Raw genomic sequence first — 72089 nt, forward strand, 5'->3', positions numbered from 1 at the left:
GCCAGTCCGTGATGCTATTTTTACACGAAGCCCTAACATTGCTTCTAAAGAAGGCCCTGATGCTCTCAGTAACTAAGGTCTTGACACTATCTCTCACTAAGGCCTGGAATCTGTCCCTAACATGGGTCCTGCTGCAATCAATAACTAAAATCCGGACACTATCCTGAGCTAATATGCTGACACATTTCTATCCAAGGTTCTGACACTGTCCCAAAGAGAGCCCTGTCGCTCTCCTTAACTGAAGACGTGAGGCTGTGCCTAACTCAGGCCCTGAAGCATTCCTTAACCGAGGTCTTGATTCTGTGACTCACTCAAGCCCTGCTCATGTCTTTCACTATGATCTGAATGCTGACTCCACAAACGCCCTGATGCTGCTCCTAAGTCATGCCCTGACAGTGTCTGCATCTAGGTGCCTGACGCTAGGCCTCACTCAGGCTCTCACATTCTCCCTATATCAGGCTCTGACACTGTCCCTACCCGAAGCCCTGGCACAGGTCCTAAATTAGCCCCTGATTCTCCACGTAACTAAGGGCTTGTTTCCAAACCTAGGTCATTACCTGACACTAGCCCTAGACCTGAACGTAAACTTCTCATTTGCTAATGTTAAATTTAGCTAAAGAGATTCTTTAGGATGAAATTCCTTCATCTTCTGAATATAGTTTTCTGAAAAAAATAATGTTTAAACTCTTACGCACCTTAAACAAAATGTACTCAACTTCTGTGGAATATTCCTTTATACCAGCGTGCATGGTTTACTTCTGCATCTGAGTGTGTTGGCTTAAAGGGTGCTTGTAGGAATTCCTCCTGTTATGCTAACTAAATCCCTGATGCTGTCCCTAAATAACGCCCTGAAATTAGTCCGGAGGCTGTGAATCTGTCCCAAACTTAGGCCTGGAGGCTCCTCCTAGCTCAGTCCCTGACACTATACCTAACAAAGGCTATAATGCTACTCCTAACTCAGGCCCTGACACTGTGTCTAACTAAGGCACTAGTGCCGCCAATATCTAGAGTCCTGATACTATCCTGAGTTAATATCTTGACCCAGGTCTTACCAAGGTCCTGAAACTTACCCAAAGTTAGCCTTGATGCTGTCCATAAATGAGCCCCTGAGGCTCTCCCTAACAGAGGCCCTGATAATGTCTTTAATGAAGAACCTGACGCTGATCCCACAGAGGACCTTCTGCTGCTCCTAAGTCATGCCCTGACAGTGTCCCGAACTCAGGCCCTAAAGATAAGCCTCACTTAGGCCCTTTGGTTGTACCTTCCTTATGCTCTGACGGTGTCTGTATAGGAAGCCCTGGCAGTGGTCCTGATTTAGGCCCTCACGCTGGTCCTAACTACGGCCCTGAGGCTCTCAATAACGAAGGTCTTCACGCTTCTCCTGGGTCATTTCGTGACGCTATCCCTGGCCCGCAACCTGACTCTGTCCCAAGCTAATATCCTGCATCTTATCCTAACTGAAACCCTAATAGTCTCCCTAACTAAGCCCTGACTAACCCTAAATAAGTCCTTCACACTCGCTCTCACTAAGGCCCGGAATCTGTCCCTAACATGGGACCTGTTGAAATCAATAACTAAAATCTGGACACTCTCCTGAGATAATTTCCTGCCACATTTCTATGCACGTTCCTGACTCTGTCCCAAAGAAAGCCCTGTCAGTGTCCTTAAGTGAAGTCCTGAGGCTGTGCCTAACTCAGGCCCTGAAGCTTTTCCTAAATGAAGCCTTGATGTTCTTAGTAACTCAGGTTCTGATCATATCTTTCACTGAGACCATAATGTTGACCCAACAAAGGCCCTGATGCTGCTCTTAAGTCATGCCCTGACAGTTTCTCCAGCTAAGATCCTGTTAATGTACACATTCAACGCAATCCTTACCAAAAGTCCAATGACATTTTCCATAGAAACAGGACGAACCATCTTAGGTTGTGTGTGGAACCACAAAGGACCCAGAAGAACCAAAGCGACCCTGAGGCAGGGGAATGTGTGGAGGCATCTCGTTCCCTGACTTCACACTTCATTATGAAGCTAGTCCCCCAAAATTGTGGCATTGGCAGAAAAACAGGCACACAGACCAGAGGAATAGAGCAGAGAGCCCAGGAATCAACCTACAGGTATGTGATCAGTTAATTCACAAGAAAGGAGCCAAGAACATACACCAGGGAAAGGACAGGCCCCTCAATAAACGGTGCTGGGAAAACCAGACACTACACGCCAAAGAACAACATTCAACTGTCTACACCCCACACAAAATGGGCCCAAAACCCAGTTTTCCACATCAAGCCCTTCCTCTCCTGGGTCCTCTGGAGACAGACACCCACAGCGGTCAGCCCTGCACAGGAACCTTCTCCCCACTTTTCCTCACCTTCTCCCTCAGCGGCATCACCTCCTAGCAGGTCCTGAGGAGATCAGGCTCATGTCAGCCTGAACTGGACCCCCCAGTGTCCCAGAGCTGAAGCCTCGGCGGGTCCTGAGGAGACCCGGTTTCCGTTAGTGTGGACTTGACCCCGGGTTGTACCGAAGCCAGGCCATCAGCGTGGACTCAGCCCCGCGTGTTCCTGAAGCCAAAGCCCCAGCAGGTCCCGAGGAGACAGGGCTCCTCCCAGCATGAACATGAACAGCGTGATCTGAACAGACATCCTGCCAAAAAAGTTACAGATAGTAAAAGTCATACAGAAAAAAGCTCAACATCATATACCATTAGGGAACTACAAATTAAAATCATGAGACACCATAGCACACCAATTGGGACTGCTAAGCTCCAAAAATATGACAATACCAATTGCTAGAGGGTGAGGAACAAAAGGAACTCTCCCTCATAGCTGGGGGGATGCCTGTGCAGCCACTTTGTAAGACAATTTGGCAGTTTTTTCCAAAGCTAAACAAGTCTCACGTTGGGATCCAACAATCATACTTCCAGTATTTAGGCAACTGCTTTGAAAATCTATGTCCAAATGCAAACAAGGATGCAATTATGCACAGCAGCACTTCCATAATGGCTAAAAACTTGAAATCAGGATATCCTTCAAAAGATGAATGCATAAGCAAATTGGGATACATCCATGTCAAGGCGAGTAGAATATGCCACCTCAAAATATGTCTCTCTGGCATAAGGGTTATTGGTCTGCTTTAAAAAGAATAGGGCTTCCCTGGTGGCTCAGTGAGTAAGAGTCCACCTGCCGATTCAGGGGACACAGGTTCGAGGCCCGGTCCGGGAAGATCCCACATGCCGCAGAGCAACTAAGCCTGTGCGCCACAACTACTGAGCCTGTGCTCTAGAGCCCGCGAGCCACAACTACTGAGCCCGTGTGCCACAACTACTGAAGCCTGCATGCCTAGAGCCTGTGCTCCGTGACAAGAAAAGCCACCACAATGAGAAGCCCCTGCTCGCCAACACCCAGAGAAAAGACTGCACGCAGCAACGAAGACCCAATGAAGCCAAAAATAAAATAATAAATTTATTTTTAAAAAAAATCTCAGAAAACTGAGATTGCCGTTTTATGAAGGGCATTTACAATAGAGAAATCTCCATTTATAAGGGTATGTCCCTCTTTGCACCAAACATAGAAGGATAATTAAATCTTAAGTAACTCTTTTCAATGGGGAAGTCCTGACTTAAATGTGCACACAGCCATACCCTTGTTTACTGTGCTTTGCATGATAACCTTCCATAACTGGCCTTCCCCCCTTCCCCAGCATCTTTTCTGTTTTTAGCTGAAGACGGTATTGAAGGGGATGGTTTGGGGAGTGACTCAGTTTTCCGTGGTATCCCCCCTCTATTCAGAAGGTATACATGTTATTAAACTTCTGCTTTTCTCCTGGTAATCTGTCTTTTATTACAGGGGCGGGGGGGGGCCTTAACCAAGAACCTAGAAAAGTAGAGGGAAAATTGTTTTTCCTCCCATACACATGCAGTGGAATACTACTCAGCAGAAAGGAATGCACCATCCACCTATGGAAAGACATGGATAAACCTTCGGCGTGTACTGCTAAGTGAAAAATCCAGCCTGAGCAGGCTGCACACAGTATGACCCCATTGATGACATCCCGGGAAAGGCAAAGCTACATAGATGATAAGCAGATCATGGGGTGGGGGGTTTGAAGTAGTCCATGTGATACTCTAGGATGGATACCTGTCACTATGCATTTGTCTAAGCCCATAGATGTGTGTAGCCCAAGGGGCCAATCATAATCTACTCAAATTTAGTTATTTAGGGTGTAGGATGTTGCACGATGGAATACGTCATGTGACAGAATCTAACTGTATTAGAAATATATGGAAACAACTCACTGTAGGGGATGGGGTAAAAGCTGCTGACTTAAGTTACCTTTGGAAATGAATGGAATCTGTAGGCTAAAGGCAAAATGGCCCGTATATATACAGTGGGCTTTGTTTTATGAAGTTCTTTCCAGGGTGTAGTAGCTAACAATTCTGAAACCTCTGCACATGTAATGTGGAAAGGAGCAATGCATAGATGAATGGCAGATGGTGGGAGCCAGGCTCCTTGCTGTGGGAGTGCGAAGTTACAGGTACGCAAGGGGAGAGCCTCTGCCCTCGTAATCCTGGATCTGGGCTTCCTGGGAGGATGCCGACTGGCCGGGGGGAACACACAGATCTTCACGCCGGGAAGACCCTGCAGACATAGGAACTTCGCACCCCATCTTTCCATCCACACCTGCTGGAAACACTCAGCACTCCGTAATCAGTCAACTGCAGCGTTTAAGACATTCTCACCCCTAAGCAAATAAAGGAGCGTGAGGGTCTTGCTTACCCCTAAGCTGTCCCAGAATCTAGGCCCTGGGTGGAGACAGTTTGGGGATTCCTGGGACACTGAATCCAGGCTCTGGGGGTGGAGCCAAGTTGGGGGCTCCTGGGCCTCTGAATCCAGGCCCTGGGGGTGGAGCCAGGTTGGGGGTTCCTGGGCCTCTGACCAGCATGTGAGAGGAAGGAGGAAGACCAGTCCTGAGGACAGAGGTGCCCTGAAGTCTGTGAGCCCAGGAGCCCCGATGGGACTCATTCCCAGGGAGGACATGGGCGGGGCCTGCAGTGGTTCTGTGTTCCCCCTGGGCCCTTTGATGAAGCCATGGCAGCACTGGGCCCAGACGTCTCCTGGCGGCGTCTCAAACTCTGACACAGTGGTTTTACAAAGGAACAAGAGAATGGAGCTGAGCCCCTGACGGCCACTCCTTTCTGGCTCTGAGTTGCTTCCAACAAGACCGCAGTCACCTGCATTAGTCTGCTGTGACCCATCTGCCCCCACTTTGCCTTTCCTCTCCCTCCCTGCCATGATTCCAGTGACATTTCCAGCCCGGACCCCTCTCCCAGGCCAGACGCCTCCGTCCAGTCACTGCACACCCATCTCACCTTGGGGGCTTAGCAGGGTTTCAGAGGACTGGGATCCTGCAGCTCCCCACACCCAGGAGCAGCCCCACCTTCCCAGGTTGCTGAGCCCAGGCACCAGGTGTAACCGAGCAGGACCCTGTGGGGCCTTCCCAGGACAGAGCCCTCCCCCACACCCTCTGCTGTAGCTCCTCTCTGAAGTACCTGGATAACAGTGCCCGATGCATGCTTCCTCCACCACCAAGTGGAAGAAATTAACTACTTGATGATCAGGAACAGGTAACCCCGGAGCTCCTGGTGCTTAAGAATTTATAACGTTAACCGCCCGTTACCTCACCATCAATCAGAGAATTGTGCACCAGCTGATCACATACCCTGCGACCCCCCTCCTTCACTTGGCCTTGAAAATTGCTTTGCTGAAATCCTTCAGGGAGCTCGGGGTTTTAGAGCACAGGCCACCTGGCCTCCTTGTATCCGCACTTTGACAATTTAGGCTGCACCTTCCTCCACCACCCCCGGTGTCAGTAGACTGGCTCTGCTGCCCTCGGGCGAGCGGACCCACGTTCGGTTCGGTAACACTGGGGCCTCCCAGGCTCCCACTCGCCTTGTGCCCCAGTGACTGTCAGCTCCTCCTCCACAGTCTTGTTGCAGCAAAAACAGAAACGAAGTTTCCCTGCCCTGAGAACAAGGGGACAGCGAAAAGACTAGAGAAGAAACGTAACCTGGCCTGAAAGAGCTCATCACTCCTTGTTTCACTTTGTCATTCATTTGTAGTAACTAGATTTGTACTCTACAAAGCTAACCTCACTCCGACACTATGGAATTTACCTTCGGCACCCATCACCCCTCACTGTGTGTGTTACAGCCCCTGCTTCTCACTCCCTAACCTTATTATGTAACGCACTTAGATTCTATACGCTCCTCATAACAAATCACCCCCTAGTTTTTCATTTCAGAAACAAGGTCACTGGCCAATAAACCAGAGGCAAACGGACGCAATTACCAGTCTGCTGGACCCCAATTACCGGCGACCTGATGCCAGCGATGACTGTTTTGAAATAATGCAAAGGAAAGGAGGAATGCAAGACCTTCACTACTTTGATACCCTGGACTGCAGAAGCCCCACATATAAAATCTTCCCTGATTCTCAAAGAGGGGTGCCCAGTTCTTGAGGTGCTAGCCAGCTGTGTCTTCCCTGCTGCCTGGCAGAAAAATAAAGCCATCTGTCTCTTCCTCCAAAACCCCTGTCTCCGTATTTCTGTTCGGCCTCGGTGCACAGGGAAACCGATATTTCGACAACAGCCTGTGGCCAGTTCCCACACTAATTCCCCTCTACGCCCACAGCCGTGGCCCAAGCCCGATCTTGTGCCTGGTTCCTCCATCAGACCTGACAAACCTCCCTGCCCCACGGTGCGTCTCACATCCCACCCCAACGTGGTCTTTCTGAAGCATAAACGAGACTGTGACTCTCTCCCTCCTGTAATCCCCCAAAGTTTCCCCACTTTCGCTAGGGTATCTGCCAAGGCCCTGAGAGTCCCCGGCAGCCCCACTAGGCTGCTGACTCCTGGGTTCCCAGACACTGAGCACCTCAGCAGGCCAGGTGACACGGCAGGAAACCCCAGAACTGCTCACCTCAGGAGGGGGCTGGCACTGCCACTGCCTGATCAAAGAGAGCAGAGAAGGGTTCCCCAGCTGGGACACAAACTCTGCACGAGTGGCCTCTCCTTGAGCCATTAGCTCACCTCGTATGACTTGAGGGAAGGAAGGACCGAGGCACACTTGCTTCCTAAGGAGGATGCTATAGGCTCAGTCATGTCTCCCCAAATCCACATGCTGAATGCCTAACCCCCAGGACCCCAGGATGTGTCTGTATTTGGAGATGGGATTTTTAAAGAGATGATCAAAGTAAAAATGACGTCACTAGGGTGGATCCTAATCCAATAGGATTGATGTCCTACAAGAAGAGATTAGGGGGGCTTCCCTGGTGGCGCAGTGGTTGAGAATCTGCCTGCCGATGCAGGAGACACGGGTTCGTGCCCTGGTCCGGGAAGATCCCACATGCCGCGGAGCAACTAAGCCCGTGAGCCATGGCCGCTGAGCCTGTGCGTCCGGAGCCTGTGCTCCGCAACGGGAGAGGCCACAACAGTGAGAGGCCCGCATACCGAAAAAAAAAAAAAAAAAAAAAAAAAAAAAGAAGAGATTAGGACACAGAAGATAGGCACAGGGGGAGACCATGTGAGGACCTGGGGAGAAGGTGGCTGTCTAAGCACCAAGGAGCGAGGCCTCAGGAGAAGCCAGTGTGCAGACACCTTGATCTCCGACAGCATCCAGGACTGGGAGATAGGCCTGTTATTCAAGCTGCGCAGTCTGTGGTATTTGTTACGGTGGTCCCGAGCAGACTCACAGGGTAACTCAGGGCTCAGACTGGACAGACCCCGCTCTCCATCCCCTTGTACGTGAGTTACAGGAGCCCCAGGCACTGAGGAGGGGGTCCCTGAGGAGGCACAAGATAGAAGATGCTAGGCATTAACACGACTGCATTCATGTTAAACGTGCCTGAAGTCCATTCACCTGAGATGGTTTTGTCCTGCATGTACATCGGCACCTTTAGTCTGAACTGCAGACCTTTGGCTTCACCACCTCCACTGCGAGCATTAGCTTCACCTGCTGTGGACCATCTCCTATAGGATTTCCAGAACCACAGAGCATCGAAGCTTCACAGAACCCAGAATCTGTGCGCTAGTGTCTGGGCGACCCTCACAACAGAGCCGCACAGCTGCCCATCAGAACCCATTTCCCTTTTTCCTGTGCACAGCTACCCTGCACATCCCAGCCTTCCCACCCCTTACAGCTGGGGCACAGTGTCTCGTGTTACCAAGGGGAAGGGGTGGAGGTGGTGAGGGCCTTGGCCAGCCTGCATCCTAGGACGGAGGGCACGATGTCCCTGTGGTCACCCCACCCCGCTGGTTGAAACACTCACCTGGAAGCAGGGAGGAGAAACAAAGTGGGGGCAGAGCCTGGGAACTGACACCCACCTGCCCTGGACTCTCACAGGAAGGGGACAGAGACATCTTGAGCTTCAGCCCAGTCTTGGGAGACACTATGTTCCAGCAACAAACTTGGCCTTAAACGCTAAGTTGCTTTACAAACCCCTCCCCAGCTGTCACAGAAAGTCAGGCTTCATCTCATCACACGTTTCTCAAACACCAGCTCACGCTGAGACCACCTCTCAGGTGATGGTGTTTCAGAGCAGCCCCTTTAAAAGATCCCTGGATTTCAGCTCTCCCAGCCCTGCCTTCAGTTTAAACGAGAAGTTTCCTTGACAACCTTGACAAACCTGCTCAGTTTCCTTAACAACCAAGCTTCGCAATCTCCCAAACTCTTCTCCTTCAAACATTCCTATTCTAAGCTTGATGAGCCTAAAGTGACAGTGCTGTCATCACGTGCCACAGGGTGACTCCTCCAAGCCCGTAGTTACTGGTTACATGATGCTACTGATGATGACATCCCAGAAGAGCCAGCTTTGCAATATCACCATTTCTGGACTCGGCACTGGGTCCCTTTCCACGGACAGAGTGGAGTGGCTGTTTCCACGGGCCCCGTGGTGGAAGAGCTCACCGAATGCAGCCAGGACTTCATCCTTTCCAGGTGATTCCAGGGTCCTCATTCTCCCCAGACCCCCACCCACATGGCTGCTGGCTGCTATCTATACGGGACCTTGGTAATCTCCTAAAATTAGGGTTATTTTATACACAGGTAATGGGTTGAATGCTGGTCCCAAAATATGTTCCCCCCAGAACACAGGAACCGGACCATATCTGGGAAAAGCGTCTTTGTATATGTAGTTAAGGGTCTCAAGGTGAGGCCATCTGGGGTTAGCGTGGCCCCCAATCCAATTGAGAGAGTCCTTATGAGACAAAAGAGGAGAAACACAAACATAGAGGAGAAGCCACGTGAAGGCAGAGACAGGAGGGCTGCAGCCGCAAGCCTGGGGATGCCTGGAGCCCCCCAAAGCTGGAAAAGGCAGGAAGAGCCCTATCCTGGAGCCTCTGGAGGGACGTCCATCCTGGAACACCTTGATCTCAGATGTCTGGTCTCCAGGACTGGGGGAGGATGAATTCCTGTTGTTTTAAACCACCCAGCTTGTGGTCATTTGTTACAGAAGCCACAGAACAGTCACACGGACCCTGCTCTGTGGGACCCTGGAAGTGCGGGTCTCATTAAAGACCAACAGAGGCTGGGTTACAGAACCCTTAGAGTCAGCACTGGGCCCCAGAAATTCTAAAGCAGTGGCTGGACACCAGAACGTTGAGGGGTCAGTCGGAAGCCAATCCCTAAGGGTGCCGGCTGCACACGGCCTCCCCAGGTTTTTATGCCTGCCTGTACAAGTTGGGGATAAGTATTTCCATCCTGATTCGGGACCTCTGATATCACCGTTCACGCTGCCAATTAAGAACCCACTAGTTACACAGAGGAAAACCCTATCAGGAAAACCCTTGCTCCAGTGGTAAACAATTCTGAAGTTGGTCAGAGGTGGGGAATCATCTCTCATGCAGCCAGCAGCCCCCCCGCAAGGAACGTCCTCATTGCAAAGCTGGGGGACCATGTCAAGGCGTCCCTGAGTAAACATGAGCTGACCCCCAGGCCAGCTGCTGCTGAACTGTTCCCACCCTTCCCAGCTAAAACACCTGAATGTGTGCAAGGACTTGAAAGCCTAGAGGAAGGGCCATGGAGCCACACCAGCACGGAGGCCGACTTGGGGCCTGCAGGCCAGCCAGCATGGTCCTGGCCCCGGGCGCTCTTCTGGAAGCTTTCCATCTCCCTGCCCAATGTACCCCTCCTGTCCCGGCCCCCACCGCTTTTCTCCGTCCTCACCTCTGCCCGGGGAGAAATTCCAGCGGCAGGTATGGGTGACACATCCTCTTCTTTAGCAGGTGGCAGCGCGGCAACTCCTGCAGAAAGTCCACCAGAGCCCCACTCGCACCGGGCCACGCACAGAGCCGTGGGCCCTACTCCCTCCCACCAGCCCAGCCCCGAGACTGCCGATGGGGCAGAGAATATGGCGTCAGGCACAGCTGCAGGGGCTCTTGCTGCCTGGAGCGGTGTTTATATTGACCTCAGCCCAGGCACACCTGGGGAGGACTGGCCGGCCGGGTCAGACTGCCCAGGTCAGCCACTCCTCGCCCCTCAGGGGCTCACAGTTGCATAAAATGGACCTTGCTGCACCGGTCAGTTCCAAGGAACACGTGTAGGTCCTGAGGGTCAGGATAGACAAGGGGCTGCAGCCCTGGCTTGTTTTCTAACCATTTTATCTGGCCCATGAGTGGGAGACAACTTCAAGAAGACCCTCTCCTAATAAGAGGAACCCAGGAGTCAGGGAGAGGAGGGGTGGTGGGTGGAGACAGAGACCTGGTGCCCCGGCTGCAGTGGAAGTCTCTGGAAGACCAGGCGGAGGGAGGCCACACAGAGTGAAGCCCAGGGTCACAGACCTGTCGGAGCTGCTGTTTGTTAGTTCAAGTCCTGCTCTGAGGTGCTCTGTGTCAGCTCTGAGGGACAGGTGAGATGGGGGTGCTCTGCAATGAGGGCTATGCGCACGGTTCCTGTGTGCCCAGCCCTGCCGTGGTACCTGCACAAGGGTGTTCCGTATCCAAGGAGGGGCCTGACCACGAGAGCCCCGTGGGCTGCTGGGTAGCTGCACAGGTGAGCTCCATATCCTGGGAGGGGCCTGACCACGAGAGCCCCGTGGGCTGCTGGGTACCTGCCCAGGTGAGCTGTATATCCTGCGAGGGGCCTGACCACGAGAGCCCCGTGGGCTACTGGGGAACTGGTAAAGATGTCGGGACAGTCAGTGAAGCCACTGAGGATATGCATCCAATAGTTCCTAATTCCTACACCCTGCTGGTCATTGTACCATCCCCCAGGACATAGTATTCTGTATGAGACGTACATGATGCTTTCTTCTGTATTCCATTAGTCCCAGAGGTCACAGAAATTTTGGCTTGTGACTGGCAGGACTCAACATACAAGGAAGACAGTACTGCTGGGCCGTCCTCCCCCAAGGGTTCAAAACTTCCCGCACCACCTTTGGGGAAACTTAACTAAAACCTCAAAGATCTACCTCTGGAGAAGGGAACCCTCCTTCAATATGCAGACGACATTCTGATCCCCAGCCCTACTAAGGAGGCCTCTGAACTACCTAGCCAATAAAGGATAGAAGGTGTCCAAGACAAAGGCTCAAATATCACAGACTAAGGTGACCTGCCTGGGCTTCATTCTCACAGAAGGTCAGAGAAGCCCATCCCAGGAAAGGGAAGAAGTCATTTGCAGCCTTACCCCTTCTAAACCTAGAAGACAGCTTAAGGGTTCCTAGGGAGGTCGGGGTTTGCTGCATCTGGATCCCTAACTACAGTCTAATAGCTGGGCCTCTATAGGAAACATTGAAAGGAAAAGATGATGATCTGTTCGAATAGAATCCAGAAGCGGTCTTTCAAGAATGGAAAGAGCAGTTAATTCAGACCCTTGCCCTGGACCTCCCTAATTTAGCTAAACCGTTTGACCTTTACATTCTGGGTAGAAAGTGAATCGCCCTTGGAGTATTAGTGCAAAAACTGGGACCTCTTGAAATGGAACAATGCAAGAATGCCCTCCAGGTAGGAGAAAGTACGGTCACCAAGGGCTTGGCCCGCCGCCCCATCCAGCCAAGATACTGGGGGTATCTAAAAACCTGGAATCCGCAGCCCGCAAGGCCAACTCCCTCCTAAGGGGAAAGGACCGCACACGGTGATCCTAACCACCCACCATGCCCTGAAGTTGCAGGCATCGCTCCGTGGGCACACTGACCTCGAGTGAGGAAGCCCTCCAACTCCAACCTCCAGAGGGACAACTGGGGGCAACGGGTCCCCATGATGACCCGTGTGACCATCACTTGACGTGGATCTTCTCTCAGAAAACAACAAGAGCGTGCCCCAAAAGAGCAGACTACTGCTTGCAGGACTTACTGCACCCAGAGCGGAGCTCATAAGCTTGGCGGGGGAACCCTAAATAACGCTGTCACCATAGAAACGCCTACAGACACCGCGGTGACGGCGGCGGCCGATGAGACCGGCTGCACTCCTGGCTACTTGAAAAGGCCGTTGACTCAGTGGCCGTCATGGGTCTGGATCACCACCGGCCCTGGACTGTGTGGGAGTTGAGCAGGCAGGGTTCTGACACCTGGTGCTGTTTGTACGTTAATTCAGGGGCCTAATTGAAGAAAGCGCAGACTACTGGTCAGAGCATCTAGGCTGGCAGAAACCGTCTGCCTAAGGTGGCCGAACAAATGTGGGCGGGGTAAAACCGGCCCCCCCAGCGTCTCTGCGCATCTCTTTCCTGCACCCTTAAAGGTCATTAGAATCTATAACACTTCAAATGCTGGGGCTCAGGCGGACGAGCAGTGAGGGAAGAGCCCTGGGGACAGTCAACCTCACCTGGAGGCTGCTGGGGAGAAGTTCTGCCCCTCCCCCCGAGTATGAGGCCTCCCGACTCAGCACGAAGCAGTTACAGAAGCGGGGTCTGCACCCTCAGCGCCCCAACAATGAGGAATGGGACAAAAGGCAGAGGAGGGGTTTGTCACCGGCAGAGCCCATGAAAAAATCCTGGGAGATAAAAATAGAATCCGGGCAATAAAGTAAAGTCTAACGTTGATTCCTTTGTGCTTTGTCTAATTTCACTTGCTCCTAGGTTTCCACATGCAGAGGTCCCACACCCGGCACTTCAGAACCTATTTCCTGGTGCAAAATGGCTGGGCCGACACCTCAGCTCGCGGGGCCCCATGCAGACTCCGCGACATGGAGCCTGAGCTCCAGCCAACCCGGCCCTCGAGACTCCGCCCCTTCTGTCCCGCTGACGCTGCCGGGATCCCCACACAGCAGCCCCGCCCACAGCCCTCGGGGGAGCGCACGCTCTCACCTCTCCCCGTTCTCTGATCAGAATCTAAAGTTTCCTTTGCTTCTGAACCAAACTCAGTCTCGTTCTCTTGGCTCCAATGACACGGGGCAGGGGACCCTTGTTGGGGCCCACTCTGCAGGATCAGTGACAGAAATTGAGAACATTGTAACTTCAATGAACAGATGTGTGAGCCAAACTGTAATTAACCTAGAGCCGTGTATAAGGCTCGGGTAAAATAAGATGTTTCCAACACTTCCATTTGATATTTCCATCACTTTAGTATAGGCAAGTTCAGTGAAGGGGATTGTCTTATTTGTCAGGTCAACATTGGAGAAATGAAGTGATTTCTTTCCAAGGATGTACATCGAATAATCTTGACTGAAGCTTCAATATAGTTTTGAATGCTTTTCCATTGAAAATGATACCTCTCTTTCAGCTCCCCCATTTCTGAGAAGCATAAAATCTTATAATTTATTATTACCAAAGGGGAAAGGTGCAGGGAGGGATAAATGAACAGTTTGGGATTAACACGTACACACTGCTATGTATAAATAGATCATCAACACAGAACTACTGTACAGCACAGGGAACTACACTCAATATTTTGTAATAACCTAGAAGCGGAAATAATCTGAAAACGAATAGATATTTTTATTGACATCATCTATCAATGACAGATACAATGTACCCTAAGGGAGGCCGATGGTCAGCGCTTCTGACCCTGAAGACTTTAATCATCTTAAGTTCGGACTCTGCCTACTGCCCAAGGCCCTTAATGAACATACGTGTAGCCATAGCGTAAAATTCCCCAGTTTAGGGTTCAGGGAGACACTGATTTGGAAACATCCCTGGTGTTCTCTTACCATGCACGGGACCCTTCCTACAGCTAAAACATGACTCTGACACCCAGAAGGTGGTACACCATTTGATCGGGAAGAGTTTGGAAAAGGCATCTCATCTCCTCATCTCCAGGGAGTCGGGTTCACCCCTCCAGCGTCTTTCCTAACAATCTCCCCACTTGGGGATGTCGGCACCTTCAACCTCCTGTTGCGCACAGTTTGGAATTTGTCCAGAGGATGAAGCGGAAGGATGAGAAACAATGAGAGAAAAGTCCTAGGTGTTCGGACAGGCACATGTCACTCTCATTTCCAATCAGGCAGACGAAATGACCAAAGGCTAAGATTGCCCATGGAAAAAGAATACGGTTTGAGGAAATCCCACTATTTTGTGGCCAGTTCCAAAAAACACAAGTTGAAAAATGGAACTCAGGATCACTAAAATTCACGAAACTGCAGAGTTGAAAATATCTATCATTGAAAAATGTCTTGAGGGAAGTCACCGAAAAGGAATTGTAAACAAGGGAGAATGGCAGGAAAGGGATTTGAAGAGGTAAAAAGGACTCATCATGAAAGCACAAAAACGGGGCTGAACATCGCCAACGGTGCAGTTAGCCAAAAAGGGCGTATGCTTTTTTCCTGAATATATTAAAGAAAAGGGCATACACCCTTTTTAGCCAACCAAACAGTGGGCATTGCAAATCAATACTACAAAAAGTATCACACTTCGCATCAGTCAGAAGAGCCATCCTCATAAAGTGTAAACACCAGAAATGCAGGACAGGGCGAGGAGTGAAGGGAGCCCTGTGAGGCTGATAGTGGAAATGTAAATTGCCAACGGGCACACTGAAGAAGTGTACTGTGTTTACTAAAACATCTAAACAGATGAGCTACAGAGCATAGGGCACTTGCACTCATGGGCGAATATCTTGGGAAAAACAAAAATCGTCAGGATACAGGCACCCCAACGTTTACCGCCTCTCTGTTTAAAAGAGCCTCGACTTGGATAAAACCTAAATATACCTGGAAGGAAAAAATGGATAAAAGAGATGTGGTACATATGTAGAGTGGAATATAACTCAGCCAGGAAATCAATGAAATAAGGCCAGTTGCATCAACTCAGGAGGAGTTATGTAAGATCATTCTAGGTAACATAAGTCAGAAAGAAAAAGACACATATCGTAAGATATAACTTAAAGGTAGAATCAACAATGGCTACACATGAAACAAATTACAAAACAGAAACATAGTCAAATATGTAGAAAACACACATAAGGCTGCCAAAGGGGAAAGGTGGGGAGGGGTGAGGCATTATCCAGGAGGTTGAAATTAGCAAAGATACCGTTCCAAATACCAAATTGATAATAGACGAGGCCTACACAGAACCTCAAAGAACTGCACTCAGCACACTCAAGTCACCAGAAAAAATTCTATACGACTGTTAAGAATCTGAAAAAGAATTTATTGATGTCTGTTTCTATGTGAATCAAGTGGATGTAGAACAGCAACAAACAGCGTTGAAAATCAGCTGTAACCAATATAACAATAGTAGAAAAAGACAGTGACAGACATAAAAACCCTTATAACTTTTGCTCAGGGGCTATGATGCAACATGGATTGAACACACCTAGACACACAGCAGGATGAGACATAAGGTTGGACACTCTTGGGACTGAGAGGATTGGTGAGGTTGAGTGAGCAAATGCAGACCCTTTAAAGTAATACTGTGTGCTACCCATTCCATGGGTCCCAACTCTCCAGGTGCAACGCAACCTTCCTACAGCTAAAAGCTGCATGGGAAGCCCAGAGGATGATACACCGTGTGATCATGAAAGGTTTCGACAGCGCACCTCATTTTTCATCTCCTGGTGCTCGGGTTCACCATTCCAGCCGCTTTACTAACAATCTCCCCACTTGGAGAATCAGCACCTTTAACCTCCTGTTTCGAACAGTTTGCAATATGTGCCGAGGATGAACGGGAAAAGGGGGAACCAATGAGAGACTCGCTGGAGGTGTTTGGTCGGGCACATGTTACTCTCATTTCCCATCACGAAGAAGAATTCACCAAAGGCTCAGCCTGACGCCCCGAAACCAGGATAGGGCCTGAGGCGATGCTGTGGTTTTCTGGGCCAGCTCACAAAAAGGGCAGTTGAAACATGGAGCTCAGGGGCACTGCAACTCACAAACCTGCACAGTGATAAATGACAACTACCATCCAAAAATACATTGAGTTAAGGCAACGAAGAGGATTTGAAAGCAAGGCAGAATTGCAGGAAACAGATTTCAAGAGGTAGATTGGAGTTTCCTTGAAAGCACATGAAAAGCGGCAGAACTTGGACAATGATGCAGTTGGCCAAAAAGGGAGTATGTGTTCCTTCCTGAATATATTCAGGTAAAAAAGCATACACACGTTTTGGCCAACCAAGCAAGCTGGGAGAGCAAATCAGCACTACAAAGAAGTCTCACTTCCCCCCGGTCAAAACGGCCATCTGAAAAAAGTGTAAAAAACCACAAATGCAGGACAGGCCATGGAGAACAGGAAACCTTGTTATGCTGACGGGCGGGATGAAAATTGCCGCAGACACTCTACAAAAGTGTATGGTGTTTCCTAAAACATCTAAACAACAGAGCTACAGAGCATAGGGCACTTCCATTCATGGGCGTATATCTTGGGAAGACTAAAAATCAACAAGACACAGGCACCCCAAAGCTTAGGGCTGCTCTGTTTACAAGAACCTCGACTTCGGTACCCGTTCCATATCCCAGGAAAGAGAAAAATGGATACAGAAGTTGTGAAACTTATGTACAATGGAATATCACTCAGCCATGAAATCAATGTCATAAGGCTAGTAGCAGCATAATGAGTGGATTTAGGTACGATAATTCAAAGTGAAAAAGGTCACACAGAAAAAGAAATTTATCAAAACATATCACTTATAGAGGGAATGTAAACATGGCTACAAAGAACTGAATTAAAACAGAACAGAGTCACGCTTTTAGAAAACACACTTATGCCTGCTTCAGGGGAAAGGTGAGGGGGGGTTTTCATAAAACAAGAGTTTGAAATTAGCACAGATACCGTTCCAAAAACCAAATATGTAATAGACAAGACCTACTCCTTGCTCAATGAACTGGACTCAACAGCTCCTATTCATCGCAGAAGAAAAATTCCAGCCCTTGTTTCTCAGGAGCTCTGGGGTCTACCTGCGAGGTAAACTTAACTCACCTGGCACAAGGCGGCCATCCCGGGTTTCACATCAACATGATCTCAGGCACAAACCTCCTGGCTTTTCCATTGTGTCTTTAAGTTACTTGTTGAAACAACTGCACAAATATGACAAAGATATAAAATCAGGCATCTTCTGCCCCAGTGCCTGCTCATAAATGATTTTCTGCCACTTTAAAGTGATAGAAAGATAGAACATTTCAACATTCTGCTGCCCTTATTATTTGTCATTTTTCTTGATATTTCTATTGAATACTCTTTCAATATTTTAACAATGGAACATTTATTTACCTTGTTCCAGACCCAGCCTGTAGTGGTAAAGGTTTTGTTGTTATATTTCTATTATGTTTCCTTTAAAAATCATTATGCTATTTAACTGGATTAAGTCAATTCTACAGGCATTTATCTTATGATATTGATGAAATTAATACATAGAGGGCAGTAGTACAAGTTGATTGTACTCCAGAGCCTCTCTCTATTAGCACAGTTAAGTAAGTATAACTATTATCTATATGTAAACCAAAGTACATGCCAAGTGAGACTCTCCGACGCTTCTTCACTGTCTGCCCCTCAAGCCTGTGAGAAATGGAATATTTCTTGCCATCTCAGTAAACAAAAGATGCCACAGTCATCCTCTCCAATGTGAGCGGGCAGGCCCTGAGGAACTCAGGATATGCAAATACAGGATGCAGGCCCCAGAGAGCTGAGGTGCATATCAAAGGAAGGAATTCGTGAGCCTGACTCCAGCATCTTCGCATAAGGAAAGCCCTGCATTCCTGTAGAACCTGGGAGAGCAGGTTCTCCTTAGCTGACAATCACCTTTTCACGTCCCCCATCACCTCCGCCAGCCCCCTGCCCTGTCCCCTCCCCCCCCCCCGGGTGCTTTAGCTCAGGGAGGAAGGGGCGCACAGGGCCTCGGCTGAACAAGAGGCCTGGGAGCCTCGGGAGGAACTTTCGGCCGCTTTCCCCGCCGTCGGGAGGAGGGTCGCTGACGCTGCGGCCGGACCCTGCGCCTCCCTCGCCCCGTGTCCCCTCAGGACGTTCAGCCGCCCTCTCCCCACGCCCCCCGGGCCCCGCGAGCCAGGCCGAGGGCAGGGACGAGAGGAGGGGCCGAAGTTCCCCGGGACCAGACCCCGAGGCTGCTCGTTCTGCACAGCAGCGGCGGGTGGCCGCGAAACCCTTCCCCTCAGAAGCTGCTCTTGCGCGGCCGCCCGGGCACCAGACCCACTTACCCGGCCCGCCGTCCCCACGACTGTCGCGGCTTCGGCCGCCGGGGCCCCTCCGCAGCCGGCAGCGTCAGTGAGGCCGCCCTCCCCTGGGGCTCCAGGGCAGCTCCGTGACGGCGGACTGAAGAGACCCCGAGCCGGGAACTCCAGCTCTGAGGAAACGCGGGCTCCGTTCTGGACGCAGTGGGTGGGGCCGTTCTGCCCCGAGGCCTCCTGGGAGGGGGCGGGGCGCCGGGGGAGGAGCCGCCAGGAGCTCAGGGCCCCGTCGGGGGTCCTGGAGGGGCGGCCCGGCCTGAGGGCCCCGCCCACTGTGGCCGCAGCGCAGGCCTTTTTCCTGCAATCCTACACAAAAAGTCAGAAAGATACACACGGTCTACAGTGAATGTTCACAAACGGTGGTTGCTGCTGTGCTTACTATCCTATTAAACGTGGGAAATCCATAACACACTTGAAGTTAGAAGTTAACTATGAATGTTTACCTTTCCTTATTATGTCTCTGCTATTCACAATTGTCGTTAATGAATCAGAGACTGTGGCATCACTAGTTAAAAATGAGCTCGTTTAAAAAATAGAACTCAGGCCCACCGGCCCTACTGTATCAGAATCTGCAATTTTACACTCTCTCCAGTGTACTTGTGGACCCATGAATAGTTGAAAGGTACATTTCTACCTCGACATGTCTCTTCTGTCTGAGAAATACGCACATTTTATCCAGTTTGATATAAATAAAACACTCAAAAATGCATATGTCCGTGTTGAAACCACCATTTTATCATTTCCTTTCCAGATGACTATAGTCTCTATACTGGTTTTATGGATCACATGACATACTCTTTTTTGTAGTTAGAAATAGAGAAAGTTACTTTGTGAAAAAATATATATATGTATATATATATATATTAGTGGATGATTGAAGACACTCTTCTAAATTAAAACCAGTTCTCTTAATTTGCTCTTTTCTTCTTGCGTCACATTATGAACTCTTCCCGTGGCCACATGTCATGTGTACTTTTAATTTCAGGGACTGCTGACATCCCAGGATGTGCCCATAGATTTCTCTCAAGAGAACTGGGAATGCCTGGACCGAGATCAATGGGAATTGTACAGGGATGTGATGTGACAAAAGTATAGGATCATGCTCTCCTTGAGTGAGGATACCTTCCTTCCAGAATTCCTTATCCACCCACAGGGTTTAGAGGCCTTCATTTGTAGAATGTCTCCTGGAATGTTCTGCTTCCTACAATAGGGTTTCAGATTGCAACGATTCAGGAAATATTGGGAGTTTGTGGGTATAATTTATGTTATTCTTTGAAAATTGCAGCCTTCTTTATAATATACTTTGTAACTGCTTGGGATGTGTCTATATGAACAGTGTACTATATGCTTCTGTTATAGTCCTTACAATATTTTATTCTCTTATTATCTGTAACAATCTTCCATGGATTCTTTGGGCTTAAGGTGTATTAAAAGGGAGACGGCGATTCTGGGACTTCCCTGGTGATGCAGTGGTTAAGACTGCGCCTGCCAATTCAGGGGACACGGGTTCGATCCCTAGTCTGGGAAGATCCCACGTGCAACGGAGCAACTAACCCAGTGGGCCACAACTACTGAGCCTGCGTGCCACAACTACTGAAGCTGGTGCACCTTGAGCCCGTGTGCCATTTATTTTTAGAGAATAAAATCACCTCTGAGTGATTACAATTTAGACCAGCTAGTCAAAATTCTTTATCACCTGTTCTTCTCAAACACTGATCAATGGAACAAGTTTTACTAGGGATAAGAGTGTAATTGTATTCTAGAGTTCATATCGGCAATATGGTTTTTGACCTTGATGCTGGATCACGACATTTCAATGGTATAACTGCTATTAATTGTCTCTTTGTTCAATGATTAAAGTCTCACATGATCTGAGTTCAGACTGGAGCCATCCTGCTTGGTTTCTGTCTATTGCAGATTTCTTCCAGTATGAAAGGACAAGAGCAATACGGCTTACTTTACACAATGTCTTCAAACTAAATGATGACATAATCTACATTCAATTAATTTATACATACCCTACCGTAGAGCAGGGTTTGTTACGGTGGCAGAGCCCGGTAATTATGTAAAACTGAAACTTTTATCTGCACTGGTTCAAGTCCTCTTCCTAAGAATATGTTTATAATCAACACTCTTTCACAAGTTACCCAATTTAATTCACCATAGCATTCCTCATATTAACTAAATGGAAAATCCTAAGCTATATACAAATCCAGAAAGGGCCAAAAATCATCTGCCCACATGGATTATTACAACCCATTGCTGAGGCATTCAAATTACTTATTAAAGACCCACTATGTCCATCAACAGCATCAATTTATATATTATTGCCCCAATGCTAGCCTTAACCCTGGCTCTCACAACATGAATTCCTCTTCCCATATCTTAGCCACTAATTAATATAAATGTAGGCATACTCTTTATATTAGCCATATCACACCTAGCCATTTATTCCATCCTCAGTTCTGGATGAGCTTCACATTCAACATACTCACTCACTGGAGCTCTAGGGACAGTAGCATAGACAATCTCATATGAAGTAATGTAGCAGTTATTCTATCCTCAGTCTTACTGATAAATGGATCATTTACACTTTCAACAGTAATTATTACACAGGAACACCTATGACTATTTTCTTCTGACCCCTACTCAGAATTTTATTATCTCCGCAGTAGCAGAAATTCAATGAAGCCCCACTTGATTCAACAGAAGTAGAATCAAAACCTGTATATGACTTCAATGTAGAAGATGTAGCAGGCCCATTCACCTCTTCCTTGCTAGACAATATGTCAATTTCCTTATAATAAACATTTCCACAACAATCCATTTGTAGGAGCATTCGACAATCCCTAGGTGCCAGAATTATATACACCCCAAGTCATCATTAAAACACATCTAACAATCTCCTTTCTATGAATTTGAGCATCCTACCCACAATTTTGATATGATCAACGTCTACATCTCGTATAAAAATTTTTTTTCTACTAACATTAGCCCGATGTATATGAGAGTTTTCACCACGTGTCATCATACCAGCAACCCACCACAAACTTAAGAAATATGTCTGACAAAAGAGTTACTGTGATAGAGTAAATTATAGAGGTTTCAATGCTCTTATTCCTGGAATTGAATTCTTCCTAAGAATTTTATATTCTCCATGTTACCACATTACAGCACATGCTATATACTAAGGTTCACTAGGTAAGCTTCAGGCCCATACCCCCAACATGTTGTCGTAGATCCTTCCTGTACTAATAAACTCTCATTGTTTTTACTATCATTCTACTGACCATTATCACAGGAAATATAATTGTATAAGAAGCTCACACTGGTTAATGGTATCCCCATTCTAATAAAAAACACAAACCCATAAGCTACAGAAGCATCCAACAAATATTTCCTAAAACAATCCACCACACCAATACTACTTATAATGGCTAGTATCATTAATCTAATATACTCTGGTCATGGAACACAATGAATAACAAAAATCTTTCATCCAGCAGCATCCACCCTCATGACAATCGCCCTTGTCACAAAAGTAGGACTTTCCCCATTTCACTTCTGAGTGCCTCACGTCACACAAGGCGTCCCATGAAGAGCAGGCCTGATGCTATTAATATGACAAAAGTGCACCCCTGTCAGTTTTATACCACATGTCACCATCCATCAACCTAAATATACTATTAATCATAGTGATATTATAAATCATAGCTGGAGGCTGAGGGAGATTTAGTCAGACTCACCTGGAAAAAATTACACCCTCCTCATCAAGTGCCCATATAGGATGAATAACAGCCGTTATAAAGTATATTCCGATTATAACAATCCTAAACATACTAATTTATATCATAACAACACTCTCTTCTTATTATTTATGCCCAGAGCCTGTACTACAAGAGTGTCATTATCACACACATGAGGTAAAACACCTCCCATCACAATCCTTTTCCTCACCATTATAGTATCATTAGGACATAGTCCATCACTATCAGGGTTTTTACCCAAATGAATACTTATCCAAGAGATAACGAAAATGACAACATCATTCTACCAACATTAATAGCCATCACAGCAGTGCTCAGCATATATTTCTACTTGCAGCTAACATACTCCACATCACGAACTGTATTCCCTTCATGAAACAACACAAAAACAAAGCACATTGAACATTCAAAGAAATAACCTTCCTATCATTACTAATCATAAAACCCAGACAATTATTCCACATAACACCCATTCCATCCGTGCTGGACTAGGAATTTAGGTTAGTTCAGACCAAGAGCTTTCATAACCCAAAACAAGTAAAATTTACTTAATTTCTAAAAATAAGGATTGAAAGACTTCATCCTACATCAATTGAATGTAAAGCAAACATTGTAGTTAAGCCAAATCTTTACGAGACTGATGAGTTTTAACCCCAGGAAACTTTAGTTAACAGGCAAATCCTCTAGTCAACTGGCTTCAATCTGCTTCTTCTTCATTTGAGAAAGAAAAAAAGAAAAAAGGCAGGAAAATCTCTGGCAGAATTGAAGCTGCTTCTCTGAAATTACAATTCAATTTGTTGATTCACCACAGGGTTTGTGAGAAAGAGGGCTCAATCTCTGTCTTCAGATTTACAGTCGAATGCTAGCTCAGTCATTTTACCTCTGTTCATACACTGTTGATTATTTTCAACAAATCACAAAGATATCGGCATCTTATAATTACTATTTGGTGCTTGAGCTGGAGTAGCAGGCAGCACCTTAAGAATATTAATCCAGGCTGAGCTATGCTAACCTGGAGCGCTACTTGGAGATGCACAAATCTGTAACGTGGTCATAACAGTCCCTGCACTTGTAATAATTTTCTTTATTGTTGTACCCCTTATATTGCAGGGTTTGAAAACTCACTTGGGCCACAAATAACTCGCACACCTGAGGTAGCATTTCCCCGAGTAAACCATGTAAATTTTTGACTACTTCCCCCATCGTTCTTACTCCTACTCATGTCACCAATAGTAGAAGCTTGTTCTGGTACCAGTGGACCGTGTATTCAGCTCTAGCCTGCAACCTGGCCCACGCAGGAGCCTCTGTCGACATAACCATTTCCTCCTTACATTTATCAGGTGTCTCCTCAATTCTTGGTGCTATTGCTTTTATTACTATAGTCTTTCATACAAAACCAGCAGTCATAACCCAATACCAAACACCATTATTTGTTTAATCTTCACCAACTATAGCCATATTACTATAATTACCACTCTCAGTCCGAGCAGCCAGAATTGCCATACTCTTAAGAGATAGAAATCTCAACACTACTTTCTCTGACCCTGCAGGAGGAGGCTGAATCCTATACCAACACCTATTTTGATTCTTTGGTCACCCTGAAGTCTGTATTCATGGCCTACCAGGGTTTGTTATAAATTCACACATCATTACACACTATTTAGGACAAAAGGTGCCTTTCAGCTATTTAGGAATAGTATGAGTCATGCCCACTGGCTTTTTAGGATTTCTCTTGTGGGCCCATCATATATTTACCATAGGGAGAGCTGTCCACTCAGGAGCATACTTTGCAAAAGCTACCATAATTGCTTCTATCCCTACAGGAGTGTGCTTTCTCTGGTTGCAGTGAGCAGTAGCGACTCTACGCTGCGGTGCGTTGCCTTTTCACTGAAAAGGCTTTCTTTATTGCAGAGCATGACTTTCACGCTCTAGAGGGCAGGCTCAGTAGTTGTGGCACATGGGCTTTTTGCTCCACGGCAGGTGGAATATTCCCACACGATGGCTCGAACCCGTGTCCCCTGCATTGGCAGGCAAATTCTTAACCACTGCACCACCAGGGAAGTCCCTGGTTAGCAACTGTTCCCGGAGGTAATATTATATGACCTCCAATATATTATGAGTTTTAGGCTTTAGTTTTTCTTTTTACAGTAGGAGGTTTCACAGGAATCATCTTAGTGAACTCATCCCCGGACACTATCCTCCAGGATACATACTATGTAGCAGCACACTTCCATGACCTAATGTCCATGGGAGCGGGCTTCACTATCACGGGAGGCTTCCTACACGGATTCCCACTATTCTCAGGTTACACAGTGAACTCAGCATGAGCAAAAAGTCACTTCACGCGTATATTTGTAGTAGTAAATATGACTTCCCGCAGCACTTTCTGGCCTCTCAGGAATGTCATTACTTTAGTCTCACTACTCGGAGGCACACACAACATGAAATATTGTGTCTTTTGGCTCACTCATCTCAATAGCAGCAGTAATGCTAATCATAATCTTCATACTTTGAAAAGCATTTGCATCTAAACAAGAAGGCTAAGCACTAGAAACGGATACTCCTAACCTAGAATTGTTACATAAATGTCCTCCACCATATCCTATGTTTCAAGATCCTACCTATGTAAATATAAAATAAGGAAGGTCTCAAGTCCTTTTCAACCACTTTCAAGCCAACACCATAACAATTATGTCTTTCTCAATAAATGAGAGAAAAGTAAAAAGTGATGTAGCTTTGTCAAACTTAAATCAGAGGCTAAAATCCTGTATATCACGAAGGCATATCAATTTCATCTAGGATCTCAAGATATAACATCACCGATTATGGAAGAACATTTACATTCTCATCATCACACATTAATAGTGATTTTTGAAACTAGTTCTCTATATTATTTCTCTAACATTGACAACTAAACTAACTCATATACATATAATAGATGCACAGGTAGAGAAAATGTGAACAGTTTACCAGCCATTATTGTAATCTTAATTGCTCTATCATCATTGTGAATCCTTTACATGATACATGAAATCAATAACTCTTCCCAAACCATAAAATCGATGGGTCAGTAATGATACTGAAGCTACAAATACACAGATTATGAAGATTTAAATGTTGGCTCCTCTGTAATCCCCACATCAGGGCTAAAACCAGGAGAATAATGACTAATAGAAGTCAACAACCACGGAGTTAGAGAGAGTCATAGAATATTAGTTTCATCTGAAATTGTTGTACACTCCTGAGCTGTTCCTTCTCAGGCCTAAAAAGGGCTGCTATCCCAGGACGCCTAAATTAAAGAATCCTAATACCAACAGGACCAGGCCTATGTTGTAGACAAGAGAGCTCATTTTCCTGAGTTCAAAGACGGGCCAGAGGGATATGGCTGAGATGAGGGGTGAATCTGGAGCCCATGGGGATGCACTCTCCAAGCTCCAGGATAGGAATGGGCCATTATTGGTTTAATGGACGTCTGGGGTCCCAGGCCACCCACACCACACCCTCCCGAGCAGGATCTTGGCAACATTCCCTGTCAGTGATGAGGCAACCTAGCACTTGTCACGCCCCGATGTTGTGTCCTATGTGGGCACCATGCTGTGGGGACCACACCCACACTCTGCAGGTCCATGCTACAGGGTCCTTCTTGCCTCAGGAGTAGAGACCACCCAGCAAGCAGTTCGCTCCCCAACCAGCAGGAGGAGGGGAGGAGAGCAGGGGCACCAGGGGAATCTCACTCAGACAACAACACCCAGGGGTGCCAGCGGGGACAGTGATGATGCAGATGAGGCCCAGACCAAGAGATGCGACCAGAGGACACAAAAGGCAGCTGATCAGGTCCTGACTCAACTGCATCCCGGACACCTTTGTCCCTCCTACGCCCCTTCCTCATACATCCCCTCCTGAAATGCAGATTCTTCAGATGCAAACAGGCAGAGCCTCAGACTGAAAGTCAGCTCTTCCAAAATGACCCGTCAGCAAACACTGCAGGATTGTGCTCCAGTGGGGGCCCTGGAGTCCACAACTCAGGGACTGAAGGGGACATCGGTGCCAGGGCCAGTGTGAGGGGATGGGGAGGGAGACTTTCATGGTTGTGGAATGTTGGTTTTGCAAGATGAAAAGTTCTAGGCGTGGTGGTGATGGCTCCACGAGAAAGTGAATAGATCTGATGCCTCAGAAACGTGCACTTAAAATGGTGACAATGGTAAAGGGTATGTGACGTGTGTTTTATTTCACTTAAATTCATAAAATAATGTCTTTTTAAATCAGAGTCCATTTCGACTCCCGTTCATCACAAATGTCGGAGACCCAAACACATTCCCCTACCTTAGGGGCCATCACGGTGCCCTCACATGGCACATGGGAGACCGTTCTCACGGGGGCCTAGTCTGTGCTCACCTCACCTCTGTCCAGGGAGACCCAGGCAGTGGTGACCCCCATAGATTAGACATATGATATGCTATGATATTCATATGACACCACCGAACATTGTCACTCAGCAGCACACAGAGCAGCACCCCACTCAAACATGCATGACCTCATATGAATGCGACAAGATTAAGGGAAGAAAAGGAACCACCGGTTAAGCAGGGCAACACCCTTAACGCAGAGGTTGGAAATGTCAAAGGGGTAAAGACACACTGCAGGCAAAGAGCACATAGGGGTCTCCCCATACATGTGATCCTGACCCATGCAGATGTGGTGAGACCCATACAGTGCCCGTACCCTATAGCTGGTGTAGCACATCCACACTCACCAGGGTGACCCACCTCCCCAGACCCTGCACCTAAAGTCACACGTTCTCTCTCAACACGTGACCCCACCTCCTCAGACCGCTCCACCTGGGTCACATGTCCACAGTCCCAGGGTGAACCGCCCTCTGCAGACGTCCCCAACTGGGGTCACACGTGCACATCCTCCAGGGTGACCTCACCTCACCAGACCGTGCACTTGGGGTCACATGTCCCCTTGGTCAGGGCACCATGGCTCTGCTGCTTGCTCCCCTAATGTAGAAACAACCTGGGTTCCTGGGCTCTGCTGGGATGAGAAAAAGTGTAAGGTGGGTCTCCTGTCCCCACACTTGTCCCACAGAAGTCCTCCTCTTTTCACTTTGGTTCTGTGTGATTTTACCTCTTTTTAAAGCTTTCATGCTAGAGTTGAACACATTACTTGGTTCTGGCAGGCACAGTCTCACTTTCTTGTCTCACTTACTTGTTGAGAAAACTCACAGGACAGCAGGGCTGAAAGCCGAAGGGCAGCTCTGGACGCTGCTGACTAGGGACGGCAGACAGGAAGGAGAGCTCAGCAGCAGCCTCAGCTGTTACCCATCGGCCTTTTGCCCGATCTGCGTGCCCTGCAATCAATTCACCAGCTAAACCTGCCTCCCTTCGCACCATGCACGTGCTGGTAAATTGGAATAATCAGCAGGTAGCCCTCCTGAGGATTATCCACGAGCCCCAAGGAAGGTGAACCTTGCAGGAATAAAGACAAAGGCCCTGCCCATAGCACTGCCCTTGGGAGGACCAGGTCACCACACTCAGAAGAGAGGGTGTTACCTAGACAAGCCCACCTCGGCTCCAGACCCAGACATCTAAGCACTGACTTTCAAATGCAGGCACGGAGCTTCCCAGTACTGAGGCCAGGCCGGCTCTCTTCCCAGCTCTCCATACTCCTAGCATACACGGAACATGGTCAGGTCTAAATCTTCTTATTATAGACAACACATGGTCAGCTCTAAACATAAACAGTAGACAGCACATGGAGAGGTCTGAATTTACCGTGTAGACAGAACTTGATCATGTTTCAACTAGCTTAGGGCTGAGCTCATAGGAGGTACAGATCACACATATGAGTCTCTCATCTTTGGACACCCACATCAGGAAACTGAACGATATCGTTGTCATTAAACATTTCAACAGGCAAAACAGAAATGTTACCAGTGTCTCTGGCCATCTGATGGTCAGGATCCACATGTGATCCAAGAATTTCTTAGAGTGCAGCCCAGTCTGCGGCCAGGCCAGACAAGAAGTGGCCTGATTCCAGCCTCCCAGGCTTCCAGAAGGAGGCGGCCGCACAGGAGGCCCAGGCAGGACAGTTCTGCATGGTGCGGGCCAGGAGAGCCTGTCTGTCCATTCCACTGGCCGATTCCGCGTGGGGTGCTCAGGGCCGCTGAGAGCCCCGCGCTCAAGTCCTGCCTCCCTGAAGCATGTGCGTGTGCGTGTGCGTGTGCGTGTGCGTGTGTGTGTGTGTGTGTGTGTGTGTGTGTGTGTGTAGACGGGGCAGTGGCTGACGGCTCCCACGGCTCCCGTCCCGGGCACCGTGCTGTCTTCGACGGGAGGCACGGGGAGAGGTAGGGGCACAGAAGCCGTTGGAGAGGAGAACCCACCGTGGAAACGCTTGCACACTGGCTGGCCCCACCCGGGGACCCGAGAGCCCATCGTGGGCCAAATGTCCCCCCCAGCCCCCACCCCGGAGGGCAGGGCACCTGCTCTTTCAACAGCACAGGGTCTCACATGAAGTAGACTCAGTGGGGACTTCACCTCTCCCACTCCTAATGCTCAGTTTGGGGAGAATGAACCCCCTTGACTGGGCGATGGGACCCTGTGATGAAACATGTGGTGCCCCATCCAAGTCGGGGTCTGGCTGACAGATGGGAACACAGGAGCCACGTGCATGGCCTGGAGGCCAGGCCAACAGGACGAGCACCTCCAGCCTTGGTCTAGCTCTCCAACTGTGACATTGTAGTTTATAGGGGACCTGGGGCAGGTGACTGAATGTAATGGGGGCCTCAGGTGGACCCTGAATGGGACTTAGAGAAGGTGGGAAGGATGTCACTCAGACAGTGACAGTCATTGGAAGACAGACCCTGTGTCAGGACATCCTGCTTCATCCATTTAAATCCCTGACAGCTCTGATCTTTATGTGGAAAAGCAGGAATGTTAGAGCAGATGCGTGCGGACATATCTGGGGCACAATTCAGTCTGCAACCAACTTCCAAGTGGTTGCAGAAAACACACAGGTGTGCACACAGGTAGACACAGCACACACACAAACATACGCGTGCTCACAGCACAAATATATTCACACACTAGCATATGAACACACACGCACGCATGTACCCATGCACACACTAACGTGTGCCAGTGCACATACCTATGCACATGCACAGCATATGTAGGCAAACAGGCACATGCACACACGTAGCACACACACAGGGAATAAAGTGAATCCGTAAAGCATTAATTCCTGAACACAGGTGAAGCTGACATGTATTTTCCCTTTTTCTTAGCTTTGATGTTGTTCACAGTAAAAAGTTTAAGAAAAGAGTTAATGGCAGATGACTTTAGATTCAAAGGACTTTCTGACGTTATTCCACAATTATTATGACATGAGAAATGAATGTAGATATTACACGTGTCCACTAATGGATGAATGGAGAAGAAAAACACGGTCCATCGATACAAGGGAATGTTGTTCAGCCTAAAAAGGAAGGCAATTCTGACACAGCCTTCAGCAGGGATGAGCCTCGAGGGCATTATGCTCAGTGATGTAAGCTAGACACAAAACAACACGCAGTGCTGGCTTCATTCACACGAGGCCCCTAGAGCAGTCAGAAACATAGAGACAGAAAGTAGCATGTTGAGTGCCAGGGGCTGAGGGAGGGTGCATGGGGAGTGCGTGTTTAATGGGGACTGTTTCAATGTTGCAAGATGAGAAAGTTCTGGAGGACGATGGCGGTAAGGTTTGCACAACAGCACCAATTACTTCTTGACCCTGAAATGGCATTTAAAAATGGTTAAGATACTAAATTTTATGTTATGTGTATTGAACCACAATTTTTAAAACTTTTTAAAAACGAACAGGAAATAGTGTATGAATACTACTAGATGCACAACTTCACTAACCACCGAGGGATTAAAACCATAAGAAAAATACTGTGCATACACCTACCAGAATGCAGACATGAAAGACATAGTATCAATTATCAGCAGGCTGTGGGGCAATGGAAAGCCTGGCACGCAGCGGGCCGATGCAACCGCTTCTGAAACAATCGGGCCTCAAAGAGCGAAGTCCGCGCACGCACGCAGACCCGCAGGGCTCCTCCCAGCTGAACACAAACCTACCGGCACTGCACCAGGACACACGGACATGGACTCCGCAGCCACAGGAGCCAAACTGGAAAGAACATGAAGGCCATCACAAGCGGATGCAGAAATGAACCATGCACGCTCCTATGAAGGAATATTCCACAGCAATGGAGTACATTTTGTTTAAAGTTCGTAAAACTATAAAAATTATTTTTTAAAAATCTCTATTCACAAGGTGAAGGAATCCCATGGACACGATGCTGCGCCATCAAGAGCAATAAGGCAGCATGCAGGGTACACGCATTTACCGACTTTGGAACTAGGCAAAGCTGGGCTGCGTTGCGCAGAGATGCGTCCCTGGGCGAAAACTCTGAGGACAAGTCACTGGCACAAAATCAGGAGAACAGCTCCCTCACGGTGGGGAGGAGGCTGTGACGAGGGAAGGGCACTCCTGGCTGTCCACTCATCGTGTTCTGTTCCTTGATCTTTATGATTATTCTTTACATGTATATAACCTAAACCTTAATATGTACTTACAGCTTATCATTTTTGTTTAGTAAAAAGGGAGTCTCCCCAACAAAGTAGAAGGAGACCTGCTCCTCCCAGGGAAGAAAAGGAATAGTTTCTACCAGTGAAATCTAGATACCATGGCTGCTTCGACCATCAAGGCTGACAGCAACTCCCGTGAGAGGGACACCGGGGCCACGACCCTCAGAAGGACGCTCGGGGGCCTCAGTCCTGGGTCACTGCCTCTGAGGAGTCCGCGACACCTGTGCAAAAAAAAAAAGTCATTCGCCATTAACTCTTTTCTTAAAGTTTTTATTGTGAAAAACATCAAAGCTAAGAAAAAGGGAAAAATACATGTCAGCTTCACTTGCTTTCAGGAATTAATGCTTTATGGATTCACTTTATTCCCTGTGTGTGCGCTACGTGTGTGCATGTGCCTGTATGCATACATGTGCTGTGCATGTGCATAGGTATGTGCACCGGCACACGTTAGTGTGTGCGTGGGTACACGCGAGCGTGTGTGTTCATAGGCTAGTGTGTGAATATATTTGTGCTGTGAGCATGCGTATGTTTGTGTGTGTGCTGTGTCTACCTTTGCGCACACCTGTGTGTTTTCTGGAACCACTTGCAAGTTGATTGCAGACTGAATTGTGCCCCAGATATGTCCGCACGCACCTGCTCTAACAATCCTGCGTAGCCACGTAAAGTTCAGAGATCGCAGGGATTTAAATGGATGGAGCAGGATGTCCTCACACAGCGTCTGTCTTCCAGTGACTGTCACTGTCTGAGTGACATCCTTCACACGTTCTTTAAGCCCCATTCAGGGTCCAGTTTAGACCCCATTACATTCAGTCACCTGCCTCAGGTCCCTTAATGCTACAATGTCACAGTTGGAGAGCTAGACCAAGGCTGGAGGTGCTTGTCCTGTTGGCCTGGCCTCCAGGCCCTGCACGTGGCTCCTGTGTTCCCATCTCTCAGGCAGGCCCTGACTTGGATGGGGCACCACATGTTTCTTCACAGGGTCCCATCGCCCAGTCAAGGGGGTTCATTCTCCCCAAACTGAGCATCAAGAGTGGGGGAGTGGGTGACATTCCCCACTGAGTCTCCTTCATGTGAGACCCTGTGCTGTTGAAAGAGCAGGCGCCCTGCCTTTGGGGGTGCGGGGCTGGGGGGTGGCATGTGGCCCACGATGGGTAGGCTGGTCCCCGGGTGGGGCGAGCCAGTGTGCAAGGAGCTCCGTGGTGGGTTCTCCTCTCCAATGGCTTCTGTGCCCCTACCTCTCCCCGTACCTACCCTCGAAGACATCACGGTGCCCGGGACGGGAGCCGTGGGAGCCGTCAGCCACTGCCCCCTCTACACACACACACATACACACACACACACACACGCACACGCACATGCTGCAGGGAAGCAGGGCCTGAGCGCGGGGCTCTCAGCGGCCCTGAGCACCCCGCCTGGAATCGGCCAGTGGAATGGACAGACAGGCTCTCCTGGCCCGCACCATGCAGAACTGTCCTGCCTGGGCCTCCTGTGCGGCCGCCTCCTTCTGGAAGCCTGGGAGGCTGGAATCAGGCCACTTCTTGTCTGGCCTGGCCGCAGACTGGGCTGCACTCTAAGAAGTTCTTGCATCACATGTGGATCCTGACCACCAGGTGGCCAGAGACACTGGTAACATTTCTGTTTTGCCTGTTGAAATGTTTAATGACAATGATATCGTTCAGTTTCCTGATGTGGGTGTCCAAAGATGAGAGACCCATATGTGTGATCTGTACCTCCTATGAGCTCAGCCCTAAGCTAGTTGAAACATGATCAAGTTCTGTCTACACGGTAAATTTAGACCTCTCCATGTGCTGACTACTGTTTATGTTTAGAGCTGACCATGTGTTGTCTATAATAAGAAGATTTAGACCTGACCATGTTCCGTGTACGCTAAGAGTATGGAGAGCTGGGAAGAGAGCCGGCCTGGCCTCAGTACTGGGAAGCTCCGTGCCTGCATTTGAAAGTCAGTGCTTAGATGTCTGGGTCTGGAGCCGAGGTGGGCTTGTCTAGGTAACACCCTCTCTTCTGAGTGTGGTGACCTGGTCCTCCCAAGGGCAGTGCTATGGGCAGGGCCTTTGTCTTTATTCCTGCAAGGTTCACCTTCCTTGGGGCTCGTGGATAATCCTCAGGAGGGCTACCTGCTGATTATTCCAATTTACCAGCACGTGCATGGTGCGAAGGGAGGCAGGTTTAGCTGGTGAATTGATTGCAGGGCACGCAGATCGGGCAAAAGGCCGATGGGTAACAGCTGAGGCTGCTGCTGAGCTCTCCTTCCTGTCTGCCGTCCCTAGTCAGCAGCGTCCAGAGCTGCCCTTCGGCTTTCAGCCCTGCTGTCCTGTGAGTTTTCTCAACAAGTAAGTGAGACAAGAAAGTGAGACTGTGCCTGCCAGAACCAAGTAATGTGTTCAACTCTAGCATGAAAGCTTTAAAAAGAGGTAAAATCACACAGAACCAAAGTGAAAAGAGGAGGACGTCTGTGGGACAAGTGTGGGGACAGGAGACCCACCTTACACTTTTTCTCATCCCAGCAGGTCCCAGGAACCCAGCTTGTTTCCAAATTAGGGAGCCAAGAGCAGAGCTATGGTGCCCTGACCAAGGGGACATGTGACCCCAGGTGCACAGTCTGGTGAGGTGAGGTCACCCTGGAGGATGTGCACGTGTGACCCCAGTTGGGGGAGTCTGCGGAGGGCAGTTCACCCTGGGACTGTGGACATGTGACCCAGGTGGAGGGGTCTGAGGAGGTGGGGTCACGTGTTGAGAGAGAACGTGTGACTTTAGGTGCAGGGTCTGGGGAGGTGGGGTCACCGTGGTGAGTGTGGATGTGTGACCCCAGCTATAGAGTACGGGCACTGTATGGGTCTCACCACATCTGCATGGGTCAGGATCACATGTATGGGGAGACCCCTATGTGCTCTTTGCCTGCAGTGTGTCTTTACCCCTTTGACATTTCCAACCTCTGCGTTAAGGGTGTTGCCCTGCTTAACCGGTGGTTCCTTTTCTTCCCTTAATCTTGTCGCATTCATATGAGGTCATGCATGTTTGAGTGGGGTGCTGCTCTGTGTGCTGCTGAGTGACAATGTTCGGTGGTGTCATATGAATATCATAGCATATCATATGTCTAATCTATGGGGGTCACCACTGCCTGGGTCTCCCTGGACAGAGGTGAGGTGAGCACAGACTAGGCCCCCGTGAGAACGGTCTCCCATGTGCCATGTGAGGGCACCGTGATGGCCCCTAAGGTAGGGGAATGTGTTTGGGTCTCCGACATTTGTGATGAACGGGAGTCGAAATGGACTCTGATTTAAAAAGACATTATTTTATGAATTTAAGTGAAATAAAACACACGTCACATACCCTTTACCATCGTCACCATTTTAAGTGCACGTTTCTGAGGCATCAGATCTATTCACTTTCTCGTGGAGCCATCACCACCACGCCTAGAACTTTTCATCTTGCAAAACCAACATTCCACAACCATGAAAGTCTCCCTCCCCATCCCCTCACACTGGCCCTGGCACCGATGTCCCCTTCAGTCCCTGAGTTGTGGACTCCAGGGCCCCCACTGGAGCACAATCCTGCAGTGTTTGCTGACGGGTCATTTTGGAAGAGCTGACTTTCAGTCTGAGGCTCTGCCTGTTTGCATCTGAAGAATCTGCATTTCAGGAGGGGATGTATGAGGAAGGGGCGTAGGAGGGACAAAGGTGTCCGGGATGCAGTTGAGTCAGGACCTGATCAGCTGCCTTTTGTGTCCTCTGGTCGCATCTCTTGGTCTGGGCCTCATCTGCATCATCACTGTCCCCGCTGGCACCCCTGGGTGTTGTTGTCTGAGTGAGATTCCCCTGGTGCCCCTGCTCTCCTCCCCTCCTCCTGCTGGTTGGGGAGCGAACTGCTTGCTGGGTGGTCTCTACTCCTGAGGCAAGAAGGACCCTGTAGCATGGACCTGCAGAGTGTGGGTGTGGTCCCCACAGCATGGTGCCCACATAGGACACAACATCGGGGCGTGACAAGTGCTAGGTTGCCTCATCACTGACAGGGAATGTTGCCAAGATCCTGCTCGGGAGGGTGTGGTGTGGGTGGCCTGGGACCCCAGACGTCCATTAAACCAATAATGGCCCATTCCTATCCTGGAGCTTGGAGAGTGCATCCCCATGGGCTCCAGATTCACCCCTCATCTCAGCCATATCCCTCTGGCCCGTCTTTGAACTCAGGAAAATGAGCTCTCTTGTCTACAACATAGGCCTGGTCCTGTTGGTATTAGGATTCTTTAATTTAGGCGTCCTGGGATAGCAGCCCTTTTTAGGCCTGAGAAGGAACAGCTCAGGAGTGTACAACAATTTCAGATGAAACTAATATTCTATGACTCTCTCTAACTCCGTGGTTGTTGACTTCTATTAGTCATTATTCTCCTGGTTTTAGCCCTGATGTGGGGATTACAGAGGAGCCAACATTTAAATCTTCATAATCTGTGTATTTGTAGCTTCAGTATCATTACTGACCCATCGATTTTATGGTTTGGGAAGAGTTATTGATTTCATGTATCATGTAAAGGATTCACAATGATGATAGAGCAATTAAGATTACAATAATGGCTGGTAAACTGTTCACATTTTCTCTACCTGTGCATCTATTATATGTATATGAGTTAGTTTAGTTGTCAATGTTAGAGAAATAATATAGAGAACTAGTTTCAAAAATCACTATTAATGTGTGATGATGAGAATGTAAATGTTCTTCCATAATCGGTGATGTTATATCTTGAGATCCTAGATGAAATTGATATGCCTTCGTGATATACAGGATTTTAGCCTCTGATTTAAGTTTGACAAAGCTACATCACTTTTTACTTTTCTCTCATTTATTGAGAAAGACATAATTGTTATGGTGTTGGCTTGAAAGTGGTTGAAAAGGACTTGAGACCTTCCTTATTTTATATTTACATAGGTAGGATCTTGAAACATAGGATATGGTGGAGGACATTTATGTAACAATTCTAGGTTAGGAGTATCCGTTTCTAGTGCTTAGCCTTCTTGTTTAGATGCAAATGCTTTTCAAAGTATGAAGATTATGATTAGCATTACTGCTGCTATTGAGATGAGTGAGCCAAAAGACACAATATTTCATGTTGTGTGTGCCTCCGAGTAGTGAGACTAAAGTAATGACATTCCTGAGAGGCCAGAAAGTGCTGCGGGAAGTCATATTTACTACTACAAATATACGCGTGAAGTGACTTTTTGCTCATGCTGAGTTCACTGTGTAACCTGAGAATAGTGGGAATCCGTGTAGGAAGCCTCCCGTGATAGTGAAGCCCGCTCCCATGGACATTAGGTCATGGAAGTGTGCTGCTACATAGTATGTATCCTGGAGGATAGTGTCCGGGGATGAGTTCACTAAGATGATTCCTGTGAAACCTCCTACTGTAAAAAGAAAAACTAAAGCCTAAAACTCATAATATATTGGAGGTCATATAATATTACCTCCGGGAACAGTTGCTAACCAGGGACTTCCCTGGTGGTGCAGTGGTTAAGAATTTGCCTGCCAATGCAGGGGACACGGGTTCGAGCCATCGTGTGGGAATATTCCACCTGCCGTGGAGCAAAAAGCCCATGTGCCACAACTACTGAGCCTGCCCTCTAGAGCGTGAAAGTCATGCTCTGCAATAAAGAAAGCCTTTTCAGTGAAAAGGCAACGCACCGCAGCGTAGAGTCGCTACTGCTCACTGCAACCAGAGAAAGCACACTCCTGTAGGGATAGAAGCAATTATGGTAGCTTTTGCAAAGTATGCTCCTGAGTGGACAGCTCTCCCTATGGTAAATATATGATGGGCCCACAAGAGAAATCCTAAAAAGCCAGTGGGCATGACTCATACTATTCCTAAATAGCTGAAAGGCACCTTTTGTCCTAAATAGTGTGTAATGATGTGTGAATTTATAACAAACCCTGGTAGGCCATGAATACAGACTTCAGGGTGACCAAAGAATCAAAATAGGTGTTGGTATAGGATTCAGCCTCCTCCTGCAGGGTCAGAGAAAGTAGTGTTGAGATTTCTATCTCTTAAGAGTATGGCAATTCTGGCTGCTCGGACTGAGAGTGGTAATTATAGTAATATGGCTATAGTTGGTGAAGATTAAACAAATAATGGTGTTTGGTATTGGGTTATGACTGCTGGTTTTGTATGAAAGACTATAGTAATAAAAGCAATAGCACCAAGAATTGAGGAGACACCTGATAAATGTAAGGAGGAAATGGTTATGTCGACAGAGGCTCCTGCGTGGGCCAGGTTGCAGGCTAGAGCTGAATACACGGTCCACTGGTACCAGAACAAGCTTCTACTATTGGTGACATGAGTAGGAGTAAGAACGATGGGGGAAGTAGTCAAAAATTTACATGGTTTACTCGGGGAAATGCTACCTCAGGTGTGCGAGTTATTTGTGGCCCAAGTGAGTTTTCAAACCCTGCAATATAAGGGGTACAACAATAAAGAAAATTATTACAAGTGCAGGGACTGTTATGACCACGTTACAGATTTGTGCATCTCCAAGTAGCGCTCCAGGTTAGCATAGCTCAGCCTGGATTAATATTCTTAAGGTGCTGCCTGCTACTCCAGCTCAAGCACCAAATAGTAATTATAAGATGCCGATATCTTTGTGATTTGTTGAAAATAATCAACAGTGTATGAACAGAGGTAAAATGACTGAGCTAGCATTCGACTGTAAATCTGAAGACAGAGATTGAGCCCTCTTTCTCACAAACCCTGTGGTGAATCAACAAATTGAATTGTAATTTCAGAGAAGCAGCTTCAATTCTGCCAGAGATTTTCCTGCCTTTTTTCTTTTTTTCTTTCTCAAATGAAGAAGAAGCAGATTGAAGCCAGTTGACTAGAGGATTTGCCTGTTAACTAAAGTTTCCTGGGGTTAAAACTCATCAGTCTCGTAAAGATTTGGCTTAACTACAATGTTTGCTTTACATTCAATTGATGTAGGATGAAGTCTTTCAATCCTTATTTTTAGAAATTAAGTAAATTTTACTTGTTTTGGGTTATGAAAGCTCTTGGTCTGAACTAACCTAAATTCCTAGTCCAGCACGGATGGAATGGGTGTTATGTGGAATAATTGTCTGGGTTTTATGATTAGTAATGATAGGAAGGTTATTTCTTTGAATGTTCAATGTGCTTTGTTTTTGTGTTGTTTCATGAAGGGAATACAGTTCGTGATGTGGAGTATGTTAGCTGCAAGTAGAAATATATGCTGAGCACTGCTGTGATGGCTATTAATGTTGGTAGAATGATGTTGTCATTTTCGTTATCTCTTGGATAAGTATTCATTTGGGTAAAAACCCTGATAGTGATGGACTATGTCCTAATGATACTATAATGGTGAGGAAAAGGATTGTGATGGGAGGTGTTTTACCTCATGTGTGTGATAATGACACTCTTGTAGTACAGGCTCTGGGCATAAATAATAAGAAGAGAGTGTTGTTATGATATAAATTAGTATGTTTAGGATTGTTATAATCGGAATATACTTTATAACGGCTGTTATTCATCCTATATGGGCACTTGATGAGGAGGGTGTAATTTTTTCCAGGTGAGTCTGACTAAATCTCCCTCAGCCTCCAGCTATGATTTATAATATCACTATGATTAATAGTATATTTAGGTTGATGGATGGTGACATGTGGTATAAAACTGACAGGGGTGCACTTTTGTCATATTAATAGCATCAGGCCTGCTCTTCATGGGACGCCTTGTGTGACGTGAGGCACTCAGAAGTGAAATGGGGAAAGTCCTACTTTTGTGACAAGGGCGATTGTCATGAGGGTGGATGCTGCTGGATGAAAGATTTTTGTTATTCATTGTGTTCCATGACCAGAGTATATTAGATTAATGATACTAGCCATTATAAGTAGTATTGGTGTGGTGGATTGTTTTAGGAAATATTTGTTGGATGCTTCTGTAGCTTATGGGTTTGTGTTTTTTATTAGAATGGGGATACCATTAACCAGTGTGAGCTTCTTATACAATTATATTTCCTGTGATAATGGTCAGTAGAATGATAGTAAAAACAATGAGAGTTTATTAGTACAGGAAGGATCTACGACAACATGTTGGGGGTATGGGCCTGAAGCTTACCTAGTGAACCTTAGTATATAGCATGTGCTGTAATGTGGTAACATGGAGAATATAAAATTCTTAGGAAGAATTCAATTCCAGGAATAAGAGCATTGAAACCTCTATAATTTACTCTATCACAGTAACTCTTTTGTCAGACATATTTCTTAAGTTTGTGGTGGGTTGCTGGTATGATGACACGTGGTGAAAACTCTCATATACATCGGGCTAATGTTAGTAGAAAAAAAATTTTTATACGAGATGTAGACGTTGATCATATCAAAATTGTGGGTAGGATGCTCAAATTCATAGAAAGGAGATTGTTAGATGTGTTTTAATGATGACTTGGGGTGTATATAATTCTGGCACCTAGGGATTGTCGAATGCTCCTACAAATGGATTGTTGTGGAAATGTTTATTATAAGGAAATTGACATATTGTCTAGCAAGGAAGAGGTGAATGGGCCTGCTACATCTTCTACATTGAAGTCATATACAGGTTTTGATTCTACTTCTGTTGAATCAAGTGGGGCTTCATTGAATTTCTGCTACTGCGGAGATAATAAAATTCTGAGTAGGGGTCAGAAGAAAATAGTCATAGGTGTTCCTGTGTAATAATTACTGTTGAAAGTGTAAATGATCCATTTATCAGTAAGACTGAGGATAGAATAACTGCTACATTACTTCATATGAGATTGTCTATGCTACTGTCCCTAGAGCTCCAGTGAGTGAGTATGTTGAATGTGAAGCTCATCCAGAACTGAGGATGGAATAAATGGCTAGGTGTGATATGGCTAATATAAAGAGTATGCCTACATTTATATTAATTAGTGGCTAAGATATGGGAAGAGGAATTCATGTTGTGAGAGCCAGGGTTAAGGCTAGCATTGGGGCAATAATATATAAATTGATGCTGTTGATGGACATAGTGGGTCTTTAATAAGTAATTTGAATGCCTCAGCAATGGGTTGTAATAATCCATGTGGGCAGATGATTTTTGGCCCTTTCTGGATTTGTATATAGCTTAGGATTTTCCATTTAGTTAATATGAGGAATGCTATGGTGAATTAAATTGGGTAACTTGTGAAAGAGTGTTGATTATAAACATATTCTTAGGAAGAGGACTTGAACCAGTGCAGATAAAAGTTTCAGTTTTACATAATTACCGGGCTCTGCCACCGTAACAAACCCTGCTCTACGGTAGGGTATGTATAAATTAATTGAATGTAGATTATGTCATCATTTAGTTTGAAGACATTGTGTAAAGTAAGCCGTATTGCTCTTGTCCTTTCATACTGGAAGAAATCTGCAATAGACAGAAACCAAGCAGGATGGCTCCAGTCTGAACTCAGATCATGTGAGACTTTAATCATTGAACAAAGAGACAATTAATAGCAGTTATACCATTGAAATGTCGTGATCCAGCATCAAGGTCAAAAACCATATTGCCGATATGAACTCTAGAATACAATTACACTCTTATCCCTAGTAAAACTTGTTCCATTGATCAGTGTTTGAGAAGAACAGGTGATAAAGAATTTTGACTAGCTGGTCTAAATTGTAATCACTCAGAGGTGATTTTATTCTCTAAAAATAAATGGCACACGGGCTCAAGGTGCACCAGCTTCAGTAGTTGTGGCACGCAGGCTCAGTAGTTGTGGCCCACTGGGTTAGTTGCTCCGTTGCACGTGGGATCTTCCCAGACTAGGGATCGAACCCGTGTCCCCTGAATTGGCAGGCGCAGTCTTAACCACTGCATCACCAGGGAAGTCCCAGAATCGCCGTCTCCCTTTTAATACACCTTAAGCCCAAAGAATCCATGGAAGATTGTTACAGATAATAAGAGAATAAAATATTGTAAGGACTATAACAGAAGCATATAGTACACTGTTCATATAGACACATCCCAAGCAGTTACAAAGTATATTATAAAGAAGGCTGCAATTTTCAAAGAATAACATAAATTATACCCACAAACTCCCAATATTTCCTGAATCGTTGCAATCTGAAACCCTATTGTAGGAAGCAGAACATTCCAGGAGACATTCTACAAATGAAGGCCTCTAAACCCTGTGGGTGGATAAGGAATTCTGGAAGGAAGGTATCCTCACTCAAGGAGAGCATGATCCTATACTTTTGTCACATCACATCCCTGTACAATTCCCATTGATCTCGGTCCAGGCATTCCCAGTTCTCTTGAGAGAAATCTATGGGCACATCCTGGGATGTCAGCAGTCCCTGAAATTAAAAGTACACATGACATGTGGCCACGGGAAGAGTTCATAATGTGACGCAAGAAGAAAAGAGCAAATAAAGAGAACTGGTTTTAATTTAGAAGAGTGTCTTCAATCATCCACTAATATATATATATATACATATATTTTTTTTTCACAAAGTAACTTTCTCTATTTCTAACTACAAAAAAGAGTATGTCATGTGATCCATAAAACCAGTATAGAGACTATAGTCATCTGGAAAGGAAATGATAAAATGGTGGTTTCAACACGGACATATGCATTTTTGAGTGTTTTATTTATATCAAACTGGATAAAATGTGCGTATTTCTCAGACAGAAGAGACATGTCGAGGTAGAAATGTACCTTTCAACTATTCATGGGTCCACAAGTACACTGGAGAGAGTGTAAAATTGCAGATTCTGATACAGTAGGGCCGGTGGGCCTGAGTTCTATTTTTTAAACGAGCTCATTTTTAACTAGTGATGCCACAGTCTCTGATTCATTAACGACAATTGTGAATAGCAGAGACATAATAAGGAAAGGTAAACATTCATAGTTAACTTCTAACTTCAAGTGTGTTATGGATTTCCCACGTTTAATAGGATAGTAAGCACAGCAGCAACTACCATTTGTGAACATTCACTGTAGACCGTGTGTATCTTTCTGACTTTTTGTGTAGGATTGCAGGAAAAAGGCCTGCGCTGCGGCCACAGTGGGCGGGGCCCTCAGGCCGGGCCGCCCCTCCAGGACCCCCGACGGGGCCCTGAGCTCCTGGCGGCTCCTCCCCCGGCGCCCCGCTCCCTCCCAGGAGGCCTCAGGCAGAGCGGCCCCACCCGCAGCGCCCAGAACGGAGCCCGCGTTTCCTCAGAGCTGGAGCTCCCGGCTCGGGGTCTCTTCCCTCTGCCGTCACGGAGCTGCCCTGGAGCCCAAGGGGAGGGCGGCCTCACTGACGCTGCCGGCTGCGGAGGGGCCCCGGCGGCCGAAGCCGCGACAGTCGTGGGGACGGCGGGCCGGGTAAGTGGGTCTGGTGCCCGGGCGGCCGCGCAAGAGCAGCTTCTGAGGGGAAGGGTTTCGCGGCCACCCGCCGCTGCTGTGCAGAACGAGCGGCCTCGGGGTCTGGTCCCGGGGAACTTCGGCCCCTCCTCTCGGCCCTGCCCTCGGCCTGGCTCGCGGGGCCCGGGGGGCGTGGGGAGAGGGCGGCTGAACGTCCTGAGGGGACACGGGGCGAGGGAGGCACAGGGTCCGGCCGCAGCGTCAGCGACCCTCCTCCCGACGGCGGGGAAAGCGGCCGAAAGTTCCTCCCGAGGCTTCCAGGCCTCTTGTTCAGCCGAGGCCCTGTGCGCCCCATCCTCCCTGAGCTAAAGCACCCGGGGGGCGGGAGGGGACAGGGCGGGGGGCTGGCGCAGGTGATGGGGGACGGGAAAAGGTGATTGTCAGCTAAGGAGAACCTGCTCTCCCAAGGTGAGCAATGCAGGGCTTTCCTTTGTATGCGAAGATGCTGGAGTCAGGCTCACGAATTCCTTCCTTTGATATGCACCTCAGCTCTCTGGGGCCTGCATCCTGTATTTGCATATCCTGAGTTCCTCAGGGCCTGCCCGCTCACATTGGAGAGGATGACTGTGGCATCTTTTGTTTACTGAGGTGGCAAGAAATATTCCATTTCTCACAGGCTTGAGGGGCAGACAGTGAAGAAGCGTCGGAGAGTCTCACTTGGCATGTACTTTGGTTTACATATAGATAATAGTTATACTTACTTAACTGTGCTAATAGAGGCTCTGGAGTACAATCAACTTGTACTACTGCCCTCTATGTATTAATTTCATCAATATCATAAGATAAATGCCTGTAGAATTGACTTAATCCAGTTAAATAGCATAATGATTTTTAAAGGAAACATAATAGAAATATAACAACAAAACCTTTACCACTACAGGCTGGGTCTGGAACAAGGTAAATAAATGTTCCATTGTTAAAATATTGAAAGAGTATTCAATAGAAATATCAAGAAAAATGACAAATAATAAGGGCAGCAGAATGTTGAAATGTTCTATCTTTCTATCACTTTAAAGTGGCAGAAAATCATTTATGAGCAGGCACTGGGGCAGAAGATGCCTGATTTTATATCTTTGTCATAGTTGTGCAGTTGTTTCAACAAGTAACTTAAAAACACAATGGAAAAGCCAGGAGGTTTGTGCCTGAGATCATGTTGATGTGAAACCCGGGATGGCCGCCTTGTGCCAGGTGTGTTAAGTTTACCTCGCAGGTAGACCTCAGAGCTCCTGAGAAACAAGGGCTGGAATTTTCCTGCTGGGTGCCCCTTAGGTTCTGTGACTTGATTGATTGTGAGTCATGTTGGGAGAAAGACCTGATCACAGGAAGAGGGTGGGAATAGAGTGATTTGAGGAGCAGCTGACAACATTCATCACAGCTCATTGCCTGAATGAATTTTAAAGAAACAGGAAAACAAATGATTCTTATGGAATCAGAGAATGTGAGGGCTGGACAATCCCAGGAAATGAGGAACACCCATCCCGTTTTCCAGATGAGAAAACAGAGGCCCAGCAAGTTGAAATCCCTCAGCCAAGTTGCGCCCGTCTCTCCTCCCCACTACATGGTTTGTGTAAGCAGGACTCTTCCTGTCTTGATCACTGCTGAACCCCGAAAAGGGCCACGCATCTAGTAGCTGCTCCAAAATTTTTGATTGACTGTATGAATAATGCTATTTCTTTCTTTCTCACTCTTATTCAGGATTGTGCCAAGAACTCCCCAGGTTGCAATGTAATTCGATAAATGTCAATATGAATTGAGTTTTGTTGTGATGAGGACTTAGGCTTTAAGGTAACAGACTTGGTTCAGATCCTGGTTCTGCCACTCAATAGCTGTTTGGCTTTGGGAAAATTACCAAACCTCTCTGAGATTATTTCCTCCTTTGTAAAAGTGGGGATAAAACTATCTGAGCCAGCAGAGCACCTGCATGAGACATGTGCACTAAATGTTGGTCTTTCTCACTCTCCCACGCCATCTCTCTGTTCTTCCCAGAGAAGTTGTACAGAAGGATATAGTACTTAAAAAAAATATTTATTTATTTATTTTTGGCTGCGTTGGGTCTTCTTTGCTATGCATGGGCTTTCTCTAGTTGCAGCAAGCAGGGGTTACTTTTTGTTGCAGTGCGTGGGCTTCTCATTGCAGTGGCTTCTCTTGCTGTGCTTGTGGTGGAGCATCGGCTCTAGGAGTGCGGGCTTCAGTAGTTGTGGCCTGAAGGCTCAGTAGTTGTGGCACATGGGCTTAGCTACTCCGTGGCATGTGAGATCTTCCCTGACCAGGGCTCGAACCCATGTCTCCTGCCTTAGCATGCAGATTATTAACCACTGCGCCACCAGGGAAGTCCGATACAGTACTTTATAAAGAGGGGTTTTAATTTAATTCGGATAGTGTACATTCTTCTCGTAGAAAAGATTATTCCACTATAGAGACATTAGCATGCAATACCACTACAAATGCAGTATTCTATGGGTTAGATATTATCAGTAAATTTTATAAGGAATTGGACAAATGCCAAAACACTAGCAACTGTTGAGTAAGAGGATTCAAATCTGGGGTGCCCCCACCCCAATTTCAAGAGCAGCATGTGATTTTCAAATCCATGTTTCATCTGGTCTTTGTTTCTCATCCATCCTCTGGGTTTGCCTTTGTCAAGAAGGCTCAGATCCTCTGCTTTCACAGCCTCGCGGCTGGCTGTGCCCCAGCTCCCGTCCTGGAACCTCTGCATGCCTGGCTGTGCCTGCTCTCCCTGTGCATCACCAGCTTTGCCTGGGAGCTGCTGCGTCCTGCACTGCTTGCTGTACCCCAGAGTACCTAGACCCTTCTGGTACATGAAGTACACCCTCATACCATGTGTGGGATCAAAGTGAAGTTCCCAACTTTGGAAGTTGCAGACTTGAGGGGCACACAGTGATTTAAAGTCGGGTCACCTGACTTAAAGGGGGGGGGGGTTGATTGTTTTAAAGCCAGGGCAGCTGACTTAAAGTCTGCGTCCCTCAGCTGCAGGATGAGACCAATTTTGGCAGTGCACGGGTTCGCTCCAAGCCATCACTGCTGTTCAGGAAGAGCTCCAGTAGCGCCTTAGTGCAGGGGGACTTGGTCCGTTGTCTTCCCCTGCCCTCAGAGGGGGGCCACCTGCTCTTCTGGAGGAGAATCAGGAAGGGGGAAGTGCAGAGTCCCAGCTGGAGTTGCGGCACCCCTTGTCTGATGGCAGGGAAAGGGGGGAGGGGCTTTGTGGTGTCCTGGGGCTGGACTCACCAGGTCGACTCAGCCTCTCAATCTCCTAACCTCCCCCTACACACTCCACAAGAGTTTCCAATAATATGTAATTGCGCTTTAGATTCTCGGTCTTCAAACTCATACCCAGGCTCCCGGGTCCCTTGATTCAGCCAATTCCTCTGTGCTCTCTCTTCTATTAGATACAGTCCCAGAGGGAGGGGCCGGGGGATGGGACTGGAGGGACCCCGGCAGCACTGGCCTCAGCCGAGTGCATAGATTCGGGGCCTGTGCTCTCACACATGTGCGAGGACCCTTAAGGCGGAATGGAGGGGGCCAGTTAGAGGCAGTCCTTGCTGCCTCAAGTGAGTATGGATCACCGTCGGGTGGGGAACCCGCTGAGACCTGAGAAGTACTGTTAGGAAGATGTGTTCCTTCCCTGGCTTCAAGGACGTGGGTGGGCTTCATGACTCCAGTTCCCCTCCAGGCCTCCAGGTCCGGCTGCAACCCAGCGCCCTTGCAGACCTGCCTTCCTGTCCCAGAACGTGCCAGGCTCCAGGAAGAATCCAGACTGCAGAGATGGTGCCTGAGCGCTCCAGCTTAAGAAGTGCTGTCCCTGGGGACCCAACAGTGGAGGCAGGAAGGGTGAAAGGAGTAGCGGGGTGGGGTAGAGAGGGGTGGCTGCTCTGGGAGACGTTGAGAGAGAAATATCGCCCCCACACCCCCTGCAACTGACCCACTGATGCCATAGGATCTCAGGGCCCTTTAGTCAAAGATGCCTCTGCTTCTTTACTCCTGTGTTCAAAACTATGCAAAACCAACTCTTCATCCTCTTGCTGCCTTGCCAGGACGTTTACAGCCCTGTTCTTTTGAAGCACTCATTCCCTAAACTGCAGTTTGGAGCTGCCCCAGCTACTTAAAAGTGTTCTCCTTAAACTGAGACTAAATCCTACTCTTTTGGAAAAACGACCTTCACTTCAGAGGAGATCGTCTTTTCTGCCCATTCCTTCCTTCTACTGCCCTCTTAAAAACCCCTGTGCTTAAAGAGCTTGGTGATTTATTTTTTGCTTGATGTCAAAAAGAAACCTTCCCCATGCACCCCAAAAAGCTTTCCTGGAAAAATAGGTATTTCAAAACCATGACAGTGTTTTGCAGTTAGTATACACTGGGTAGACTGCCTAGCAATCCCTCCAAGTGGCAGAGGTGAGCAACACCTTTACTTATTTGATTGGATGCCCTTCAAATTGAGGAAGGTCCCATTCTTATGGGACCTGAGCCCTGGATGGCTGTGGCTGTGATTAGATAACTTCTGGTGATTTTATTTCCCTTACTGAGCTGCTGCTTCTAGGTTACATTCATTTTGTTACCTGTCCATTTTTAAAGAAAGACTGACAAAGTCACTGTACTAGGCCAGGAGTCTGAGCTCAGGGTTGGTCAAAGGTACTCACAGGGAGAAAGGTGGATAAAAATAGGTGGGTAAATGAGGAGGGTTGGCAAGTACAGCCAGGACACCCGTGTTCACCGTGCGTACTAATAAAGGCCCGAATCTCCTCATTTATCTCCCGTGGGAAGTTCTGATGGTTCACAGGATCAAACTCAAATCATATTTAAACTAGGGCATATTCCTGAGCATAAAAGGAAGTATCCATCCTTAGCAGGAGTCGCTGCAGAGGAATAAAGACGTAGAGAACGGACTTGAGGACACAGGGAGGGGGAAGGGTAAGCTGGAATGAAGTGAGAGAGTGGCATGGACATATATACACTAGCAAAGGTGAAGTGGATAGCTAGTGGAAAGCAGCTGCCTATAGCACAGGGGGATCAGCTCGGTGCTTTGTGACCACCTAGAGGGGTGGGATAGGGAGGGTGGGAGGGAGACACAAGAGGGCGGGGATATGGCGATATATGTATACGAATAGCTGATTCACTTTGTTATACAGCAGAAGCTAACACAACATGGTAAAGCAATTGTACTCCAATAAGGATGTTAACAACAACAACAACAACAACAACAACAAAACCCCAAACTAAGTCAATCACGCCAACGGAGACATTGTATATGCTTACAGTTCAAGAAATCCACAAGAGAATCCTTTATTCCGTATCCAATGAATGGTCCATTCGAAAAGAAAAAACACTTTCTAAAATGTTGCTTTTCCATTTATTGTTCAGAACATTTTTATACCTCTTCATTTCTTACTATTCAAAGCCAAGTCACCTGAGTTACAGGGAAGCAGCTGATTGATTTAAAGTTGGGTCATGTGATTTAAAAACCAGTGGCAGTTGATTGATTTAAATCCCAGTCATATGACATGAGGAGAGGATGCTAAAAACTGTTTTTTCATCTCTGGCTCAGAAGATCATATTTACCTTGGTTTTTCTTATGATTTAGAAAACTTGAGCTGTCTCTCCTTGGAATCGTCAGGAGAAAAATATAGTATTTCAGGTTCATTCTTGAAATCAACTTCTCACTGTTAAGGTGTATTGGCTAAAAGATCTTCCTTCTTCAAGAGATTCCATACCTCTGTAGGACACTTCATTGTAATTGGAGAAAAAAGAAGAATGAAATCAGGCCAGCAGCTGCAGGAGGCCAAGGCAGCCCCCAGGACTAGGGAAGGGGGAGGAGGAAGGGCTGAGAGTTGCCGTTAGAGCATACAACCTCCAGAGGGCGCTGAAGCACAGGCACAGCCCGCCTGCCACTTCCAGTTCGGCACTCCAGGGGCAGATTTGGGCTTGGAGATGGGGTTGCTGTAACCCCAAGGAGCTGAGCAGAGAGGAGGAGTTGATTAATAGTCTCCTCTGATCCTCTGGCCAAAATTGCCTGGCTTCACAGGGGGGACAGGGTTTCGCTTTCAGCAACTGATGGGGCACTTCCAGGCTGCTCGGGTTGCCAGTGGCCCGACAGCCTGACAGACTGACTGCGGTGTGACCGCCCTTTGTTTCTCCAGAATGTGTACATCAGGAGGTGCACGGTTGTGGGAGCCCATTCACCGCCACCCCCCCCCGCAAGGGGGATGGCACTTTCCCTGGCTGTACCCTATGATCACCAGGTACTTGAAATGAATGTAAGAGTTTTGACTTCAAGGAAAAGCTCACATAACTGCTTCTGCCTCATCATGTGTGGGATTTACTCTAATGGAAGGACATTATAAAGAACAGGTAGAAAACTCACCCGTTGGTCTCCTTGTAGGAGTTTATTTTGCATGAATCCCTCCTACATGAGTAGATAGCAGAGGTTTATTTTTGTTCCCGTGTGTGTGTAGTTGTGGCAGAAGTTGTAGGTATGGTGATTTGAAGCCCTCAAAGAAATATTCTCAGAACTCTCAAGACTTCTCTTGATTGGAACCGAAAGAGACCTGGAAAAGGAGGGAAAGAAAAGGAGGAGGGAGAACGAATGGCTGTTTCTCAGTAAATTCACCTTCCTGGTTGATTGTTCTGTCTTCTTGTTTCTTTTCACTTCTATGTATGTCTAATGGAATAATGCAGAAAGGCTGATTTTACGCTTTAAAAGATTTTACATCACAAAGAAACTAGAAGTGGCTAACAGAACTTATTCAAATCAATTTGACGTGGAGACTTTGATATTAAATTTGTATACTAAAATGGGTTAATCCAAATTTTCTCTTTCTTTTAGAGTGAATATTTGTAAAATATTTTTGTAGATAATAATTTACCCTAGATATACAAAATTGTGAGAATGGGTACCATTCTTTGGTACCCATGGGTACCAAATGGGTACATTTTTCACCACTTAAATGATTTCTTTTCTTTCTTTTATTTTTTATTTATTTTTATTTATTATTATTATTTTTTTGCGGTACATGGGCCTCTCACCGTTGTGGCCTCTCCCGTTGCGGAGCACAGGCTCCAGACGCGCAGGTTCAGCGGCCATGGCTCATGGGCCCAGCCGCTCCGCAGCACGTGGGATCCTCCCGGACCGGGATACGAACCCATGTCCTCTGCATGAGCCGGCGGATGCTCAACCACTGCGCCACCAGGGAGGCCCATGATTTCTTTTAAATAAATAGATTATACACTTCAAATGCCAATGTTGTGTCTTACATGTTGTTTTTTAATTCCTTGATTTTCAAAACTTGTGTTTATTTAATTGATTTCTATCTAATAATCTGTGTCTCCCTTTTATTGTTCCTTACTTTATATTTTATTGATCTATAGTTAATATACATTATTATATTAGTTTCAGAGGTACAACATAGCGATTCATAAAAGTTTAGGTTCTTCTCCATTTATACTTATTATAAAAGAGTGACTATATTCCCCATGCTATACAGTACATCACTGTAGATGATTGATTATATACCTAGTGATTATACCTCCAAATCTCCTACCACTCTTTTGCTCCTCCACCCTATCTCTCCCTGCTGGTAACCACTAGTCTGTTCTTTAACCTGTGAGGCTGTTTTTTCTTGTTGTTGTTGTTGTTGTATTCAATTTTTTAGATGCCACGTGTAAGTGATAACCTACCATGCTTGTTTTCTCTGCGGCCTATTTTACTAAGCATAATAGCCTCCAAATCCATCCATGTTCTTGCAAATGGCAAAATTTCATTTTTTGCTGAAGTCATCATAAAAAATCTGTTTTATCCCCTAACCTAGTGATGAACACTGAGTTTGACTCTGTCTCTTGGCTATGGCAAACAACACTGTTACGAATATTGATGTGCAGTTATTTTTTTGAAATAGTGTTTTTGTTTTCTTCTGATATACCCAAGAGTGAAATTGTTGGATATTATGGTAGTTCTCTTTTTAGTTTTTTGTGGAACCTCCATTCTGCTTTCCACAGTAGCTGCACTACTTCACCTCCACATCAAGAGTGTACATGTGTTTCCCTTTCTCCACATCCTCACTAACCTTTGTTATTTGTGATCTTTTTGATGACAGCCATTCTGACAAGACTGAGGTGATATATCTCATAGTTTTGATTTGCATTTTACTGCCAATTAGCTATGTTTAGCATCTTTGTGAGTTCTGTCTGTCTATCTGTATTTTTTCCTTGGAAAAATGTCTATTTAGGTCTTCTCATTTTTTAAAAAAGATTTTGGGTATTTTTTTGATATTGAGTTGTATGTGCCGTTTCTGTAGTTTAGATATGAACTCTTGCTTGGTCATCTTTTTGATGTTCACGTCTTATCATGTGCAAATATTGTCACTACTTCAGCAGGTTGTCTTTTCATTTTGTCTTTGGTTTCCTTTGCTATGCAAAATCTTTTAAGTTTAGTGAAGTCCCACTTGTTTATTTTTGCTTTTGTTTCATTTGCCTTAGTAGACTGAACCTAAAACTGTTGCTATCATTTATGTTCAAGAATGTTCTATATTTTCCTCTAGGGGTTTTATGGTTTCTGGTCCTACGTTTAGGTCTTTATTCAGTTTTGCATTTATTTTATATATGGTGTGCTAAAATAATCTAATTTTATTCTTTTCCATGTAGCTGACCAGTTTTCCCAGTACCCCTTATTGAAAAGACGTGTTTTCTCCATATTTCCTGCTTCATCATAAATCAATTAAATAGAAGTGTGTGGGCTTATTTCTGGGATATCTATTCTATTCCGGTGATCTTTGTGTCTGTTTTTGCTCCGGTACGATTCTCTTTGATTACTGTCGCTTTGCAGTCTAATCTGAAGTCAAGGTGTGTGATGCCTCCAGCTCTGTTCTTTCTCAAGATTGTTTGGCTATTTGGGGTCTTTGTGTTTCTATACAAATTTTCAAATTACTTTTTCAAGTTCTGTGAAAATGCTTTGGTATTCTGATAGGGATTGCATTAAATCTGTAGGTTGTCTTTGGTAGTAAGTTTATTTTCACAGTATTAATTCTTCCATCCACACACATGCTATATTCTCCCCATCTTTTTCTGTTGCCTTCAACTTCTTTCACCAACGGCTGATAGATTTCTGAGTACATGTCTTTTACTGCTTAGGTGTGTTTGTTCCTAGGTATCTTATTCTTTTTGGTGTGATTGCATATGGTATTGTTTTCTTAATTTTTTTCTTTCTGACAGCTTTGAGTTTTGTTTTCTTCTTCTTTTTCTAATTCCTTCAGGTGTAATGTTAGGTTGTTTATTTGATGTTTTTCTTGTTTCCTAACAATAAGCTTGTATCACTATAACTTCTCCCTGTGAACTGCGTTGGCTGTGTCCCATAGATTTTGGATCATTGTGTGTTCATTTTCATCTGTCTTGGGTATTTTTAGAATCCCTCTTTAATTTTTTCAGTGTTCCTTTCTTCTCCTTTTATTCTCTTCATCTGTGATGTGAGGACTATCTTTAATGTTATGTTTGGATTTCTTTCAGTTTTTTTAAATGTGTGTGTGTGTGTGTGTGTGTGTGTGTGTGTGCGTGCGCGTGTGTGTGATTATTGAAGTTGCTGAGCTCTTAATTTCACGTGGACACTAACAACCCTGCACTGTTACTCTGCTCCACCACAGTTACTGAATTGGACCTTATATTTTACATCTACTTGTTTTGTGTGTCCCTTACCTTCTTATTGTGAATATAGATGATTTTATTAGTATTTTCTTTCATCCTTCCTATTAGCTGTGTTCATGGTTGATTTACTACCTGTGTTGAATATTTGCCTTATCCAATGAGGTTTTTCCTTTAGTAAGTTTCCTTTCCTAATTTTTATGTTTCAGTCGTGGCCTTTTCTTTTTCACTTAGAAAAGCCCCTTTCAGATTTCTCATCCCGCTGGTTTGACGATGCTGAGCTCTTTTAGTTTTGTTTCTCTGTAAAACTTGAGATCTCACCACCAAATCTGAAGGAGAGCCTTGCTGGGTAGAGTATTTTTGGTTATAGGCTTTTCCCTTTCACGACTTTAAATATACCATGCCACTCCCTTCTGGCATGCAGAGGTTATCCTGAAAAGTCAGCTGATTACTTGATGCAAGTTCCCATGTTTGTAACTTGTTGCTTTTCCTTTGCTCCTTTTACTAGTGTCTTTTTCTCTTTATTTTGTTGCCAGATTAATGACAATGAGTCTTGGTGTGGTCCTCCTTGGCTTGATCCTGTTTGGGCCTTACTGTGTTTACTGGACTTGGATGTCTGTTTTCTTTCCCAGGTTATGGAACTTTTCAGCTCTTATGTCTTCAGGTATGTTCTACATTGCTTTCTCTTACCTTTTTGCTTCTGGGACCAGTATGATGCAAATATTAGTACACTTGATGTTGTGTCACACGTCTGTTCAACTTTCCTCATTGCATTTTAATCTATTGTTTTCCCGTTCATCCTCAGTGACTGCCAGTGCTCTGTCCTTCCGTTTTCGGATGCATTCCTCTGTATCATTTAGTCTACAGTAGTTTCCTTTTAGTGTATTTTTCATTTCAGTTACTGTATTCCTAATCTCTGTTTTGTTGTTCTTTAATGGTCTAACTCTTTCTAAAAACATTCTAACTTCTTGCTCTGGATGTCCATTCTTCTGAGTTTTTTGATCATCTTTACAGTCATTACCTTGAACTCTTTGTTGAGGAGATTGGCTCTCTCCACTTCACTTAGATCTTCTTCTGAGTTCTTATCTTGTTCCTTCATTTGGATCGTGTTTCTGTATCACCTCATTTTTCTTAACTTGCTGTTTTTATTGCTCTGTATGTAGTAAGTTCATTTCGTTTCCTGACCTTGGAGAAGTGGCTTTTTGTAGGAGAGGTCTTATGTGTCCCAGCAACCCACTGTCCCCTGGTCACTAGAACTATATGTTCTAGGTGTACCCCCTATGTGGGCTGCTTGGGCTCTTCTGTTGTGGTGGGCTGACTACTGTGGATGGTCTGGTAGGCTTGGCTGCCCCCAGAGTGCTTGTTTGCCAGACCCTGCCTTGTGTGGAGGCTGTCTGTGCTACTTGCTGAGGCTAAATCGTGAGGCAGCTCGCTGAAAAGCTCTGGGAGACACCAAATCTAGTGCTGGTTCACTTCTGGGTAGAATTGCAGTGCAGGTGGTATCAGGGCTAGTGCCCAGTCCCTGGTCCTGGGGCTATGCTGGCGACTGGGAGGAAGACCCAGGTCCCGAGTTCTGGCTGCAGGCCCCAGGAGTCGCAGAGTTGGTGTTGGATCACTGTCCCTGACACAGCTCTCTGCAGGGTCTGGGCTGTCCCTAGTCTTGTGTTGGCATTCTGACGGGCAGGGTCAGGACCCAGCTGAGCCCGTGGTTGCTTCTGGCCTGCAAGGGAGTGTTCTGGTCACACAGGCTGCTGGGCTGTGGTATTCCTGGGGCCGGTGTGTACCTGTTGGTGTACGAGGCCGATCCCACTGCTGGAGCAGGTTTGCGGTTGTGTAGGTCAAAGCTCCATCCAGTCCCTGGGCAGTAATCACCTGCCGACAGTGAGGCTGATTCCAAGGCCAGAGGAGGCTCACTGGTCAGAGGGGTCGGGGACTCTGGGGCTGGCGCCTGTCCACTGAGGTCTGGAGGCTGGTCCTTGGGCTTTTGGTGGCTGGGCCCATGTCCAGGGGCAGCTGTGCACTGAGGGTCTGAAGGCATCGTGTTCGCTGGTGGATGTGGCTATGCGCCTGCTCAGTTAGTTGCTTGGCCTGCAGCCCCCTAGTGCTTGTGTGTATAGTGTGGTGGAAATGGGTAAGGCTAGGTCCTGAGGCTAAATAGATAGAGGGAGGATTCTGAAATTTTGCTTGCTGGTGCCAGTGGCCGCGAGGTAGAATGAGCTCCCCCAGATGGCTGCTGCCAGTGTCCATGTCCCTGAGGCTGTGCTGTAAATGCCTCTTGCGTCTCTGGGAGACTCTCTAAGATCAGGGGGTAGGTGTAACGCAGGATCCTTGCAAATGACTGCTTCTGTTCTGATTCTCGGATCACGTGGGATTTTGTGAGCATCTTCTAAGAGTGGAATCTCTATTTCCCACAACCCTCTGGCTCTCTGGAAAATAAGCACTACTGGTGTTCAAAGCCCAACTTTCTAGGAACTCTTCTTCCCAGCACAGGATCCCTGGGCTTGGGAGCCTGATGTTGGGTTCATACCCCTTGCTCTCTGGGAGCCCCTCAGAAATTGTAATTATTCTCCCATGTGTGGGCCACCCCCAGGTGGTGTGGGTCTTGATGCTATTGAGATGTTGCCCCGTCCTTCCTGCCTTGCCGAGGGGCCTCTTATGTCTTTAGCTGTAAAACATCTTTCATGGTGAGTCCCGCTCTTTTCTTCAGTTGCTGCTCTGTAAACAATTGTGACTTTGGTGTGCGTCTGAGAGGCATCCAGCTCTGAGTTTCTGAATGCTACCATCTTGGACAGTCTCTCCACTTCATTCTTAAATCATATTATTTAATTTTTCTTAGTATCTTGTTTGATTCATGACAGTTTGAAATTTATTATCACTCATGTTTACTTCGCCTGTTTTAAAAAATTGAATAGTGCATTCATTCAGTTTGAAATGAAGGTAGTGACCTGTGAATTTCCATACCTCAAAACTCAAGGATAGGACAAAAGCCTTTTCTACCTGTGTTACCCTCAAACTGTGCACCCCAGCCCAGCCTGGGGATTAACCTCTTGTACCCATGCTCACCTTCTGCTTTTGGACCGTAAACCATCACTGCATCTGTATGTGTGTTGACAACGTGAACTCTAGTCTTTCCAGTTTTTGTGTTTTGTTTTTTTGGTTTAGGGAATGGTCCTACTATGAATGTACATTTACTGGTCTGCTGAAGTTCATATATAAACCTGTCAAACACATTACCAGAATTGGAATTGCTTGTATATACACTTTGCTAAATTTTAGAGACAATGCTAGAACAGAAGTAAATTGTATTTCAGGTCCCACAATATTCTCACACCATGAAAACCCTTCCCTTTTTCATATATCTGTGTGTAGTTTATCTTTATACCCATACTATATTTCCCAGAGATGGGTAAGTGTTATGTTTCTTGCCAGCACATTTACCGTATTGTTCAAAGTGAGGTGTTTACTGGTTTTAGCATGATCATATTTCCATGAACTCACAAATACAAGATCTTCTCTCACACTGTCTTTTACTTCCTGCTGTTTTATATTGCCCTCCTAATTCTCAGTCCTGGTCTTTCTTTATGTTCTTCATCAACCGGGATAGGTTATACTATTTTCTCCTCTATTCAAGACCAACAGAATAGAATAGAACACCTAGAAATAAACCCTGATATATGGCCAAATGATTTTTGACAAGTTGCCAGACTTTTCAAAGTAAAAAGGATAGTATTTTCAACAAATGGTGCTGAGAAGTCTTGTTGTCAACGTGCAAAATAAGGAAGATGGACCCCTTACCTAACATCATATGCAAAAAATAATGAAAACGTATCAAGAAACTAAATATAAGACCTAATAAACTAAACAGTCTTAGAAGAAGACACAAGACAAGAGCTTCATGACATTGGATTTGGCAGTGTCTTCCTCAGTATGAAATGAAGGAACAACAAATGTACAGCTAACAAAAAATAAACAATTTGCAGTACATAATTAAAAAATAATGTGTATGAAAGAAATGTAAACAGAATAAAATGGCAACCCACAGATGGGAGAAAATATTTGAAAGCCATCTATCTGACAAGAGATTTCTCTTCAGAATATACCAAGAACTTCTACAACTCAACAAAAAGCAAACACCCTGATTCAAAAATGGATAAAAGACTTGAATAGATGGTTCTTCAAAAAGATGTACAAACGGCTAAGCACTTGAATAGATGCTCCATATCACTAAATGCGTGTTTATATATTTGTGTGCATGCATACACACACAAGCACACACACACACATACACAAGCAGAAAACAAGTATTGGTGAGGAAGTGAGGGAGTAGGAAGCATTGTGATGTGTCAGAGGGAATGTAGAATGATACAGCTGCTTTGCAAAAGAGTATGGCAGTTTTTCAGATATTGAAAAATAGAATTACTCCATGATCCAGGAATCTTACTCTGAGGTATACCCAAAGGAACTGAAATCAGGGTCTTAAATATTTGTACTCTAGTGTTTAGAGCAGTAATAATCAGAGTAACTAAAATATGAGAGCAACCTACGTGTTCATTCACTGGTTCCTGGATAAGCAAAGTGTGGTATACTCATAGAATACAATATTATTCAGTGTGAAGAAGGAAAAGATCTAGGAATGTGCTACAACATGGATGAATCTTGAGGACATTTAGCTTCCAAAAATGCCACTTTTGTGACTTTTAGTGAGTCATAACAATACAACTACTTATTTCAATTATATGGGGTACTTAGTGTAGTCAAAACCATAGATCTGGGAGGGTAATGATGCTTTTCATGTGTTTATGGAACAAAAAGGAAAGTTAGGTTTAAAAGATATAGAGTTACAGTTTTAAAACGTAGAAAAGAATTAGAAAGATAAATGGCGATGTTGATCGCCCGATAATATGAATGTATTTAATATTACTGAACGCTGCACTTTATAATAATTAACATGTTATATTTTATGTTATTTGATTTTACCAACATACAAAATTGGGAAAGAATGTAATACGAGGGAAGGGAGTGGACCTGGGATACAGCAGACAGTAATCAGATGGGCGAGACACTGCATACGTTGAAGGAGAAGAGCTGAGAGTCTTCATTACTCTGAGGGTGTATTAAATAGATATGTGTGGGTGTACTGCTATCCCCCGTGGGTTATCTTAAAGAGTCTTTAATAAAGTCCATAAGGCTTGTTGAGGCTTTTTTAAAAACTGGATAACCTAGGAGATAATTAAAGGGTGGTACTTAAGTCTATGTCTAGGTTGACAGATTTTGCAGGGAACACGAACCCGAGAACAGTGGAAGTCCTGAGAGTGTAAGTACATGGAAATTAGAAAAAAAATAAAGGGAATTAGGAAAACTTTGGACTTCGAAGGTCATGTATTAATGAGTCAGACCTGAGGTCTCTAAGGAGTTATATACACAGTTGCTATTTGGATTACTTGTTGATAAAGACCAGTGGAAAAACTAGAGTCGTTTCCAAGTGTAGGTAAGATATACTGAGAGGATGGAGGTGGAAAGTAGGGAGGCCCAGAGAAAAGTGGGAAGGTCATATTGGGCTACGGTGGTGGTAATATCCAGCAGAACAGATGCTAGGGGAGAGTATGGATTCATCTTTCTTCTTTCGATTCCCCACCTCATCCTTAATAATTCTTTGGGACTGTTTCATTGCTCTGTGACGCAGGTACAGAATTCGCGTGAGGAGACTACACCCTCAGTGTCCAGCTGTCTGAGGCCTCAGTGTGCTTCAAGTGATGGAGAACTCTTTCTTCTTTATGAGAAGAGTTAGTACCTCGTAGCTAAACTTAGGCTGGAGCTTATGCAATATTGATTCCGTTTTATATATACTGTTGGCATAGAGGTTCCTCCTCCTCTTTTCTTGACCATTCTGAAATGAATCTATATTTCTCAATATTTGGGTATATCAGATAAATACATTAAGGAAAGGAATCTTATATATTGCTCCCTGCATAGTTTGCTCTTTCTTGTTTCTCCTTTACCTTTACTAAATTAGCACAGGGAGAGACCTTGAAATGTTCTAATCAGGAGAGGTTAGAACATCATATTTCTAGAGAGGTTGGTTGGACAGAGCAGGGGTCCCAGTGAAAATCAAAGCTTCTGTTTCTACTTGGAAGTGTACCTGTATAGAGTAGAGGGCTCCAGGAAATATCCTGGAATATTCCAATGTCCCTGCAGGAGATCATTAAGCGAGGCAGGATGTGGTAGCAGATCAGGGTCCTATGACATGTTTGTCAGTCATCTGATGTGAGATTCTCAGAGCCAATCCCATATGGTAGGGCTGACTGCAGAGTGAGGCAGCACCTGTGAAAACCTTTGATCGCATGTTAAAGATGAAGCTCTGATTCTGGGGAGAATTCTGTTGCCTGACTGAATGTCACTCTTCGGTGGGGATGAGATTCTGTGCTTTTCTTCTCTTGATGACCACTGACTGAAAATCTTTAGAGGATCATGTCTAGAAAGCATTCTTGATTTAATTTCTTAAAGAAGAAAACATAGAAAACATTTTTATCCACTTCCAAATTGAGGATCAAGGGGAATGACATCAGCGAAAACGTCAGAGTCGGGAGCTCTGGCTTGTGTCCATCGCCAGAAACACGGACATACGTGGTCAAACCTGTCAGAATGATCTTTTCAACACATGTCAGTTTTCTTTTCTTTTCACCCTGTAGATTTATCTTTCATTGAAACTTAACTTACTACAGGATGTGGAGAATAAACAGGAAAGGTGAAACTGTATTTCCTGATGAAAGAATCAGTAAGTCACATTAGCTGTTCTGAGCTATGTCTTACCCACCGTGACTGTAATTAAAACAAACAAACACTTTTTTTTTGGTAAGTCAGTTCTGACATTTCCTCGTTAAAGACGAGGTAACAGATACAGACTTAGATCTCCCAGAATTGAGCAAACATTTGATTGTACCTGTGCTGAATATATGAGCATGACCTGCTATAAATCTTCATGATACTGATTGCCACAACTGACAAATTCCCTTTTTCCACTCCTGATATGTTGCATGTAAGGAATGCACAGGTCACTAACCCCAGCTGGTCACAGGTAAACTCTGCCACATGGATTACTGCATGTTTTCTTGCCGGAAGACTACACATTCTTTTTTTTTTTTTTTTGGTGGTACGCGGGCCTCTCACTGCTGTGGCCTCTCCCGTTGCGGAGCACAGGCTCCGGACGCACCGGCCCAGCGGCCATGGCTCACGGGCCCAGCCGCTCCGCGGCATGTGGGATCTTCTCGGACCGGGGCACGAACCCGTGCCCCCTGCATCCGCAGGCAGATTCTCAACCACTGCGCCACCAGGGAAGCCCGACTACACATTCTTGAGTATCATGCCTGCAGAGTATCAGGACTCTTCTTTTTTCTGGATAATTTTATGAGAAAAATATAAGTTGTATTTGCATATTCTTCATGTTTTTATTTATCCATTCTCTTTCAAGTCCTAAGTGCAGATATTAAAATGATTTCCAAGAGGGTGGTAAATAAGACAGCTACGTATATGCTCCAAAATTAGCAATAAAGCATAATACAATTGTAAATGCATTAATGTGTGATTAATATGTAGATATTTATGTAAAAGCAATTTTAGTAATGCTTTGTGGAGAGCTTCAGAATCTAGGTATTAAAATAAAAGAAGAAGGAGTTCTTGAAACTCTCAGGGAATTATAGAGAAGTCTTTGTGTCTATAAATATCAACCTGAAATAATGCATATTCTCAGAAATAAACTAAGCATAAAATTGTAGGAAGAAACTTCATGAAATGAAAGAGCGTGTGCTGGCCATACAAGAAAAATAATATTCTCAGAGAATAATGAACAGTATGGAGTTCAGCAGAAGGGTAATACAGACTCAGGCAGTAAATCTTTGGAGACCCTAATTATGAGTTCCTGATATTTCATCTTTGGAGAGACAGTAGTCAGTCATTTGAAATATGATGTTATAAGATGATGTTAACATACTTAAATACTTTCGTTTAGAAATGACCACTTAGAACCAGAATAAATGAAAGAGATCACAAAAGTATGTTTTTGTTGATTTTTAAAGACCTCAGGTGAGTGCTGATAATTTAAAAATCCATGATGTCTTTCACTGCAAAGTAAAGAAACTGTTAGAGTGGAGCGATGACTGGACTGGATGTCAATATTCTGACATCGGCTGAGTGTGATTCGTGTTTGGTAATTGCAGTCATTGTTGCTTTTGTTGTGGTCATCCATTTACAATGCTTGGTGTCAGTTGATTTATCTGTTGTAAAAATAAAATACAGTCTGTGTGTGTAAAAAAACATACGTGATGTCTTGATAAAGTTGTATGGAATTTGAGATCCAGAAAAAAGCATTTATTTTCTGTAATGCTAGGATGCTAATTGGACATTTTTGCAAGAAAGGGATTTCAGGATGCAAAAATCTCATGTCTCTAAGGTGGGAAGTCAGTTCATTGTGGAACATTCTATTAAACTTGTGTGAGTGGAGAAATAATCCTTTGCAAGGAAGAGGTCTCGATTCCCTTTTTAATAGTTAGTGGTTTATAGTATACCGAATGAGGAAAATGGCTATTTCTGAACTTTAGAAAAAAAGAATATAGTTTTTCTGCGTTTATATTGAGAAGCTGATGTAGAATATCCAAAATTCTTTATTTTGAAAAACAATGTAATTAATTTGACATAATTCATATATATTGAACCTGTGGTACACACACACAATAAAACTTACATTCAAAAAATGTTTTGCACTTAAGAAATATTTTCTAGTGTAGTCAATTTACAATGTTGTGGGTTTTTCAATACATGTTTATTGGAGTATAATTGCTTTCTAACACTGTATTACTTTGTGCTTTACAACAAAGTGAATCACCTATAGGTATACGTATATTCCCCTTATCCCCCCTCTTGAGCCTCCCTCCACCCTCCCTATCCCACCCCTCTGGGGGTCATAAAGCACCGAGCTGATCTCCCTGGCTATGTGGCCGCTTACCACTAGCTCTTTTACATTTGGTAATGTATATATGTCAGTGCTACTCTCTCACTACGTCCCTGTCTCCCCTTCCACCCTGTGTCCTTAAGTCCGTTCTCTACATCTGTGTCTCTAGTCCTGTCCTATCACTAGGTTCGTCAGTACCATTTTTCTACATTCCATATATATGTGTTCATGTATGGTATTTGCTTTTCTCTTTCTAACTTACTTCACTCTGTATGACAGACTCTAGGTCCAACGACCTCACTACAAATAACTCAATTTTGTTCCTTTTTATGGCTGAGTAATATTCCATTATATATATGGGCTACATCTTCTTTATATATTCATCCATCAGTGGACATTTAGGTTGCTTCTATATCCTGGCTATTGTAAACAGTGCTACAGTGAACATTGTGGTACATGTATCTTTTTTTTTTTTTTTGTGGTACGCGAGCCTCTCACTGTTGTGGCCTCTCCCATTGCAGAGCGCAGGCTCCGGACGCGCAGGCTCAGCGGCCATGGCTCACGGGCCCAGCCGCTCTGCGGCATGTGGGATCTTCCCGGACCGGGGCACGAAGCCGTGTCCCCTGCATCGGCAGGTGGATTCTCAACCACTGCGCCACCAGGGAAGCCCCATGTATCTTTTTGAATTATGGTTTTTCTCCGGGTATATGCCCAGTAGTGGGATTGGTGGGTCATATGATAGTTCTATTTTTAGCTTTTAAGGAACCTCCATACTGTTCTCCATAGTGACTGTATCAGTTTACATTCCCACCAACAATGCAGGAGGGTTCCCTTTTCTCCACCCCCTCTGCAGCCTTTATACATTGTTGTATTAATTTCTGTATAATTAATTAATTATAATTAATTATATATACATATAATTAATATATGTATTCTTTTCCATTATGGTTTAACACAGGATATTGAATATAGTTTCCTCTGCTATACAGTAGGTCTTTGTGGGTTGTCCATCCTATGTAGAATAGTTTGCTTCTGCTATTCCAAAACTCCCAATCTTTCCTTCGCTCTCTCCTTGGCAACCACAACTCTGTTTTCTGTATCTGTGTGTTTGTTTCTGTTTCACTGACATATTCATTTGTGTCCTGTTTTCGATTCCACATATAAGTGATATTATATGCTACTTGTCTTTCTGTTTCTGACTTACTTCACTTAGTATCATTATCTCTAGGTCCATCCATGTTGCTGCAAATGCCATTATTTCATTCTTTTTATGTCTGAGTAATATCTGTTGTATATGTATGCCACACCTTCTTTATACATTCATTTTTCAATGAGCATTTAGGTTGTTTCCAAGTCTTGGCTATTATAAATAGTGCTGCTATGAACATAGGGTTTCATGTGTCTTTTTGAATTATAGTTTTGTCTGGATATATGTCCACAAGTGAGATTGCTAGATCATATGGCAACTCCCTTTATAGCATTTTTGAGGAACCTCCATACCGTTTTCCATAGTGGGTGCACCTACTTACATGGCCACCAACAGTGTAGAAGGATTCCTTTTTCTCCATATCCCCTCCAGCATTTGTTAATTGTAGATTTTTTTAATGATGGCCATCCTGATCTGTGTGAAGTGATACCTCATTGTAATTTGGATTTGCATTTCTCTAATCATTAGTGATGATGAGCATCTTTTCATGTGCCTGTTGGCTATACTTACGTCTTCTTTGGAGAAATGTTTATTTAGGTCTTCTACCCATTTTTCCACTGAGTTATTTGTTATTTTGTTGTTGAGTCGTATGAGCTGTTTGTATAGTTTGGAAATTAAGCCCTTGTCAGTCTCATCATTTGCTAATATTTTCTCCCAGTCCATAGGGTGTATTTTCATTTTGATTATGGTTTCCTTTGCTGTGCAACAGCTTATAAATTTGGTTAGTTCTTGTTTCTTTTTTGCTTTTACAGTAAGTCTCCTCCATATGAACAAGTTCTGTTCCAAGAGTGCGTTTGTAAGTCCAATTTGTTTGTAAGTCCCACAAAGTTAGCCTAGGTACCCAACTTACACAGTCGGCTCTATGGTATTGTACCGTAATATGTTTATAATACTTTCCATGCAAACAATACATAAAAAACAAACACAAAAATAAAGAAAATGTTTTTAATCTGATAGTACAGTAAGTAGAAAAGTACAGTAGTACAGTACGACAGCTTTGATACTGGGGCTGGCATGGAGGGAAGAGGCAAGAAGAGTTACTGACTGGAGGAGGCAGAGGAGATGGGAGAAGGTAGAGGTGGAGGATTATCAGCAGTAGGAGACAGAGGGCAAGCTGCCATTTCACTCACGCCTGGCATTGATGGCAGAGGTTCTGGTTCCTTGCTGGATTTCATTCTATCTACCCTCTTGAAAAAATGATCCATTGATGTCTGGGTAGTAGTTCCTTTTTTCTCATCATAGGTGACAAGGTAGCGTAGCACTGGATTGCATTCTGAATGGTTGCCACCTTTGGGTACCATTCTAGGTTCGGGTCCTATACCTCAAAAACGAACAGTGCTTCCTCAAATAAAGAAGATTCCGTTGCCATTCTCTGTGTTGTGAATCTCTTCAGTTCTTCTGTTACCTCTTCTTCCTCCTGTCCCTCTTCATCCTTTCTCTGGACCTCCAATTCCATCAGCAAGCTCCTCATGTTGCACAGCAAGGAGTTCAATGAAGTCGTCCTCTTGCAGATCTAGCTGCAGCTTCTCGCTGTGGGTCACTACGTTGCTGAAGACCTCTTCAGACTTCTGATCTACCTTCTCAAATCCACAAAAATCACGAACAAACTGTGGGCAAAGTTTCTTCCAAACTCCATCCACGGTGCCCACCATACCCTCACACCGTGCAAAGTCAGTGTTTTTTATGGTCTTGTGGATGTTATAGTCCTTCCAAAGTTGTCCCTAGGTTGTTCCTGATTTGTCACTTACCTTCACTGCCTGACAAAAAGTGGGACATAAGTAATATTTCTTGAAAGTCACTTTAACTCCCTGGTCCATAGGTTGAATGAGCAATGTAGTATTCGGTGGCAGATGCACTACTTTGACGTTGAGATGAAAGTCATTCATCGATGGGGGATGGCCCAGAGCATTGTCGAGCAGCAAAAGAATGTTTTGCTGGAATGTCCTTCTCCAAGCGATATTTCTCTACATCTGGGATAAAGTGGTGGTAAAAGCAGTCCTGGAACGTGGCCTGTGCAATCCAGGATTTAGGGTTATGCTTCCACACAACAGGAAGAGAGCCCTTGGCTATGTTTTTAAGGGTTCTTGGGTTCTCTGAATGATAAACTAAGAGAGGCTTCAGCTTCAATTCACCAGAAGCATTGCCACGAAACAACAGTTAGCCTATCCTTTGCTGTTTTACAGCCCGGCATCAACTTTTCCTCCTTACTGATGTAATTTTGGTCTGGCATCTTCCAGTACAGTTGTGTCTCATCCACATTAAAAACCTGGTCGGGTAAATACACACCATCATCAATCATTTCTTAAAGTGTTTCCGGAAGTTCCTGGACATCTACCCTATATGCACTTGCTGCCTCTCCACTTACTTTTACATTGTGAAATTTGGCTCTAGCCTTGAACCGATGAAACCAGCCATGGCTGACATTAAAAGATGTGCCCTCTGATTCTTTTCCGTGTTTCTTCTTCAAGTCTTCATAAAGGCCTTTAGCTTTCTCTTGAATCAGCATTAAGCTGAGCAGGACTCAGCGCTGATGTTGGTCTTGCATCTGCACACTGAGAAGTTTCTCCATCTCCTCCACCACTTTTCCATGCTTCTTCGATATTTTGTCAACATCGTCAGCACAGCAGACTTCACATGTTCCAAGATCTTGTCCTTGGTCTTTAGATTTGTGCCAGTGATTGAATGATTCATGTTATAAGAATGAGCGATGTCTAACATCTTTTTGCCTCGATCCACTCTCTCAATTACTTTCACTTTTCTTTCCATCATTATCGCTTGGCCCTTCTTAACAGTACCAGCTACATCACCACTGCTTTTACACTTGCCTCCAGACATCTTGGCCTTGAAATAAAGGTACTGTACTACTGTACTCTATACAGTACTGTAAAGCACACAAAAGCACAACCACTTATAGAGGATGCATGCACGTGACAATGTATGCCAGATACACAAACTAACGTACATGATTTGACACGCGAATGGACGTTTGCATCTTTGAAAGTTTTCAACTTGAAAGTTTGTATGTAGGTGACTTACTGTATTTCTGCTGCCTCGGGAGAACTACCTAGGAAAACTGTGGTATGATTTACGTCAGAGAATGTTTTGCTTATGTTCTCTTCTAGGAGTTTGCAGGTGTCTTATCTTATATTTAAGCATATAAGCCGTTTGGAGTTGATTTTTGTGTATGCTGTGAGGGTATGTTCTGACTTCACTGATTTGCATATGGCTGTCCAACTTTCAAAACACCACTTGCTGAAGAGACTATCTTTTCTCCACTGTATATTCTTGCCTCCTTTGTCGAAGGTTAATTGACCATAGGTGTGTGGGTTTATTTCTGGGATCTCTATTCCATTCCATTGATCCATGTATCTATTTCTGTGGCAATACCATGCGGCTTTGATTACTTTAACTTTGTAGTATTGTCTGAAATTTAGGAGGGTTATGCCTCCTGCTTTGTTCTTTTTCCTCAGGATTGTGTTGACAGTTCTGACTTTTTATGGTTCCAGATATATTTTAGGATTATTCTAGTTCTGGGGGAAATGTCATGGGTATTTTGATAGGGATCACATTAAATCTGTAGATTGCTTTGTGTAGTATAGCCATTTTAACAGTATTAATTCTTCCCATCCAAGAGCATGGGATGTCTTTCCATTTCTTTGAATCATCTTCAGTTTCCTTTACTAATGTTTTGTAGTTTTCAGCATATAAATCTTTCACCTCCTTGATGAGAGTTTTATTTGTAAGTCTTTTATTTTTTTGATGCCATTTAAAAAAGGGATTGTTTGTTCACATTTCCTTTCTGATATTTCATTGTTAGTGTAAAGAAATGCAACCAGGGACTTCCCTGGTGTCTCCATGGTTGAGAATCTGCCTGCAAATACAGGGGACATGGGTTTGAGCCCTGGTGCAGGAAGATCTCACATGCTGTGGAGGAACTAAACCTGTGTGCCACAGCTACTTAGCCTGCACACTAGAGCCCATGAGCCACAAATACTGAGCCCGTGTGTCACAGCTAGTTATGCCCGCATGCCTAGAGCCCATGCTCTGCAACAAGAGAAGCCACTGCAATGAGAAGCCTGTGCACCACAATGAAGACTAGTCCCCAGTGGCCACAACTAGCAAAAACCTGTGCACAGCAATGAAGACCCAATGCAGCCAAAATAAATTAACAAAAAAGAAAAACAAGAAATGCAACCAATTTATGTATGTTAATCTTGTATCCTGCTACTTTGCTAAATTTGTTTATCAATTCTAGTAGGTTTTGGGTGGAATTTTTAGGATTTCCTTTATATATATTATCATGTCATCTGCAAATAATGACAAATTTACCTCTTCCCTTCCAATTTGGTTAGAGTTTTTTCTTTTTCTTGTCTGATTGTTGTGGCTAGGACTTCCAGTACTATGTTGAAGAGAAGAGGTGAGAGTGGGAATCCTTGTCTTGTTCCGGATTTTAGCGGGAAGGCTTTCACCTTAGGAACATTGAGTATTATATTGCCTGTGGGCTTGTCATAAATAGCTTCTATTATGTTGAGATATGTTTCCTCTATACCCACTTTGGTAAGTGTTTTTATGATGAATGGATACTGAAGTTTTTCAAATGCTTTTTCAGCATCTATTGAGATGATCATTTGTTTTGTTTTTTTCCTTTGTTGATGGGGTGTATCATGTTGATTGATTTGCCTATGTTGAAACAACTTTGTGACACTGGGGTGAATCAAATTTGGACATGGTGTATGATCCTCTTATGTGTTGTCAGATTCGGTTTTCTAATATTCAGATGAGAATTTTTGCATCTAAATTTATCGAAGATATTGGCCTGCAATTTTCTTTTTTGATAGTGTCTTTCTCTGTGCTTTTTTTTTGAAAGTCTTTATTGAATTTGTTCCAATATTGCTACTGTTTTGTTTTGGTTTCTTGTTTGTGAGGCATGTGGGATCTCAGCTCCAACACCAGGGATTGTACTCACACCCCCTGCACTGGAAGGTGAAATCTTAACTGCTGGACCACCAGAAAAGTCCTCATCTGTTTTTTGTTTGTTTGTTTTAGTAAATTTCTTTCTTTATTTTTGGATGCATTGGGTGTTCGTTGCTGTGCACGGGCTCTCTCTAGTTGTGGTGAGCGGGGGCTACTCTTCATTGTGGTGTGCAGGCTGTTCATTTCGGTGGCTTCTTTTTTTGCAGAGCATGGGCTCTAGGTGTGCAGGCTTCAGCAGTTGTGGCTATCAATCTCAGTAATTGTGGCTCATGGGATGTAGAGTGCAGGCACAGTCATTGTGGCACACAGGCTTAGTTGTCCCATGGCATGTGGGATCTTCCCAGACCAGGGCTCGAACCGATATCCCCTGCATTGGCAGATGGATTCTTAACCACTGTGCCACCAGAGAAGTCACCCCACCTGTTTTTGATATCAAGGTGATGATGGCTTCATAGAATGTCTTTGGAAGTATCCCTTACTCTTCAATCGTTTTGAAGAGTTTGAGAAGAATTAGTGTAAGTTCTTTTTTGTATATTTGGTAGAATTTGTCTGTGAAATCATCTGATCCTGGACTTTTGTTGGTAAGGAGTTTTTTAAAATTACAGATTCTATTTTGCTTTTAGTGATCAGTATGTTCAAGTTATCTATTTCTTCTTGATTCAGTTTTGTTTGGCTGTAAAAAACCAACATATATTTTAACGTAATTTTAGCAACTAAATACTTACCATGTATTAGACCACAAAAGAGTGAAGAAAACAATATTAAAACAGTTTTTCAAATAGAAAAAGTATTGAAATATTTTTAAGAAATTGGGATAATAATGCTAATTACAATAATGACAAATTGTTCTGAACTTAAAGACTACTTTATTGGGCTTCCCTGGTAACGCAGTGGTTGCGAGTCTGGGACACGGGTTCATGCCCTGGTCTGCCGATGCCTGGGACACGGGTTCATGCCCTGGTCTGGGAGGATCCCACATTCCATGGAGCGGCTGGGCCCGTGAGCCATGGCCGCTGAGCCTGCGCGTCCGGAGCCTGTGCTCCGCAACGGGAGAGGCCACAACAGTAAGAGGCCCGCCTACCACACACAAAAAAAGACTATCTAAGATGCTTATTATATGCTTATTATAAGCATGATATTATATGCTTATATATTATATATGTTTATTATATGCTTATTATATTCTTATTATAGGCATGATATATGCTTATTGTTTTATTGTTTTAAAATACATGGAATGTTTTCTCCTTTCTAATGTAATTCTTTTATTTTACCTGTATATTGTGAAAAAAATGTAGTTGCACATAATATAAAAATTATACTTTAATAGGAGATATTAATCCGTTTACAGTTACTATAGTACTGAAAACACTTAGGTTTAGAGTTACCATGTTATTGAGTGCTCTTATTTATTTATTTATTTAAAAATATTTAATTTGGGGGGGGCATAAATTATTTATTTATTTTTATCATCTTTATTGGACTATAATTGCTTTACAGTGGTGTGTTAGTTTCTGCTTTATAACAAAGTGAACAAGCTCTACATATACATATATCCCCTTATCTCCTCCCTCTTGCGTCTCCCTCCCACCCTCCGTATCCCACCGTCTAAGTGGTCACAAAGTACTGAGCTGATCTCCCTGTGCTATGCAGCTGTTTCCTACTAGTTATCTGTTTTACATTTGGTAGTATATATAAGTCCATGTCACTCTCTCACTTTGTCAAGGCTTACCCTTCCCCCTCCCCATGTCCTCAAGTCCATTCTCTATGTCTGCGTCTTTATTCCTGTCCTGCCCCTAGGTTCTTCCCAACCATTTTCTTTCTTTTTTTTTTAGATTCCATATATATGTGTTAGCATACAGTATTTGTTTTTCTCTTTCTGACTTACTGCACTCTGTATGACAGACTCTAGGTCCATCCACCTCAGTACAAATAACTCAATTACATTTCTTTTTATGGCTGAGTAATATTCCATTTTATATTGAAGATGTGCAACATCTTCTTGATCCATTCATCAGTTGATGGACACTTAGATTGCTTCCATGTGCTGGCTATTGCAAATAGAGCTCCAATGAACATTATGGAACATGACTCTTTTTGAATGATGGTATTCTCTAGGTGTATGCCCAGTACTGGGATTGCTGTATCATATGGTAGTTCTATTTTTAGGTTTTTAAAGAACCTCCATACTATTCTTGAGAGTGGGTGTATCAATTTACACTCCCACCAACGGGGCAAGAGGGTTCTATTTTCTCCACACCTCTGCAGCATTTATTGTTTCTAGATTTTTGGATGATGACCATTCTTACCTGTGTGTGGTGATACCTCATTGTAATTTTGATTTGCATTTCTCTGATGATCAGTGATGTTGAGCATTCTTTCATGTGTTTGTTGGCAATCTGTATAACTTCTTTGGAGAAATGTCTATTTAGATCTTCTGCCCATTTATGGATTGGGTTGTTTGTTTTTTTGATATTGATCTGCATGGGCTGCTTGTAAAGTTTGGAGATTAATCCTTTGTCAGTTGCTTCATTGGAAAATATTTTCTCTCATTCTGAGGGTTGTCTTTTCATCTTGTTTACGTTTTCCTTTGTTGTGCAAAAGCTTTTAAGTCTCATTAGGTCTCATTTGTTTATTTTTGTTTTTATTTCCATTTCTCTAGGAGGTGGGTCAAAAAGGATCTTGCTGTGATTGATGTCATAGAGTGTTCTGCCTATGTTTTCCTCTAAGAGTTTTATAGTGTCTGGGCTTACATTTAGGTCTTTAATCCATTTTGAATTTATTTTTGTGTATGGTGTTAGGGAGTCTTCTAATTTCATTCTTTTACCTGTAGATGTCCAGTTTTCCCAGCACCACTTACTGAAGAGGCCATGATTTCTCCATTGTATATTCTTGTCTCCTTTATCAAAACTAAAGTGACCATATGTGCATAGGTTTATCTCTGGGTTTTCTCTCCTGTTCCATTGATCTATATTTCTGTTTTTGTGCCACTACCATACTGTCTTGACTACTGTAGCTTTGTAGTATTGTCTGACGTCAGGGATCCTGATATTTCTAGCTCTGTTCTTCTTCTCAAGATTGCTTTGGCTGTTCAGAGTCTTTTGTGTTTCCATACAAATTGTGAATTTTTTTTGTTCCAGTTGTCTGAAAAATGCCATTGGTACTTTGATATGGATTGCATTGAATCTGTAGGTTGCTTTGGGTAGTATAGTCATTTTCACTATGTTGATTCTTCCAATCCAAGAACATGGTATATCTCTCTATCTGTTTGTGTCATCTTTGATTTCTTTCCTCAGTGTCTTATAGTTTGTTGAGTAAACGTCTTTTGTCTCCTTAGGTAGGTTTATTCCTAGGTATTTTATTCTTTTTGTTGCAGCGGTAAATGGGAGTGTTTCCTTAATTTCTCTTTCAGATTTTTCATTTTAGTGTATAGGAATGAAAGAGATATGTGTACATTAATTTTGTATGCTGCAACCTTACCAGATTGATTGATTAAGTCTAGTAGGTTTCTGGTAGCATCTCTAGGATTCTCTATGTATAGTATCATGTCATCTGCAAACAGTGAGAGCTTAACTTCTTATTTTCTGATTTGGATTCCTTTTGTTTCCTTTTCTTCTCTGGTTGCTGTAGCTAAAAATTCCAGAAGTGTGTTGAATCATAGTGGTGAGAGTGGGCAACCTTGTCTTGCTTCTAATATTGGTGGAAATGGTTTCACTTTTTCACCATTGAGAATGATGTTGGCTGTGGGTTTGTCATATATGGCTTTTATTATGTTAAGGAAAGTTCCCTCTATGCCTACTTTCTTGGGTTTTTTAAAAATCATAAATGGTTATTTAATATTGTCAGAAGAATTTTCTGCATCTATTGAGATGATCATATGGTTTTTATCCTTCAGTATTTTAGTATGGTGTATCACATTGATTTGCATATATTGAAGAATCCTTGCATCCCTTGGATAAACCCCACTTGATCTTGGTGTATGATCCTTTTAATGCTCTGTTGATTTCTGTTTGCTAGTATTTTGGTGTGGATTTTTCCATCTATGTTAATCAGTGATATTGACCTGTAGTTTTCTTTCTTTGTGACATCTTTGTCTGGTTTTGGTATCAGGGAGATGGTGGTCTCATAGAATAAGTTTGGGAGAGATCCTCCCTCTGCTCTATTTTGGAAGAGTTTGAGAAGGATAGGTGTTAACTCTTCTCTAAATGTTTGATGGAATTTGCATGTGAAGCCATCTGGTCCTGGGCTTTTGTTTGTTGGAATATTTATAATCACAGTCTCAATTTCAGTGCTTGGGATTGGTTTGTTTATAGTTTCTATTTCTTCCTGGTTCAGTCTTGGAAGGCTGTGCTTTTCTAAGAATTTGTCCATTTCTTCCAGGTTGTCCATTTTATTGGCCTATAGTTGCTTGCAGTAATCTCTCATGATCCTTTGTATTTCTGCAGTGTCAGTTGTTACTTCTCCTTTTTCATTTGTAATTCTATTGATTTGAGTCCTGTCCCTTCTTTTCTTGATGAGTCTGGCTAATAGTTTATCAATTTTGTCTATCTTCTCAGGGAACCAGCTTTTAGTTTGTTTGATCTTTGCTGTTGTTTCCTTCATTTATTTTTCATTTATTTCTGATATGATCTTTATGATTTCTTTCCTCTGCTGACTTTGTTTTTTTTTCTTTCTTTCTCTAATTGCTTTAGGTGTAAGGTTAGCTTGTTTATTTGAGATGTTTCTTGTTTCTTGAGGTAGGATTTTATTGCTATAAACTTCCCTCTTAGAACTCCTTTTGCTGCATCCCATAGGTTTTGGGTCTTCATGTTTTCATTGTCATTTGTTTCTAGGTATTTTTAAATTTCCTCTTTGATTTCATCAGTGATGCCTTGGTTATTAAGTAGAGTATTGTTTAGTGTCCATGTGTTTGTATTTTTTACAGATTATTTTTTCCTGTAATTG

At 44.7% G+C, this 72089-nt stretch overlaps 3 pseudogenes; 1 reads left to right on the forward strand and 2 right to left on the reverse strand.

Moving 5' to 3' along the window:
• The first annotated feature begins 25141 nt into the window (after positions 1-25141).
• LOC136794378 (cytochrome c oxidase subunit 2-like) lies at positions 25142-30874 on the forward strand (annotated as a pseudogene).
• A 4375-nt stretch (positions 30875-35249) lies between these two features.
• On the reverse strand, positions 35250-35761 carry LOC136794424 (cytochrome c oxidase subunit 2-like; annotated as a pseudogene).
• Positions 35762-39356: 3595 nt separating this feature from the next.
• LOC136794425 (NADH-ubiquinone oxidoreductase chain 1-like) lies at positions 39357-40146 on the reverse strand (annotated as a pseudogene).
• Between the last annotated feature and the right edge of the window lie 31943 nt (positions 40147-72089).

This window comes from Kogia breviceps, chromosome 6, assembly GCF_026419965.1.
Source record: "Kogia breviceps isolate mKogBre1 chromosome 6, mKogBre1 haplotype 1, whole genome shotgun sequence".
NCBI lineage: Eukaryota > Metazoa > Chordata > Mammalia > Artiodactyla > Physeteridae > Kogia > Kogia breviceps.